Source organism: Narcine bancroftii, chromosome 8, assembly GCF_036971445.1.
Source record: "Narcine bancroftii isolate sNarBan1 chromosome 8, sNarBan1.hap1, whole genome shotgun sequence".
Lineage (NCBI taxonomy): Eukaryota > Metazoa > Chordata > Chondrichthyes > Torpediniformes > Narcinidae > Narcine > Narcine bancroftii.
Genome location: NC_091476.1, coordinates 174,274,284 through 174,340,413, shown reverse-complemented (window position 1 = coordinate 174,340,413; position 66,130 = coordinate 174,274,284). Strand labels below are relative to the sequence as shown.

The 66,130-nt window shown below is 44.0% G+C and overlaps 2 protein-coding genes across 3 annotated transcripts; both read right to left on the bottom strand.

The window, feature by feature from the left end:
* Positions 1-5,537: 5,537 nt before the first annotated feature.
* On the bottom strand, positions 5,538-13,260 carry LOC138741593 (U7 snRNA-associated Sm-like protein LSm10). The gene is made up of 2 exons (XM_069895900.1): positions 13,015-13,260; positions 5,538-10,623 (listed from the first exon to the last, which is right to left on the bottom strand). Exon 2 carries the CDS (start codon positions 10,540-10,542, stop codon positions 10,177-10,179), a length of 366 nt encoding a protein of 121 aa, XP_069752001.1. The 5' UTR covers positions 10,543-10,623; positions 13,015-13,260; the 3' UTR covers positions 5,538-10,176.
* Positions 13,261-15,383: 2,123 nt separating this feature from the next.
* oscp1b (organic solute carrier partner 1b) lies at positions 15,384-54,016 on the bottom strand. 2 transcript variants are annotated; one of them, XM_069895898.1, is made up of 10 exons: positions 53,844-54,016; positions 35,349-35,503; positions 34,364-34,531; positions 28,862-28,942; positions 28,155-28,258; positions 26,268-26,396; positions 23,329-23,398; positions 19,685-19,824; positions 18,985-19,045; positions 15,384-17,376 (listed from the first exon to the last, which is right to left on the bottom strand). In XM_069895898.1, exons 1-10 carry the CDS (start codon positions 53,953-53,955, stop codon positions 17,257-17,259), a joined length of 1,140 nt encoding a protein of 379 aa, XP_069751999.1. In that variant the 5' UTR covers positions 53,956-54,016; the 3' UTR covers positions 15,384-17,256. The 2 variants fall into 2 exon arrangements, with proteins under 2 accessions (XP_069751999.1, XP_069752000.1); XM_069895899.1 differs by lacking the exon at positions 53,844-54,016 and adding an exon at positions 41,659-41,748.
* Positions 54,017-66,130: the final 12,114 nt, after the last annotated feature.

Below are 66,130 nucleotides of genomic sequence, written 5' to 3'. Positions count from 1 at the left end.
GGCAGGTGCCTGAATTGTTTTTCATAGTTACTTGTCTGCAAGAAAGGGTTTTTATTTGTTCCAGTGTGAAGTTTTGTGAAGTGTTTATCTCTGTCCAAAGCCAAATGACTTACACCACAAAATATACAGCTTTCTCACCTCTTTTGTGGCTAACTGGTCAGGCTGCTTGTAAAGCTCTCAGTTATGGATGGACAGAAATTTCCTGCAACTGATTATTGTCTCAAAGCCTTGATCCTTTCTCAATAATAGACGCAATCACCACCTCCTCCACCTGGCAGAACTCGTTCTCACCCTCAATAACGTCTCCCTTGGCTCTTCCCACTTTCTCCAAGTCAAAGGCGTAGCTATCGGTTCCTGCCTGAGTCCCAGCTAAGCCTGCCTTCTGCCTTTGTGTTGGCTTGGTGGAGCAGTCCAAGCTGCAAGCCTACACAGGCAAAGCTCCTCAACTCTTCCTCCACTATACTGACAGCTACATTTGGAGCTGCGTCACGCACCTGTGATGCGCTCAACAGCTTTATTTGCATTGTTGCTCATTTTCACCCCAGCCTCAAATTAATTTGGCCCATCTCTGGCAATACTCTCCCCTTTCTCCATCTCAGGAAACAAACTCCCTACAAACCTACCAACTCCCATAATTACCTCCACTACACCTCTTCACACCCTGACTCCTGTAAGGATTCTATTCCTTTTTATTCAATTCCTCTGTCACTGTCGTACCTGCTCCCAGGAAGAGGTATTCTATTCCTAAACATCCAAAATGTCCTTCCAAAAATGTGGCTTCCCCTCACCTGTATCTTTATTTTCTGCACATCTGCCTTGGTCCCCTCTGACCCAAGGAAAGGATTTGCTTTGTCCTCACCTAGCACCCCATCAGCTTCCACATCCAACATATCCTCCACAATTTCTGCCATCTACATGATCCCACCATCAGACACTTCTTTCCCTCTCCACTTTCCGGAGGGACCGTTCTCTTTGGGATTCCATCTTTCATCCATATTTCACACTAATCACCCCCCTTGGTGCCTACCCCTGTGATCAAAAGAAATACTACACTTGTGCCACATTTCCTTCCTCACCACCATTTGGGAGTCCCAAACTGTTCTTCCGAGTAAAGCAACACTTCACTTGTGAATTTGCAGGGGTTATCGACTGCATTTGGTGCTCCCAATGTGGCCTCCTCTACGTCGGTGAGATTTGATGAAGACCGGGAGATTGTTTCATCGAGTACCTTCATTCTGTCTCCTGCAAAATCAAGGACTTCCCAGAGTCCAAGCATTTTAATTCCACGTCATTCCTACACCAACGTGTCTATCCATTACCTCATGCACTGCCAAACCGAGGTTGGTACAGTATGTTAATGCTGTCAGGGCACTTTCCAATCAGATGGCATCAACATTGATTTCTCCAAAGTCTGTTAAATCCTCTCTTTCCCCATCCCTTTGTTTCCTTTACTCCAGCTCCCCACCCCCATTCCTTCCCTCTCCAATCAGAAAGCTGTCCTCTCTCCATCACTTCTCAGATTTTATCCCTTCTACCCTCCCAGCTGCATCCACCTATGACCTGAGACCCTGCGCTTCTGCCTCTCCTCCCCGACCCCCACATTTTTATTCAAGTTCCTGTCGGCATTTTGCTGATATCATGACAACGGACTCAGGCTTTAAGCGTTGGTTACCCTTTATGGGTCTAAGAGAGTTTGGCGCCAGACATTTTGCCACCCACAGTTTGATGCTGGACATTTTGGCGCTAACAGTTAGGTGGATTTCATCACATGGTGAGGGGAGTGTGGAGTTGTCACCATGAAGAGACGTAGAAACATAGAAGATAGGAGTAGGAGTAGGTCATTCAACCCTTTGAGCCTGCTCCGCCATTCAACAAGATCATGGCTGATCTTAAAGTTCAGTACCCCGTCCCCGCCTTCTCTCCGTAATCTTTAATACCCTTATACTGAAGAAATAGATCTAATTCCCTCTTAAATATATTTAATGAACCTGCCTCCACTGCCCTCTGTGGCAATGAATGCCACAGATTCACCACCCTCTGGGTCAAGAAATTCCTCCTCATCTCGATCCTAAATGGTTTGCCTATTATCCTCAAACCATGGCCCCGGGTTCTGGATTTTCCCATCCTTGGAAACATCCCATCTGCATCCATTCTGTCCAGTCCTGCCAGAATTTTATATGTCTCTATGAGATCCCCTCTCAATCTTCTAAACTCCAGCGAGTACAATCCCAATTTGAGCAATCTTTCCTCATAAGTCATTCCTGCCATTCTAGGTATCAACCTGGTGAATCGCCTCTGCACTCTCTCCATTGCAAGAACATCCTTCCTTAGATAAGGTGACCAAAACTGCACACAATACTCCAGGTGTGGTCTCATCAAGGCCCTGTGCAGGAGTTATCTGAAAGTGGTGTCACAGGTAGACAGGATGGTGAAGAAAGCTTTTGGCATCTTGGCTTTCATACATCAAAGTATTGGGTACAGGAGTTAAGATGTTATAGTGGGGTTGTATAAGACATCAATAAGGCCAAATTTGGAGTATTGTGTGCAGTTCTGGTCACCAAACTACAGGAAGTATATCAGTAAGATTGAAAAAGTGCAGAGAAGATTTACTAGGATGTTGCCAAGTCTTCAGGAGTTGAGGTACAGGGAATGATTAAATAGGTTGGGACATTATTCCTTAGAGCGTGGAAGAATTAAGAGATTTGATAGTGGTTTACAAAATTATGAGGGGAATAGACAGAGTAAATGAGAGTAAGCTCTTTCCACTGAGATTAGGAGAGATAAATACGAGAGGACATGGCTTTAGGGTGAAAGGAGAAAGGTTTGGGGGGCAACATCTGCACTAAGAGAGTGATGGAAGTGTGGAATGAGCTGCCATCTGATGTGGTAAATATGGGCTCACTCTTAAGTTTTAAGAATAAATTAGATAGATATATGGATGGGAGAGGTCTGGAGGGTTATGGAATGGGTACAGGTCAGTAGGACCAGCAGAATGTTTCAGCACATACTAACTATGGCAGGGAGTGCAGGCCATTGCAGCCTACAAATTGAGGGTGAACACTATAGATGACTGTGATGCTTCACTGCCCAATGAGCTGAACATCTTCTATGCCTGCTTTAAGAAGAACCAATATCTTCTAGAATCCCTGAAAAGGCTGAGGACCCTTTGTACCTGAAAAGGGTGAACCCTCACAAGGCCCTAATGGTGTACCTGGCAGGGGACTGAAAATCGGCACCAACCAACTAGCTGGAAAGTTCACAGACATTTTCGACCCTCTCATTGCTGCAGTCACAGGGTACCACCAGCTTCAAAAGGGCATCAATCATCCTGGTACCCAAAGAAGAGCGGTGTGAGCTGCCTCAACCACTACTGACCAGTAACACTTACGTCTTCTGTGATGAAATGCTTTGAGAGGCTGGTCATGCCAGAATTAACACAAACGTAAGAAAAGATCTGGACCTGCTGCAATTCACCTATCATCACAATCGCTCCATGGCAGATACAAACTGGTTCTCCACTCAGCTCTGGATCACCTCAAAAACAGCAATTCATACATATAGCTGCTCTTCATCGACTACAGCTCAGCCTTTAATACCATTATTCCCTCAGTGTTGGTCAAGAAGCTACAAACTCTGGGCTTCTGTACCTCCCTCTGCAACTGGATCCTTGACTGACTTTTTCATAGGAAGACTACAGTCAGTACGAATTGGAAACAATGTCTCCTCCTCACTGATCATCCACACAGGTACACCCCAAGGATGTGTGCTAAGCCCACTGCTCTACTCACTACACACCCCTGACTGTGTGGCCAGGCATAATTCCAATGCTATCTACAAGTTTGCCGATGACACCACAATTGTCAGCAGAATCGCAAATGGCAATGAGGAAGTGTTTAATGGTATAACAACAACCTTGTGCTCAACATCAACAAAACCAAGGAGATTATTACAGACTTCAGGAGGAAGTCAGGGAGACAACCCAGTCCTCATTGAGGGCTCAGTAGTGGAGAAGTGAAGAACTTCAAATTCCTGGGTGTCAACATCTCCAAGGATCTGTCCTGGAGTCTCCACATTGATGCAATCGCAAAGAAGGCTCCCCAGCAGCTATACTTTGGGAGGTGTCTGATGTGGTTTGGTACGTCACCAAAGATTCTAGTTATTTCTACAGGTGTACTGTGGAGAGCATTCTGGCTGGTTGTATCACTGCCTGGTACGGAGGCGCCAACTCTCGGTACAAGAAGAAACTCCAGAGGGTTGTTAACGCGGCCTGCAAATCACAGGCACCAGACTTCACTCCATCGAGGACATCGACATGAGGCAGTGACTTAAAAAAGCAGCCTCTATCCTCAAAGACGCCCATCACCAGGCTGTGCCCTCTTCACTCAGCGACCATTGGGGAAAAGGCCCAGGAGGCTAAAGACGAGCACTCAGTGGCACAAGGACAGCTTCTTCCCCGCTGCCATCAGATTCCAGAATAATCAATGAACCACAGACTTTCCGTGCACTGTTATTTTCATTTTTTTAATAGTTGCAAAATAGTCATAATCTGAATGTTTGCGCTGTGACGCTGACACAGAACACTGGAATTCATGACAATAAATTCTGAAGTGCCGAATGGCCTGTTTTCTGTGCTGCAGTGTTCTATAGCTCTAGTCTTGGTTGTGAAACTTAAATGCATATGTTTCTGATTAAACTTAACCACATCTTATTTAAAATATGATGATAGAACAAGCCGCTTTAATGCCCATTGCATCTTCTCAGTTCTGGTCCCTGATGTATGAAATGTTGTTATTTTGTATGAATATTGGCGCCACCTGATGGCCAAATGCACAAGTACACTGAGAGTGGCGAGAGTTATTTCTTCTCAGGTGAAGATCTTGGTACAATTCTGATTTTGTTGGTTCTGGCTGACTGAAGAGACCAGTCACCTCCGATCCTTCCCTGGAGAGGCAGCAGGTGTCTGACGGAGCCACTGGTCGGATATTTTGGAGGCGATCAGCTCCTTTCACTGTTTGCACAGGACTGGTGAGAGTAGCGTGTTGATTTCACGGAGAAGCATGTGGCCAGATGACCAGCGCCAACGTGGAAATCCAATGATGGGAAGTGTCATCATTTTCATTGAAAGCTTCGAAACGTTGGCTGCTCTTCGACATTAAAAGCCAGGCAAGAATTTGGCTCCTCAACTCAAAAAAGGAAAAAAAATCTAAAATCTATTTGTTATGGTAGATTAAATGCTTCAATGTTGAATTTTATTCATGTATCAAGTGAATTTAATTACAACTGTGTAAACAAGAGAAGATATGACATTATGATGCATGAGTGATGAAAGTTAACGATATAAATAGCAGGCATCTCATAGGAAGGATATTAATTATGTGCAAGAGGTAAATCATAGAATTCTGTGGACACCGTGGGTGAAGTAAAAACACATAATGCTGGAGAAAATCAGCAGGTCAAACAGTGTCCTTTATGTAGCCAAGGCAGATACATAACCACGTTTCCATCATCAAAGTGATTTTCCAAAATGAACTCTGCACTCTTGGTAAACATCTGGCTTTATTTTCATCTACAGTTTTGGCTACATCAGTCAGCAGTCCACAATGGTCTTGATTCAGTTACTTAACGAACCGCTGAATTTACATATGACATTAATACTACAGTAAAAATCCTAAAATCTGAACTGTTTGGGGATTGGGTTTGGTCTGGATTTTCCAGATTCTCAGGCAATACTTTTAAAATTCAAATTTAAGGAGAATAAAGAAGAGAAGAACAGGTACCCAAGACGCATTTATCATAGGTCTAGATGACTACCTCTACCGTTGTGAAATGCTTCAAGCTTCTGGTGATGGAATACAATCAAAGCACACCTCCCAGAGACGCTGGACCCATTTCAATGTGCCTATAGAAGAAACTGTTCCACAGATGATGCTATAGCTTTGTCCCTTCACTCCAACCTGTCCCATCTAGAGAATGACACCTCATACTCCAGGCTGCAATTCATTGGCATCAGCGAGACATTTAATGTGATCATTCCCCAGAGGCTGGTAGACAAGCTGTCCTTGCTGGGACTCAACACCTCTCTCTGCAACTGGATCCTGGACTTCCTAACAGAAAGACCACAGTGTGTCTGGGGTCAGCAGCAGAACGTCAAGTACCAGCGCTCCTCAGAGCTAGGTGCTTCTGATCACACGACTGACCCACAACTGCATCACTAGATCCAGCTCCAACAGTGTTATCGTTTGCAGATGACAACAGTCGTTGGCCTCATCAGCAACATCGATGAGTTGTACTACAAAGAGATAGAAAATATCACGAAATGGAGTCACGTTCCTGTAATCAACAGAGCACAGCAGCCCTGCAGTTCTCTCTGGTTCAGATGCAGTCTCAGGTCATCCAGTGATCCTACATTTGAGAGTAGAATTGTCAGGAGCGCAGGCCTGAAAGGGGTTAACTCTCAGTCTAACCTCGATGCTGGCCCATTTTCCACACCTGCCTTTCAGCAGTGCTTCCAATGGCCTCCCATGTGTCTTCCGCAATCTGCTCCACAGTTTGCAGCAGTCTATGTTCCCTGCGTCAGTAGGTTTAAACTGCACAGCGTCTTACCATTCGATCCACTAAATTGTTATGTCACCAAAGACTTGCAAGTGTACCATGGAGAGCATTCTGACATTGCATCACTGAATGGAGGTGCCAATGCATAGGACAGGAAAAGACTAGAGTGTCATGAACGAGGTCAGCGCCATCATGGCCATCAGTCATCACTCCATTGAGGACATCTGCAAGAGGTGGTGCCTTAAGAAAGCAGCCTCTATCCTCAAGGAAACTCACCACCCAGGCCATGCCCTCTTCACACTGTTACCATCAGGAAGGAGGTATAGGAGCCTGAAGACCAACACCCAATGGTCGGTACAAAACAGCTTCTTCCCCTTCACCATCAAATTTCTGAACAATGAACCACAGACACTACCCCACTTTCTCTTTGCACTAATTTAAAAAAAAATGATTTCTAGCAATATTTGCACTGTGTAATGCTGCAACAAAAGAACAAATTTTGTGACATGTTCATGACAGGAGATTCTGGTGATAATTTGGCTGTAATAATAAAGCAGGAGAGCTCCATAAAACACCAAGATTAATGTACTGTGAGTAAATGAGGTCTGCAGATGCTGGGGTCTCATACAGTACACAAAACCACTGGAGGAGCTCAGAAGGTCCTGCAGCATCTAGAGAGAAAGCAAAAATGTCGACTGGTTATTGCTTTTCCTAGGATGCTGCAGGATCTGCTGAGTTTCTCCACTTTTGTGTATTGATTGTCGAATGCAATCACAGGTCTGCTTCAGCTGTTGGAAGCTACTTGAGATTTTGAGTTCAGTGTATTGCATATTATTCTGGAACAGCCTCCAAGTGATTCCAAGAACAACTAATTAATTTTGAAATAATTCACAGTACAAAACAACCTGTTGAAGGAACTCAGCGAGTTGAGCAGCATTAGTGGGAGAAAATTGTCAATATTTGGGTCAGAGTCCTTCATCAAGACTGTCTTTCTCCTACCTTTCAGATGCCAAAGATTATTAACTTCACCAACTCTTCCATTCCCATAAACGGTCTTCAGCTTCACTTTCCTCAGGCCCCATCTCTCTCCCAGTCCCAACCCTTGCTGTGTTCACTCTCCCTTTTAATCTTCACCTCTCTGATCCCGATCAACCATCCGCAGAGTCCTTCATCCTGCTATGCCATTTGAATGGATTCTGAGCTCGACATTACATTGAATTCTGATACTCCCTCTGTGCCAATTCCTTTGGCTTGATGCCTTCAGCCTAAACTTGGACCATCACCCATCTACCTGGACACCCTCTCTAGATACAGTATATTTATTAGTAACTGTTGACAATGCCATTGAACCTCTTTTCCTACTCCTCATTAGTGCTTTAATTAAACGACCTGGCTTTGAACTTGCAGCATTGCTTTGACAAAGAATCAACCCACATTTCACCTTTGGTTGTTTAGTTTCCACTGACACAGAAATGACTCAGAGCTGAGTCCTCTACTTTGACCATGGCCCACATTCCAGCAGACTCCACTGTCTTTCAACAGGATTGATGAGTAAATGATAGGACCCATAGGGATACTGAGGGATCGTGGGGTGCCAGTCCATAGGTCCCTGAGAGGAGCAAAACAAGTGGACAGGGTAGCATTGAAGTTATACAGCACACTTGCCCTCATCGGTCCATGCTGCAGTCGTATCTACCCATGGTGAGGTAACACTAGGGGTATTGTGTGTAGTTCTACTCATTACATCACAGGAAGGATGTGGAAATTTTGGAGAGGATACAGCAGAGGGTGCCTGGGATGTTGTCTGGATTAGACAAGGTTGGATGAACTTGAATTATTTGCTCTGCAGCATCGGAGGCTAAGAGGGCAACATAATAGAAGTTTATAAAATTATGAGAGGCATGGAGCCTTCTTCCAAGGGTGTAAATGTCAATTACTAGAGAGCATAGACTTAAACTGAGAGGGAGAAAGTTTAAACAAGATGTCTGGGGCAATTTAAAAAAAAAACTGAGAATGGTAGCTGTCTGGTATGTGTCGCCAGGGGAAGTGGAGGAAGCAGATATGGCAGCAAATGACGAACAAGAGGGATGTAAACAAGCCACTCTCAGTAAAACCAAAGCTGGAGAAACTTATCAGGTCCAACACTGCACTTTATATAGCAAAGATAAAGAACCAATGCCCTTAATCAAGGTAGTAATAGCCATTTTCAACCTTTTTTCAGCTGTGCTCCCCACCATCCCGCACTCTGCTCAAGGTTTATAGGTCCCCTTTCCTGTGAACGTCAGGTTTTGGTTTCTTCTCTCTTACCCACTACATAAGAAACATATTTATGTGTGGTGGAAGAAAACAAGGGTTTTACTTAAATGTGCTGTGGCCCCCAGGGGGACCCTAGGACTCTGATGAGAATGCCTGATGTAAACCATGTACAGAAGATGAGATTTGTTAGACTGGCATCATGTTGGGTGACTGAAGGACCTGAACCTATGCTGAACTGTTCTATTGTTCAGCTGTCAGCATGATCATTGGATGCAGAAGTGAAATGATTGACGGGTATTAAATATAAAACTGCAAGTGCCTGCAACAACCATAGATATTTAAAGACAACATTGGTACTGGGTTGTTGATTACAATTTTTTTTTACATGAATATCTACGCTGTCTCATCACATAGGAGCTCTTGCCAGTGTACTTTACCTTGTGGAGAAGGTGGTGATAAGTATTTGTTGAATCATTTATAGAGGAGTAATTTGAAATGGTGAATTAAGGGAAGTACACTTCACTACAGTGAAATGCGTCAACAGTGATGTGATTCTACAGGAGGGTAAACTGGGGTAAGTGCCAAATTATGCCAGAACACTGAGCACTGATTTTTTCCCACTGCTGAACTCTATAGGCCGCATGTGGTACACGTGCACAAAGAATCAAGCTCACTTGAGCAATGGCAGTAGAGAAAGGAACCGCCTGCGTGACAGCACTGCTCAACTTGCAGGTGCTTCAGGAAATCCCATCGTCATCTTTCAATTATTTGTTAGGAAATTCATGCAGTTGCACACTGTCAGAATGAAAAGGTACAATAGTGATTTATAGTTCATCAGAGAGATCCCCAAAAACATAATGTGGAACAAATAATTTTGGATTGATATCACCAAGTGTAGCAAAAACCCATCACATTGCAATGACCCAGAGTGAAAATGATATTCTTGGTACTGAGTTATGAATGTCATTGAGGACTTCAGGCCAGGTTCTTCCAATTATGTCCACATGAATCACAAAACCACATTGGTGTTTCAATTTAACGTATCATTCAGAAAAGGCTGGAGTCAGCAAAGCAGTTTTCTTTCAGTTTTGCTTTGGAAAGCAAAACGTGATGGAATTTTAACCAATAGTTTCCACATTCACGTTTGAAGATACTGCCAACTGAACTGATTTGGGAACGTAGGTGGTGCTCACCCATGTCACTACACACCAGTGTTGATTCCAATCCCCCATCCTGTGCCTCACAATCCTGATTTTTCACCCTGATATACCTCTCACCCCTGATCCCCTTTCCTTACATGTCAATCTTCATCCCCTTTTCCCCTAGTGCACCTCAAACCATAAACCCAATTCTACTTCTCTGGGATCATTATTTTCTTGATGGAAATTCTTTTCTTCCACGATCTTTCCCCCCAAAATTTCGTATGCGGTGAATTTTCTGCAGTTGACATTGGATGGTCTCAGTGATGTTGATCTCATCTGGAATGTGAATATAACGTACATTTCTTCCAGTGACAAAAAAGTCATCCAGTTGCAAGACCTTGCCTCCCCTGTCAGTGTACGACACTTCAGAAAGACGGACATTCATAAATGCATCAACGTTAACAATTTGTCCCCTCACAGAGCTCTCATCTCTTAGCTCCACTGTTGTAACATAGCCATGCATTCCCTGAAGAAGGATGATGAGGCTGTTCTCTGAAATTGTTCGCTCTTTAATGGAGTGGCTCACCGACATGATGCTCAATCAGTGCAATCACCTTAAGGAAGGTGAGAAATCAAGCCTGATGACCACACTGTGACAGAGCAGCTTTGGAATCTGAAAGGAAAATACAAGTAGATCATGAAATACAAACACAGCTGAAAGGTAATGGTCTTTAGCAACCAGAAATAAGACCATAAGATACAGAAGCAGGCCATTTGACCCATCAAGTCTGCTCCACCATTCCATCATGAATTGACCCATTCTCTCACTCAGCCTCACTGCCCTGCCTTCTCCCCTAACTTTTGACACCCCGACCATTCATATACCTGTTCTCTGCCTCAAATATACACAATAATTTGGCCTCCACTGCCACCCATTGTAGCAAATTCCAGAGGTTCATAACTCTGGCTAAAGTAATTCCTCCACACCTCGGTTTTAATGGGAGCCCTTAAATACTGATTTGTCCCCTCTTGTCCTAGACTCCCCTACCAAGGGAAACTACTTTGCCTCATCTACTCTGTCCTGGTCTTTCATCATTCAAAATGCTTCTATGAGGTGCCCCCTCATTCTTCTGAACTCCAAGGAGTCCAGTTCAAGAGCGGTCAAACATTCCTCATATGCTAATCCCTTCATTCTAGGAATAATTCTTGTGAATCTTCTCTAATGCATCTCCAATGCGAGCACATCCTTTCTTAAATAAGGAGCCCCAAAATTGTGCTCCATACTCCGTGAGGTCTCATAAAGCCTCAACATCCCATCCTGCTCTTGGATCTTATTCCTCTCAATATGAATGCTAACATTGCATTTAAACTTCTTCACAACACTCAACCTTGGGTTCATCTTTAGGGTATCCTGCATGAAGACTTCCAAGTCCCTTCGCACCTTCATATCCTGCATGAAGAATTCCAAGTCCCTTCGCACCTTTGTATCCTGCATGAAGACTTCCAAGTCCCTTCGCACCTTTGTATCTTGCATGAAGACTTCCAAGTCCCTTCGCACCTTCGTAACCTGCATGAAGACTTCCAAGTCCCTTCGCACCTCCAAATTTTGAATTTTCTCTTCATCCGTATAATAGTCGGCCCTTTTATTCCTTTTTCCAAATTTCACGACTGGACATTTTCCAACATCGTATTTCATTTGCCACTTCTTTGCCTGTTCTCCTCATCTCAATCTCTCTGCAGCCTCTCTATTTCTTCCACACTACCTGTCCCTCCACCTATCTTTGTATCGTCGGCATTGATTCCGCAATCAAATCATTTACAGCATAAAAAGTGGCCTGTGCTGGGCAGTGTACCACGAGGGGGTTGAAGACTCAGGGGGAGCAGCGTTCCAGCACAGGGCACCAGAAACAGGGAGAACACCTCTGTGGACGAAGAGAATTTTAGAGATGACCTTTTCAGGGCAGCGGACTGGTGAAGGGCTCAGTGGCTGAAGGACGCACACAGCTGTGGGAGACTGGCTTATTAAAACCAGGTATCGGAACTGGGATTTGAGAGGGTGCTGAGGACAAGGCGGTTCCCAAAGGGCCTCGGGCGCTGAAGGCTTCCTAATGGTGTCAGAGGGTTGAATCTGGAGCTCGCTTTGCCAGATGGTTTGAATTGGAGTCTGTGCAGCTGCAAAGGCTGTGGGAGCGCTGGAGGCGAATCCACGTCCACTCGGCGCCTCTGAAGGGACTCTCTGCTTCTCTTTCTGCTATTGTCAGGGGCACCGGGCAATGCTCATGGTGATTCGTCATTTGCCTTACAGGAGGTAAAAGTTGAATTAGATCTTCGTCTATTGCATTTTTAAAGTATTATCATGTGACAATAAAAAGATCCTTTCAGCTGCAAAGGTCATTAAGCACACATCCAAACTTCCTAGGAGCTAGGAGAAAGCAACAAAAAAAAAATGACAGATGCTGGAAACGCTCATCAGGACAGGCAGCAGATCTGTGGAAAGAGGAGCAGGTCGACTCCAGAAAACCCTTGGTTTTGCAGAGGCGGTTGCAGATGCCGGGCCATGGGGGGGGGGTGGGGGGTGGGGGGGGGGTGGGTGGGGGGTGGGGGGGGTGGTGTAACTCAGAGAGCAGGAGGTTCTTGATGAGCCAGGGCATCAAAGGTCATGGGGAAATAGGCCAGCTCATGATTGATTGGTGGGAAAGATGGGATGGGTTGAATGGCCTGTTTTGGCTCTGCCCTGGTCACCTGGCCTGAGGTGTGTGTTTTATCGGAAGCTCATGCCTCATTTGTTTGAGGCCTCCAAGTAGTGAGAGGGAGCCTTTCTCGCCCCAGGCCCCAGGCCCCAGGCCCCAGGCCCCAGGCCCCAGGCCCCAGGCCCCAGGCCCCAGGCCCCAGGCCCCAGGCCCCAGGCCCCAGGCCCCAGGCCCCAGGCCCCAGGCCCCAGGCCCCAGGCCCCAGGCCCCAGGCCCCAGGCCCCAGGCCGGCAGCGATGCGGACAGCCCGCCACCCCCCACCCTCCCCTCCCCCAACCCCGGCCGCCAACTCCGCTGTCGGAAAGTTAACTTACTGGTCAACGAGCGCCCGACTCGTCGGCCATCGGCAGCAGGGCCCCTCCAGCCTGGGTTCCGGCGCGATGGGAGGCGGAGGCTGCCGACTGAGCGCTGGCGGCGGTGGGAGGGCTGCACCTCTCCCGCCTCTCACCGTCAGGCCGCCTTCCCTCGGAGGGAGAGGCAGGTGGACGCTCCTCCTGGTTGGGGTCGTCCCGCAGCGGCAAGGCCCGCCCAGCCTTGGCCAAACGCGTTGACGTTGCCGATGGGAGGGAGGGAGGGAGGGGGGAGGGTGCATTCCCCCCCCCACCCTTCCTCAGGCCCCCCCCCCACCCTTCCTCAGGCCCCCCCCCCACCCTTCCTCAGGCCCCCCCCCCACCCTTCCTCAGGCCGCCCCCCCCACCCTTCCTCAGGCCCCCCCCCCACCCTTCCTCAGGCCCCCCCCTCACCCTTCCTCAGGCCGCCCCCCCCACCCTTCCTCAGGCCCCCCCCCCACCCTTCCTCAGGCCCCCCCCCACCCTTCCTCAGGCCCCCCCCCCACCCTTCCTCAGGCCCCCCCCCACCCTTCCTCAGGCCCCCCCCTCACCCTTCCTCAGGCCCCCCCCTCACCCTTCCTCAGGCCCCCCCCACCCTTCCTCAGGCCCCCCCCCCACCCTTCCTCAGACCCCCCCCCCCACCCTTCCTCAGACCCCGACCCTCTCCCAGTCCCTTTTAATCTTCACCTCTCTGATCCCGATCAACCATCCGCAGAGTCCTTCATCCTGCTATGCCATTTGAATGGATTCTGAGCTCGACATTACATTGAATTCTGATACTCCCTCTGTGCCAATTCCTTTGGCTTGATGCCTTCAGCCTAAACTTGGACCATCACCCATCTACCTGGACACCCTCTCTAGATACAGTATATTTATTAGTAACTGTTGACAATGCCATTGAACCTCTTTTCCTACTCCTCATTAGTGCTTTAATTAAACGACCTGGCTTTGAACTTGCAGCATTGCTTTGACAAAGAATCAACCCACATTTCACCTTTGGTTGTTTAGTTTCCACTGACACAGAAATGACTCAGAGCTGAGTCCTCTACTTTGACCATGGCCCACATTCCAGCAGACTCCACTGTCTTTCAACAGGATTGATGAGTAAATGATAGGACCCATAGGGATACTGAGGGATCATGGGGTGCCAGTCCATAGGTCCCTGAGAGGAGCAAAACAAGTGGACAGGGTAGCATTGAAGTTATACAGCACACTTGCCCTCATCGGTCCATGCGCTGAATAGGAATGCTGCAGTCGTTTCGACCCATGGGGAGGTAACACTAGGGGTGTGTCGCCCTGCTCATTTATCACAGGAAGGATGTGGAAATTTTGGGGAGGATACAGCAGAGGGTGCCTGGGATGTTGTCTGGATTAGACAAGGTTGGACGAACTTGAATGTTTTAAAGGAGATTATATTTAAAATGCCAGAGCTCTGCTCAAGCCAGACCATCCAGGCTCCCAGTGCCTTTGTAAAGACAATGGAAACTGCTTTGCAGAAGGACTTCACAAGTAGGAGTTCATTGAACCTGCTGTGGAGTAATGGATTATTGTTTTGGAAAGTAACAGATGTCTCAGTGCAGTTTGCTGTTCTAAGGTCATGTGGTTTTCTTATAGAGAAAACCTGTTTGGTCGGTCTCTCTCGCAGAGAGAACTGATTTCTGCAGCATGGGAAGCTGGCAGCTTGTTTGAAACCCAATTTTGAAGACAGGTTGCGAGTTCTGAGTTCAGCCTGTTCAAACCCCTTGTGGTCCACACAAGAGGATATGGCTGAAATAATGTTTTGCCTGAAATAAGGGAAACAGAAAAGGAACTCCATGGTGACCTGAAAGAAAGAGGCTATCATCTGGAAAACCCTGATGGGGCAAGTTTCTTCGGCAAGACACTGAAGTGGCTAATTGGAAGGAATCAGTTCATGTCCAATGAGCAACAAATCTCTCTCTGAAAACTGACAAGAATCTTCCTGAGCGGTAACCATTTACTTTTCAAGCACCAAAGCCTGGTGAAGATTCATGAATGTTAAATTCTGTGCACAGTATAATAATTGCCTGATATTGGTGAACTTGGAGGAGGAGTGAGATTGGACTGTGAATCTCTGAACTTAGACACACATTACATACACATGCACTTAGAATTAGAAGGGGGTTAAGTTAGGTAAGTCAGTAGTGTCAAGTTTGATCCTGTTTTCATGTTTAAAGATAATTAAAAGCAACTTTTGTTTAACCATTTGTCTTGGTGAATTTCTATTGCTGCTGGGTTTTGGAGTCCTCTAGGTCTGTCACACCTGCAAAATATTTCCTCTTGTACACCATTCATGTGTTGGGCAATTGCAATATAGCTGTCCAGATCATGAACACTTCTATTCATCCAACATTTTATTGCCTATTAATAAACAATTAATAAAATTATTTAAACTCAACTTTTAAAAAAATCAATGGCATTTTCTGTTTCTCTAGCATTTTACAAATTTACTGTTCAAAGTGGAATACTTCAGGTTTCTTGGACGATTTGTAATGATTTTGAAAGGAGTCATTGTTGCTTCGAGTATTAACAAACAAGATGATGTTGGGAAATTCAGAAACAACCCGTGACTTGGCTATAAAAGGCAGGGTAGTGTTGGAATATTATTCTGACACTGATATGGGACCAGTGGTGCACCACAAGGGATCAGTGGTGAGACCCTTGTGTTGGATATAAACCCAAAAAATTGAGGTGGTCTGATATAGAAAGTTTGCAGATAACACAAAAAATTAGCATCTAACAGGGCTGTGGGATAGTGAGGAAGGTTGTCAAAGGATTCAAAAGGATACAAGCTAGCTAGAAATATGGACAAAGAAATAAGATGGGTTGAATCTGCATAAGTAAGGTGTTGCACTTTGAGAGGATCACATGTGGCACTGATGTCCAGAGACACAAGTACAAAGCTTGAAAGTGGCAACAATTGTACATCAGGCTTGAAAAGAAGGCATAGCAGTCAGGGTGTTGAGCATAAAAGTTGGAGAGTCATGTTGCAACTGTACAAGACTCTGCTGAGGTGACACATGCAGTGCTGGTTGCTGCTTTTCAGGAAGGATGTGGAAAGAGTGCAGGTGTTTACCAGGAAGCTGCTAGTTCATAAGGAGAGATGGGGCAAACTTGGAATATTTTTCCATTGAAGTGTCAGAAGCTGAGGGGTGACCTGATACAAGTAGAAGTATACAAAATTTTGAGATGCCTAAATAAGGTAAATAGATTATGTCCACATCTCCCTCCTCCTCCCCCCACCCCCCCCCCCCACCCCCAGGTGGAAATGTCAAATATTACAGGGCATAGATTGAAGGCGAAAGAGGTAAAGTTTAATGTAAATGTCTCTCTTCCCCAATTCTTCCCCCCACCCAGCCCAAGAGTGACCAGTATCCAAAAAAGTGCCGAGGAAGTGGTGAAAGCAGATACGAGAGCAATGTTTAAGCAACATTTAGACACAAGGGCCTGTTCCTGTGCTGCACAGTTCTATGTTCCTTCATTAACCTTTATCACATTGGTCAGACAGAATCTGGCCTTGACAAAACCATGTGGACCTGATTCATATCACTTGCAATACATAAAAGAGCTGGAGAAACTCAGCAAGTCGTGCAGCATCTATAGGAAGTAAGAGGTAACCAACGTTTCAGGAAATTTGTGACAAGGGGATCAGGTCCAAAACATTGGTTACCTTTTCCTTGCTTTGTGTCCTGCTGAGTCTTCAAGCACATTTGTGCATTGTACTTGACTCCAGTATCGATAGATTTTTTTTGTTCAACATTTATACCACTTCTATTTTTCCCCAGCCACTCTAATGGATACTTTACCCACACCACAGGACACGAGTGAATTCACTTTGAATTTCACTGATGAGGACTCTGGGAAAGTAAATTAATACACAAATACTGTAGATACATCTTTCTAAAAATCCAAAATGAAGTCAACTAATTCCTTCTGTCCTGCTTCTTCATTTTGTGAACCTACCTCATTGCTTCATCATCCTCAATCCAGGTTCGGAGGGGCAAACTCATTGGCAAGCACGATTACAGTCAAGCTCATTTAATATTTGCTATTTACACAGTGAACTTAACTGGATTAAATTGTCCAAAGGTGCACAAAACGGTACAGGAGTTCATCAGAAGTGAGCTATTAATAAAAATAATGTTCAGTTTTTAGAGGCAATGAACCAGTGCTGGACAGCCTACAATATCAAAGCTGCTGACTGGAAGGTCACAGGTTGTCCATCATGGCCAGGAGATCATCTCCTTTGCTGCAGGTGTGCCTGGGCTGCTGCTCTTGCACAGAGAACTCTGCCATAATTCGCACCAACTCTTCACGCTGCTGCTGGTCCTGGGAAGGAGAATGCACAATCATGTGATTAGCAGTCTACCATTTTATGAAAGGAAATAAAATGCCTGTGAGAAGGTGATATTGTTGAAGTGCATCTCTGGGTTCTTTGCTGAATCACCAACAGAGAAATTAAAATGTCACCTCCACTGTGAGGAAGAGAGCACAGTTTGGCTGCAATACTCACTCATAATTGCCATCTAGTGACCCCTTTTGGGGACTACGATTGTCTACCACAGGACGTGACAGAATAGAATTACATGACTTGAATATTCTCCTTAAGTTTGTTCCATCAGTCAACAAGATCAAAGTTGATATGATAATTCAGCTCAGCGCACTTTTCTAACCAAGATCCAAAATGCTGAACACCACAGTGATCTAGGATTTAAATATCTTAAAACATGTCAAATCAGATTTCCAATTTGTACACCTCTGTCCTCATCAAGAAGGTCTCAAAGCTTTCCACTTCTTCCTGTACCAATGCTCTGGCTAGTTTCCTTCCACCAACACTCATCTGCCTGGTACAACTTTCTCTCATCCTGAATAACTTCATTTTTGATGCCTCTCATTTCCTTTATATCTAGGGCCCTTGCTTCCATTTTGTTAGCTATGTGGAAGTCTTTGTTCCGAACCCACCCTGGCATGACCACCAAACTCTTCCTCCATCACACTGATGACTCCATAGGCACCTTTTCCTGAACCCATGCAGATCTCAAAATTTTTTAAAAAACCAACTTTGCCATTTACTTTGGTCCCTCTCAGAAATTCCACACCATATCTGATATTTATCTCCCCTTTCTAGATCTCCGTCTCCATCTCAAGAGACAAGCCATCTATTGACCCACCGACTCCCACAGCTCCTGTGACTACACATCTATTACATTTGGTCCAGTATAGATCCCATCCTTTTCCTCTGTTTTCAAGAAGAAGCCTTTCATTCCACGTCATCCAAAATGTCCTTTCTCAAGTAATGAGACTTAATTGTAATGTGGTCAATAGAACTATCTCCCGCATCTCCTTCATTTCTCAGAGTTCCACTTTTCCCCCATTCCCTCCAATAGTAAGTGTTCCTTGTCCTCACTTTTCACCCCACCAGCCAATGCATTCAATGCACCATCCTTGTCATTTTCACCAGCTGAAAATTGACCACATCAACAGACACATCAACTCCACCCGTTTCCGCAGGGATCGCTCCTTCCACGACTCCCTCATCCATTCATCCCTTCCTACCCTCCTGTCCATGACTCTGGGTACTTTCCCCTGCAAAACTTGCACTTACACCTCCTCCCTCACCATCAACCTAAATTGCCCTTTCACACGAGGTAAAAATTCACAAGACTTTCTAATCTATACCGTCATCTACTGCCCTTGACGTGGCTTCTATGGTGGTGAGACCAAACGCAGACTTGGGGACCATTTTGCAGACCATCACACTCAGTCTTCATTGACCATCCTGAGCTCTCGGTTGCATTTATAGGAGCTAATAACAAGCCACTGGTGCCCATGGATATCTACATGATTTAGCACCTTGGGGGGAGAAAGCTGGCACGATAATCTCAGGACCATGCGTTAAATAGTACAACACTGAAAATATACTTGCACCTTGCTCACCTTGATGGCCTGAATGTTGACAACCTCAGAATGTTCTGGAGGCCTTACAGTCACTGCGTGGCTACAAGAAACAAACAGATAAAAACAAAACTGGCTGTGACTTCTTAAGAATTGAAGTTTAGGATGGTGAACAGGCATGTGGTGCTTCGGCAATGCTACTCATTTACGTTGCTACCAGGACATACAAGTACAATTGTGAGAGTTTACGGTAAAGTCTCCCATTTCCATATCTGTCAAATAGAGGCTCTACTTGGATTACATTTTCCAGATCTCAGTCCACAGGCTTGAAAGGGATGATGACTCCACCACCCATCCCTTCACTTTAAAGGAAGCAAAGACTTTTGCCTCCATCACCCCTTCAGACAGCAAGTTCAAACCCCCAGTAATTTTCAGATGAAAAATATTCAACTTCCCACTTATCCTGCCACTAAATAACACTATACTGATCTCCAAACCACCCCCCACAAAATGAAGAGCAAGTTGAGAGAATAGTTTGTTTCTGTTCATAATTTAAAAAAAATATAGCTCAGTGTATTCAAAGAACCTCAACCTTGCCACAAGAAAGCTTTCCTACTGTGCATATGGGGAGGGTTTCGACACAGATCTGTGTGGATGTTGTCAAGAGTGGATGGGTGAAGAGCTATGTGCACTTATGAATCTTGTGAAAGAAGCAACTTAAAAATTGACATTGTTAACTTACTCTTCTTCCTCATCTGTACCAAAGAGATTTAGGCGAAATCCTGGTTCGATGCCCACAGGTTTCTTGACATCTAGACCTCCCAGCAGCCGTGCAAGAAGATTTAGCTCCTCCTTTGCCAGTGGATTAGGTGCAGAATTCTCCTGGAGTGAAGGTCAGCAGGTAAAGAAATGTAAAAAATACAGAGCGAGGGAAGATGGCGGACAGGTGGGCATTTTCCCATGCCAACAGAAAGGCCAAATTAAAATACAAAATGCTGTCAATTCTCAGAGGACAGACAGCATTTCTGGAGAGAGAAATTGTTAAGAGTCTGAATTTTACTGAGAATTAAAGAAAGAAATGAAATATATTTAAGTTGCACAGAAAATGAGAAATGGGCACAAGGTCTAGATTGTATGGAAGAGAAGGCCTGTGAAAGGCTGAAAATGAGAGAAGTGGTGATTGTACGAGGTGAGAGGGTGATAAAGGATGGTGAGTTACACCTGAAAGTGATGTAAATAGGTGGTGAATGAAACAGCAAATATAAGAGGAGAGACAAGCTTAAAAAGCTGAATCCTGTAAATGCAAGTTACAAGGCTGGAACAGCTGATTATTACTTGAAATCACTGAATTTGGTCTTGATAAGGAGTCCCAACCTGACATCCCATGGATGGTGCCTGACCTGCCAAGACTCTCCACCTTCTCACTGCTTATCAAGTTCAACATTGAGAGCCAAGGACTGCAAATATGACAAGTTTGAAGAAGAAGTACTATTCCTCGAATTTAAATTGGATTTCATTGGAGACAAAGATTAGAAGTCGTTGCTTGAGTGTGATGAGAATTAGACAGTAGGAAAATCACTCACTGACTTAACAGGATATTCTGCAAAGAGGTCACTCAAACTACATTTGGTTTCCCCAAATTTGGAAAAACAATATCACGTCCATGACTATAGTAACTAATGCAAATACAAATGATTTATTGCTTCATCTTTTCCACCCTTTCCACCCATGAGGAAGGAGGTACAGGAGCATCAAAATTAGGACTGCCAGGCTGGGAAATAGCTCCTTACCACAGGCTGTGAGATTGATGAACACTGTCCCATAACCGAGTAAATCATCCCAAAATATTTATATACATATATTTTAAATTATATCTTCATGTATGTAATTATTATGTACTGTGTATGGTATGTATATGTGTGTACACCATGGTCCAGAGAAATGCTGTTTCATTTGGTTGTTTATGTAGTCAGTTAATTTATAAACAAATTAAAGTGGTGGTTTTCAACCTTTTTCTTTCCACTCACATACCACTTTAAGTATTTCCTATGCCATAGATGCTTTGTGGTTTGTAAGGGATTACTTAAGGTGGTAAGTGGGTGGAAAGAAAAAGTTTGTAATCCACTGTTTTACTTGTACCCAATTGTCTCGTTACGTGCACCATTTCAGAACTCCAAAGGAAAGAGGGCAATGACAAAAAGCCAAATATTTCAGTAACAATTGGATCTAGAGCAGAGATTCTCAATCTTCTCCTCCCACTCACATCCCACCTTAAGCAACCCGTTACTAATCTCAGAGCACTATAGCATAGGGATTACTTAAGGTGGCATGTGAATAGAAAGAAAAAGGTTGAAAACCACTGAACTAGAGTGTTTGAGAACCAGGCTGACAGGAAAAGGACAAGGTATACAAACCCTTGTTTAGAAGGGCAATACTGAAGAAGGAAGAGTGGAGTAGAACACTAATAATGCAATTGTTTACTCCAAATGCTGCAAGGGAGGGGAAAAGACATTTGCTGGTGGCACGAGGCTAGAGGCATTGGAAATGATGAAAGCAGCAGTGGACCCTCAGACATTTCTGATATCTTCATTTGCATCTCACATTGGTCCTGCTCTACCAGCAGTCTCCTTAGCTTGCCTGAAGATCAACATCCAATTCTGTCTGGAGAGACCTTCATGTCATTGTGTTACTTGTCAAAAAGATGAAGAAATAAGAACATAGGGAAAGGGAGAAAGCTACCTGGGTCATCAAGACTAGTTGAATAAGGCCTTTCTTTGAAAGCTAAGCTTTCCAACGTACAAACTGTTTCTGTGCCACACATATTTTGATTTATCATGTTTCTAACACAAGAAAAGTGTCCTAAAATGCATGTTCAAACAAAGATTGATGCCATAACACTGGATCCCTCCCATTGCATCTGTTGAGTCACTTAACCATTAATATTTCCATATATTACATTTGCCAAAATCTATAAATAGGAAAGTCTGCTGATGCTGGGATTTCCATGCAATAAACAAAAGTTCTAGAGAAACAGCAGATCACACAGCATCTACAGTAAACAAATGGTAACCAATGTTTTAGGTCTGAGCAGGCAGGTGATTGAATAAAAAATAGTGGAGGGGAGGAGAGGCAAAAGGGCAGGGAAGAACAGGCAGGAGGTCATAGGTGGATATAATGGGAAAGTGAAAGATGAGAAAGCTGATAAGTGATATATATCACCTTTTTCTCTTCCACCTTCCCATTATATCCACCTATGACCCCTTACCCGTATGCCTGTTCTCCTTCTGTCCTCCCCCCCCCCCCACCCCCCGCACAATTTATTCAGGCTCCTGTCTGCTTTTTGCTCATGCCTTGATGATGGGCTCAGGTCTGAATATTTGGTTTCCCTTTATTTCCTAACAATACTGTGTGACCTGCTGAGTTTTTCTAGCACTTTTGTATATTGCACTGCAAGCTTCAAAGTTCTTTTGTGTTTCACTCTTTGGAAAACCGAATGACATATAATAATTTACCACTTGATAAATGTTCTCACATTGATAAAATAAACCTGGCTCATTAATAAATCTGAGGCTTGACTTTTTATCTGGGACATGTTGCAGAGCAACAATGCCATACATTTCTCTTAGGATGCTTTTCAAATAGCTCCTCTCTGATTATCTTAAACAGAATTTAAATATGCAAGGGTAGCCAAAAAGTATATTGGTACTCTAGCATTTTCCCTCAAGTTGTGGTACCTGGGAACTAGAAACTGTTCATGGCATAAACTTCTAATTTTACCAACAAAAACTGGTAACCCAACTCACTCACCTAATTCTGCTGGGCCTACCAGTAAAGAGATGAACAGAAAATACAAAAAGACAAGCCTTTCAGGGTACTCTTGTCCAGCATTGAGATGTACAGTAACAGATTTTTTAAAAATTCTTTTTATTTACAGCATGGCAGTAGCTGATCCCGGCCCATGAAACCCATGCCATTCAATTATACTCAATTAACCTACAACCACATGCCACCCAATTAACCTATAACCACATGCCACCAATTAACCTATAACCACATGCATGTTGAAGGGTGGGAGGAAACAAGAGGACCCAGAGGAAACCCACAGTCAAGGGAGAACATACAAAATCCTCAGGCAGTGCCGGATTCAAACCTGACTTGAATAGTGTCGTGCCAACCGCTACAGTGAGTCACTGATTTTGATAAGAAGTACAAACTGCAAATCTAAATGTACAGAGAGGGTCTGTCAGCGCCAGAAAAGATGCTATTTTTTGTCATGCAATATGTAAAGCAGGTGCTCAAGAGGAAAATAAATAAAATGGGAAAAGCCAATGGCCTCAAGGAGAAGATAGTTACAGACAATTGCTGGGATTTAGAGACAGCACTGACCTTTGCACGCACAGCTGAGCTCTTTGTTGTCCCTAACATGTGGGTCTCTACAGGCCGAGAAACACTGTACCTGTGGCCATTTAGACAAGGCACCAATATCAATAAACATTGCATAAACAGACATCAAAAAATAACAAGCAATTTTTGTTGAGCTCAAATATATTCAGATACATAGTTTGTTTGGTGAATGGTCACCACTCAACATCTTGGGACAACAAGTGAACAAATCATTTCCCCCAGATTCACTGACTGGACTCATCTGCAGGTTGTTTTCTTAAATGGGATTAGCAACAAAAAGCATTGATTGACTATCAGCACAATTAATAGTACAAAGTAGGTTATAATTAACTGAGCTGGCCGGTCGGACGGACGGGCCGGATGGACAGACGGGCTAATAGACGGGCTAATAGACGGGCTAATAGACGGGCTAATAGACGGGCTAATAGACGGGCTAATAGACGGGCTAATAGACGGGCTAATAGACGGGCTAATAGACGGGCTAATAGACGGGCTAATAGACGGGCTAATAGACGGGCTAATAGACGGGCTAATAGACGGGCTAATAGACGGGCTAATAGACGGGCTAATAGACGGGCTAATAGACGGGCTAATAGACGGGCTAATAGACGGGCTAATAGACGGGCTAATAGACGGGCTAATAGACGGGCTAATAGACGGGCTAATAGACGGGCTAATAGACGGGCTAATAGACGGGCTAATAGACGGGCTAATAGACGGGCTAATAGACGGGCTAATAGACGGGCTAATAGACGGGCTAATAGACGGGCTAATAGACGGGCTAATAGACGGGCTAATAGACGGGCTAACAGACGGGCTAACAGACGGGCTAACAGACGGGCTAACAGACGGGCTAACAGACGGGCTAACAGACGGGCTAACAGACGGGCTAACAGACGGGCTAACAGACGGGCTAACAGACGGGCTAACAGACGGGCTAACAGACGGGCTAACAGACGGGCTAACAGACGGGCTAACAGACGGGCTAACAGACGGGCTAACAGACGGGCTAACAGACGGGCTAACAGACGGGCTAACAGACGGGCTAACAGACGGGCTAACAGACGGGCTAACAGACGGGCTAACAGACGGGCTAACAGACGGGCTAACAGACGGGCTAACAGACGGGCTAACAGACGGGCTAACAGACGGGCTAACAGACGGGCTAACAGACGGGCTAACAGACGGGCTAACAGACGGGCTAACAGACGGGCTAACAGACGGGCTAACAGACGGGCTAACAGACGGGCTAACAGACGGGCTAACAGACGGGCTAACAGACGGGCTAACAGACGGGCTAACAGACGGGCTAACAGACGGGCTAACAGACGGGCTAACAGACGGGCTAACAGACGGGCTAACAGACGGGCTAACAGACGGGCTAACAGACGGGCTAACAGACGGGCTAACAGACGGGCTAACAGACGGGCTAACAGACGGGCTAACAGACGGGCTAACAGACGGGCTAACAGACGGGCTAACAGACGGGCTAACAGACGGGCTAACAGACGGGCTAACAGACGGGCTAACAGACGGGCTAACAGACGGGCTAACAGACGGGCTAACAGACGGGCTAACAGACGGGCTAACAGACGGGCTAACAGACGGGCTAACAGACGGGCTAACAGACGGGCTAACAGACGGGCTAACAGACGGGCTAACAGACGGGCTAACAGACGGGCTAACAGACGGGCTAACAGACGGGCTAACAGACGGGCTAACAGACGGGCTAACAGACGGGCTAACAGACGGGCTAACAGACGGGCTAACAGACGGGCTAACAGACGGGCTAACAGACGGGCTAACAGACGGGCTAACAGACGGGCTAACAGACGGGCTAACAGACGGGCTAACAGACGGGCTAACAGACGGGCTAACAGACGGGCTAACAGACGGGCTAACAGACGGGCTAACAGACGGGCTAACAGACGGGCTAACAGACGGGCTAACAGACGGGCTAACAGACGGGCTAACGGACGGGCTAATAGATGGGCTTGCCATTGATCATCATCCAATCCTTTAATTTTTAATATTAATAGAGTCGGTTTTGTTTTTAGAATAACAATTTCTTAGCATTACCTCCAGGACCACAAACTCATTATCATTATGTTGGCATTTCTATGCACATCTCATTTCTTTCTTAATCTTCACATCAGATCAAGCGGAGTTGGAAGGCATTAGTGACTTTCTTATACAATCTATTCACCAACTCTTCTTCAGGTTGTCAATCCATGTTTTGAGATAAATACTAATTCTGCAACAAAATGTCACACATCTTACAGGAATTCATTAAGTGGCCACTATGTGTACATTTGGATAACAGCAAGGGTTGAGAAGAAATAAGGTGTTTTGCTTATTTCCCCTATACTCATTATTAAAGCATGGTCAGCCTGCAGTAGTAAACTTCCACTGAAATGTGTATTGGGGAGAGGTAGCATTAGGTTAGTCACCTATTCCTCATGTAACGGTTTGATTTCTTCTAAACAGCCTCTAAATGACGAGCCTTTCTTTAGATCTCCTATTGCAAGTTCATGGGACACAATTCCTCCATATAGCTCAACGTGTCCATAGCGGAACACTTTCAGGATAACAACTTGTGGAAAGATATTGCATCTAATAATCATCCACATCCATGTACACAAATTGTAAGTGTTGACAGAAATTAGTTGATTGGTGGGCAAAAGCACCATCCACTTTGAAACATATATCCCAGATGTTCTGGCCTGTAGAGCTTTACTATCACATTGTCATTACCTAGCAAGCATTTGAAATACCCAATGGATCATTTTCTAATTATTCCTTTAGAGTTTTAATTTACTCCAGAACTCTTAATGCAAGGGAGATAGAAAACATGAGCTCACCTGACATATTGTGGAGGTTGTACCTCATGAATCCTTAGAGAATCGATTTGGCATACTTACATGTTTGTGCCGAGCTTAATGATTCGGTCACCAAAGAGGTTTAAGGACCCTTCTGTCAGTGCACTGGTATAATTTCCAAAGGCTGGGAACTCCATCTGCTTCACTTCTTTTCCATCATAGTTAAACTTTCTATGACAAGGAGATAAAAAGGAAAAGTCAACAATTTCCTTAAATACAAATCATGGGATTGCATGTAATTTTCATTATTCAGGAAATTCTGCCAAGAGGATTTGCAAGCACCTCGTACACCAGAAGCACGAGCGCTCCGTCAGATAAATGATTATGCCAATATTACTGTGGGCATTACAGTATTAAGCACAAGAGTACTGCATTGCATAGAGTACATGTTGCAGTTGATGAGACAGTACTTGGACTAACATATGCAGTTCTGGCTGCCACTCTACAAGAACAGTGTGACCAAGCTAAAGAAGGAATAGAGATTGTTCGAAAGAATGTTTCTGGAACTGAAAGAGTCGAGTTACAAGGAGATTGGAGCTGAGATCATTTTCCTGGGAGCAAAAGCGGCAGGGGGATGACCTCATAGCAATTTATTAGATGAAAGGCATAAAGTGGATGGTCAATATCTTTTTCCCCCAGAGTAGGAGAGTCTAAAATTAGATAGCATAGGTTTTTTCACAGAGGGTTGTGGCTGTATAGACTGATCTAGAATGAACAGGTAGAAGCAAGTAGAATTACAACATCCAAAACACTTTGGACTGGTAAAGGGATAGGGATAGGACGTACACAGGTAAGTGGGATTAGTTCAGGTAGGTTGTTTGGTTAGTGTAGATGATTTGGGCCAAAGGGCATGTTTTTATGTTCTATAACTATGCCAGTAGATGATTATCATGCAGAAAACCTTTACTCAGGAAACCAACACAGAGTCGAGGGAATTGAGGCAAAACAAGCAGTGAGGTCAAAGAACCTACACAGATTAAAGAAGAGGTGCTTGCTGTTTGAAAGCAAATGAGGGTGGACAAACCCACAAGGCCTGCCAAGGTAGATCCTTAGACCTTGAGAAAGGCAACAGTAGAAATTACAGGGGTCCTGGAAAATATATTTAAATGTTGTTAGCTACGGGTGAGGAGCTGGAGGATTATTAGGATGTTGCCAAGACTTCAGGAACTGAGTTACAGGGAAGGGGTAAACAGGTTAGATTTTATTCCCTGAGCATCAAAGAATGAAGGAGATTTGATAAAGGTATACAAAATTATGAGGGTAGAGAGTAAATGCAAGTAGGCTTTTTCCACACACACACACAGACTAGGTGTGATACAAAGCAGAGGGCATGGGTTAAGGGTGAAAGGGGAAATGTTTAAGGGAAAATACTTCATATAGAGTAACGCAAGTGTGGAATGAGCTGCCAGCTGAAGTGGTAAATGCGGGCTCAATAGTACCTCAATAGGGGTACGGATGGGTATGGGCTGGGTGCAGGTCAGTGGGACTAAACAAATCATTGCTTATTTAGAACATCATTGTGAAGAATTTTTCACAGGCTCTTCTGAAGTATAGTATATGGTGGGATATGTCATAATGCCCATGAGATCGTCACTTTACAGAGAAGAGTGTTTTAATTTAAACGATGATTTTAATGAAATTGGAAGATTTGAGGTATTTTGCTTAACAAGTTCATCTGGTCTTTTGGTTTTTTTTTGTCTGTTCCACAGAATAATCATTAAAAATGAAGATTTAAAGTGAGAAACTGCAACAACAAAATGGACTTATTGTTTGGCTACATTTTAGAAATGTGTGAGAAACCAATACCGTTACAAGCAAAGAAAAAGGGAATACTCCACACATCATTAAAGATAATAATTTTTCCCTCTCAATGAAGAAGACCAACCAATGGAAAACTCTAATATATGGGCAATTGTGCAAATTAAATACCTCATCAGCCCAGGGACCTCTGTTCCCCAAGGTACAGGCCCAGAAATTGGCAGCACAAATCGGCCATTAGAATTCTGAACTTTATCCTTCAGAAAGATGGAGACCTAATGAGACAAATTCGAACACATTAAATAATAACAGGCTAAAACAACAAAATTAATTCTGCGTGCATAATTGCCATCATACATTTTTCTTACATTACGCACACTGCTGATTAATACAGACATCTACCAAATTAAGGAAGGATGTACCTATTACAGGGTAATGCATTCAAGTTTCACCAGATTAATTCTTGGTATTTTGTAGAAAAAGGTGTGTTGGTGGTTGAATCAAAGATTAGGAAAATACTGCTCAGGGTTTAGAAGATGAGAGGAGAACTTCCAAAATTTTGAAGGGCTTGCCTGGGTAGATGCAGGGTTGCTATTTCAAAACTTGCCAACTGGGGGAAACGAGGGTCAAAATATATTTTCCCCCCTCCTTTCAGAAGATAAAACTATTTTGGGCCACAAACTGTGGAGGTGCAATCATATTTTAATTTTAAACAAACTAATTGATACAAAATTAGTGCAGGACAATGGTGTGGAGGTAAAAGATAACCCACAATTATACTAAATTGAAGGGTATGTGCAAAGGGCCATTAGGTTACCCTCCATCTATATCTTATGTTCATCCAGTTATACATCATGCATCTGGGAGAATGTACTTACCCTGACATGCAAATCCTGAAAGAAAATAAGCAGGGTTTGTCTGATGAGCTGAAACTCCCCCACAGGTAGGCAATTGTATGACTGTCAATTAAAGAAAGGTAAAAACGTAAGATTTAAATTTCAAACTGGCAAATCGCAAGATGCAATGATTTTGTGGTGGATCAAAAATAACTGGCGTGATTAGATAATCACTGGTAACAACATGTGCTGCAAGAGCTCTCCAGATTTTAGTGATGGTGGAGTCTAGGATGTCATTATGTGGCTAAGTGCTGAGTGGATTTTCTACTTACTCTGGCTTGAGGTCAGCCCTTATACAGAAATCAGTCTTCAACCAATTTGATTCACCCCAGATAGAATCAGGAAATTACTGAAAACACAATGTTATCAATGTGATTCAACTGGACAATATCCCAAGTGTAGTCTTTAAGCTCTGTGTTCCTGAACAAGTAGCATCTCTTGCCCAGCTGTTCCAGAACATGCGACATCACTGACATTGATCCAATAAATTTAAAAAAAGAGAAAATCCAATCCAGCTAATTATTACCCCTTATGTCTATTTATCTGAGAGAAATGTCATATAATTCCATTCATGCACTAGAGGAGGAAAGATCCAAAGCTTTCCAGTGCAGAATAGGGTCAATCTGATAGAGGTAGGAAATATTAGGCCAAAACATTGCACGAGGAACCAATAAGCAATTTTTCTTTGAATCAGAAAGATTGCAAAAAGGATTTGCGAATGCTTTACTGGGACTCGTGTTGCAAGGAAATTGAACAGGCAAGGACTTCAGGGTAGGACAGTCTAAAACTCGAAGGCACAGATTTAAGGTTGGGAGAGGAACAGGGATTTAAAAAGGACCCAAAGGACAAATCTTTTACTCAGAAAGTGGTGCAATAATGAGCTGCCACGGGAAATAGTTGATGCTGTGGTCAAGAAAGCCCTTCTACTCAAAAGCCCGAGAAAAATCAAAAAGCCTCAAAGTTGCCATGCAAGTTGATAATGTGGTTAAGGAGCTTTATGGTATGTTCACCTTCATTGTTGGGGGGTGGAAATAGAGGCTGGTACATATGGGAATTTATTCTAAAGTACTTTGAGAAATGGCATTCCAAGAGTAGACCAACAATTTAAGGAAGATGTAGAAAGGGAGAAGTGCCCAAAGCTAAAGCTGTACTGGAGACCCTGCAGGCAATGGAAAGAACGATTAACAGTAGTCAATTTCAGATTTTGTACCAGGCACATGGATGCAATTACCTTCAACAATATCCTCATCAACTGCACAACCACTCAATTCCTCCAAGACCCAAGAATTAGAACAGAATCCTAATATTCATATTCTTTACCTTGCCCTCTTACATACATCACTGTCAAAAGTATCATGCACCCAATTTGCAGACACTTGTTATTCACACTTGTGACTATCGGGCCAGATTATACGCATTTCATTCTTCTTTGCAGAAGGTGCATTCACTGGGCCGCAACAATGAAGTAAAAATAGAAAACCAGAATTTTAAAGCTTAAGAAGGAAGTTTGATTGGCAGTCATTGGAATCCGCATCATTTAAGATGCGAGACAAGTATACCCACATCTTCCTCACAGATCATTCATTTTGACACAGTTCAACTTGCCTTTTCTCCTCCCCACAAAGTGATGTTTTTCCTCTTGTTTCAGGTATTTAAGAACAGGATGTTGCTCATTGAATGGAGAGGAAAAGGAGAATAAAGATGAAAATGAGCCAGACTTGATTTTATACCCATAGCTACTGTTTCAAATACATTTTTTAAAAAGGTTAGGACAAGAGGGATCTGCGTATGGTGAAACACTGAGTACAGGGGAACAGTGAAAGTTAATGAAACCAAAGGAAGCACACAATTTCCCAAAGAGAACAACAACCTTTATTCTACTGCAGAGATTTTTGATAGGGATTTACATGGGCAATCTGTTAAGATTGGTCAGATTTCCCAAGCAAAAAGATTCAAGATTCCTTTATTGTCATGTAATAGTACAGAATATGCAATATTACACAAAATTGCCATTTGCCAAAGAGTTGCCATCAGCGTCACCCCGGAACCTCTTACAGCCAAGGGGAAAGAAGCAAATAAAAGTCGCTTCAGAGTCATTGAGTGTCCGTGGATTTGCCTCCAGGGCTCCTGCAGTGTCTGCAATCTCACAGACTCATTTCATTAACCAGCAACCCAAGCTCCAGATCAAAATCTCTAACATGATCAGGAAATCGTCAGTGCCTGATGCCCATTGGGAGTCCTTCTTGCTCTCAAGCACCTGGTTGCCATGAACCAGTCTCCAGAAGCCTGTGCGGGTCCTTGACCCCAAGATGCTTTCACCCTGTGTGGGTCCGTCAGCCACTGAGACTCACGTTTCCACTGCTGTCGTCACCGACCTGTAAGGTTGACTTATCTTCTTTTTCTTCTCTGTGTGGTGGTGGGGGTGGGGGGGATGTTTTCCCTGTTTCTGGTGCCCCCAGAGTCTGCAGCCTCTTATAGCTGCTGCTGAGCACAGGGGCCACTATCTTGGTGCTCTATTAAGCTTGAAAGGAAGACAAAGCTGGGTGAAGGATTGATGTTGTACTTTATGGAGTCTCTCCTTTCTAAAGGAATGCTTGATGGAGAAGATCACTGCTTCCTTTGCAACAGAAGCAGTTTTCTGTCCCAAATTTGTTGTCCTATGCCAGGCTGAAGATATTTTTGTAACCACCCTCTTATTCAATAAAAATCCTTGCTGTGCTCATCACAACACAAAATGGGAAGTAAGATATAAGGATGGTATTTGATTCATGCCACGAGTTTATAAAATAACAAATGGATTCTATGTCAGAAACAGGACTACCGACATTCGGGTAAGGGGAAATGTTGGGAGAGTGGTACTTTTGTTGTAGTGGGGTTGGTGGAATTGAATGGCTGAAGATGCTGTTCTCATTCATCAACTATTTCATCACACAGAACCCAAATGTGTTGTTTCCATTTCCCTTCCTCCTCCTACTCATGCACTCTTAGCTCAGCTTCCTAACCAATACGTGCTCCAGTGGTTTTCACCCAGCCTCTCCCCCACAAACAAATGGGCTGCACAGCAAGCAACACTTCTTAAAACTTGTTCAGCTGAATACAACAGCTGTTTTCATAAAGTGGTCTAGGCAGTTGAAACAGGAGCCAAACACACTAAGAGTTTTAGCATGGCTCCAATTGTATGGGTCATGTACAGGTTCCTTGTCATATCATTCCAACTGTGCTTAATTGCCCAGGGGCACTAAAGTGCTCATAATGCAGGATTCATGACTAGCCCAAAACAATGGATGTGTCCATCCTACATGGCCACAATCAACTTGTAGAAATGGGCAAATTGATAAAATACCTCAAGCAAAACACATTGTGCAGGCAGTTAATTACATCGCACACAATGCAAAAATTTTCATTCCAATGCAAGCTCAGTCAATTTATATAGTCAGAAACCAAACCTACTGCTATCTACACCAATCCCATTTGTCCACATCCTTCTATGCCTTAAACATGCAAGTTCCTGTCTAAATGCCTATTGCATCTGATCAATTATCTCTTCTGGCAGCAAGTTCTATTAACCGCTCAAATCTCTTTCTTTATTATCCATTTCATGGGAAAAAGATTTGATTATCTATATGACTGTGCCTCTTAGTTAATATTATTGCTATCAGATCAGCCCTTAGTTTCCTTCACTCCAAGAAAAGCAAACCTAGCCTATCTAATCTCTCCTTATAACTAAATTCTTCTACCCAGGCAATATCCTGGTGAACTTGCTTTATACAGGGCAGCACGGTCGGCATAGCGGTTCGTGCAACGTCTTGACAGCACCAACAATCGGGACCAGACCAGAGTTCAAATCCCGCGCTGTGTGTCTGCATAGGTTTTCTCTGGAGACTCCAGTTCCCTCCCACCATTCAAAATGTACTGGGAGTGTAGGTTTATGGGGTGTAATTGGGCGGCATGAACTCGTGGGCCAAAATGGCCTGTTATTGTGCTGTATGTCTAAACTTAAATTTAAAAAAAACTGAATTGAGCACAACCACATACTGTACTTCCTTTGTGGTGAGCAGAACTGCATTCAATAAGTGTAGCCTAACCAGCAATTTGTAAAGTTGCAACGTTACATTCTGACTCTTGCATTTGCTGCCCCAATCTGAAGGCAAGCATGCCACGTGCCTTCTTTACCAATCCACTTATCTATGTTCCTACTGCAGGGAACTCTGGGCTCGGATCCCAATGTGCATCTGGTCACCAACATCTTTAATATCCATGTATTGTACATTTCCTATCCAATTTGACTTTTGCCAATCTTGCATTTGTTTGGAATGAAATTCCATCTGTTAACTACCGCACTCAATTTTCTATTTAATCTACATCCTTTAATGTAATGAAAGCTCCCTCTGTAAGCATCTCATATTTATTGCTCACATATAGGAATGCTTTAGGCAAGTTAAGAGGGAGTTTGTGAAAGCACTCAAATGAAGGAAAATCTCTTGGAAGACCTACTAAAAGAAATGCGAGTTTAAAGAGGACTGAAGATATGATATTTAAAAGCACTTGATAATTATTTCTGAACTGAACATTTGAGACCTTCAAGCAAGACCAAATGATGCTGAAGTTTTAAAATGGACTTTTCAGAGCTTGGGATTTTAACTCACACACACTTACATTTGTGCATGGTGGGGGTTTAAATTTAGAGTAAGTTAGAGATAAGCAAGAAGTGTCATGTCATTCTAGTTTAATACAAGCTATTATTTTGAAGTTTTCCCGTTGTTGTTCCTTTGTTAGTGCTAACAAAGTCTCTTTAGTCCCTAACAAAACTGAGAGGGTGGTTAGTTCGTAACACTGAAAAATTGTGTGTTTTTCTGATTTCCAGAGTTTTATTCAGAGGAACCAAGTGATCTCTCTGACACAGGGTAATATTGCTTATGTCTCCAGAACCAGCTTTAAAGGAGCCAGGTAAATTTATCTCAAGACCAACAGATGCAGATTTGAAATATAAACAACTCCTCTAGCCTTTCACAGTCATACACTCCACATCCAACTGATCCTCAACTTTATATTGCCCTGCCTCTGCACTCTCACTGTTACAGAGAAGCTCATGGACTCTGTTGCAATTTTGGTGATACCTATACATCTGTTCAACTGCTTTTGACACATTCTCTTGCACATCAAGCTAAATGGCATTAATATTCTTTTTTGCCTTTCTCCTGCACTTAATATATCCCCCTGCATGCTCCTCTCTGATCTACCCAGAACTTAATCATATTAAAACTGACCATCCAATTTCTTTTGGCGATAGTTCCACTCAACTTTTCTATCCTTACTCCAACAGACTATCCCTTCCTCCACATTGTGGAGAGATTATCAAATGATGCCTTCACTATCACAGTTGCACACATTTCTTGCACACTTTCAAGAACAAATTGAACAACGGTTGAACGTTGCCTTGCAATCTATAAATAAATCACAGAATCAAGTGAAAACAACACCCACCTCAATCAGTTGTCGGAATGTCTCATCTACTTGGTTTAAAATACTTGGAGAATCACGCACAAATTCTTTGACTGCATCCATATGATTGAATGTGACCAACAGAAGGTCTTTTGGCCGCGGACAAAGAAGTACTTGGTACTTAAAAGCCATTGTCATCAAGTCATAGAGCTGGTGGGCATATGGAAAAAAGATAAAAATACCCAATGTACACAAGCTTAAGATAAATTCTTTCCCCAATCAATCTTAGTTGTTTCTGCCCTTTCAACGCCCTAGTTGTTTCGCCAAGACATTACATTGCTGTAGCCTTAGGATTTTGATTCTAATCCCACATCGAAGTTGATGTGGAAAGCAAGTTACCTGCTCAAATTGCCAACCAACTGATTGGTATTCATGAGATTGCAAATAGTCTTTTGCGCTTTTATTTCTGCTAAATCATTATAAAACTAGTTGGATTTTGTTGCAGAAGGTTACTCCCACCTCTATGAAGCAGAAATATGAATTGGGCCCAGTGGGTATGATCATTAACTGGTTAAATAAGAATTTTTCAAAATGTTGCTTTTTAAGATCACAGCATCCAAAGGCATGGTTGAGTAGAGTGTCATTTTCTAAGGGTTTGGCTCAGAACAACAGATGTAATCCTAAACCATTTCTATATTCTATAGTTAAACAAGAACATCGATAGATGCTGGGGTCAAGTGCAGTACAGAAATGTGGAGGAACTCAGTAATCCGCAGCATCCATGGGAAGTAAAGGGTTAACTAATGTTATGAGCCTGCGCCCTTCATCCTTTCCTGATCGAGGGCTGAGGCCCAAAACCTTGGTTAACCTTACTTTCTATGCATGCAGCGTGACCTGGTGAGTTTCTCCAGAACAGTTTTGTATTGATTCTGTATTTTCTATATTTGATTAATGCAAGAATCTGTTTCTTTTGTAGCTAAAGTACTTGCTTATTGATAAAAGAACCAAGTTAGAAAGATTTAATTACCTTGTCCATACTAGCCTGATTCAATTTCATGATGGAGGCGTGAGCAAGTCGATCAAACACTGTTCTGAGGGCTTTCTTCGAATAGAGCTCCTGAGGTTTCAGCAATTCCTCCATGAATTTCTTATTGAACATTGTGCTGACAATGTCATTCATTACTGGAAAAGCAAAAGATGGGCATCTACAATTTATTTCAAAACAAGCATAGATAGAAATGGTCAATGTGTTGGGTCTGAACCCTTTATCAAGACAAACATTAGAAGGTGGTGAAATTACATATATAAAGAGAGAAGGAAGCTGGGATAGGGACCCAGATGTAAGAGTATAGTTCAGAAAGTGCGGCGGATGGAGAAAGATATGACCTCTGCAGAAAGATACATTTACAATCAAGTGAAAATTACATTGCCCATCAACCCTTGGCTTTTAACTAGGGACAGTGATTTCCAGACACACAACACTATAGCTCCCAGGCCTTTGTCTGTGCACACCTCAACAATGACTCACCAGCATCGCCCAAAGTTCACCACCAATGGTGGAGCTAGGATTCATCCCAGAAGAGAGAGGTCGATGGCTCACGTCACGGGCTTTAAAGAGCCGTGGGCTGGAGAGTCTGGCCCAGGTATTGATTAGGCAATTAAAGGGGTCAATGATCAGGTGTGTGCTGACTTGTGGATGGGTGTTGACCTCGATTGGCAGGTGAGGTGACTTCCAACTGGATTCCAGCCAAAGAGATCACATGACCCTTACCAATCCCCATTCTAACCAGGTTACAGGCGGTCATATAACCCTCCACAATATGTTCCGCCCCTCGGAAGTCATGACACTCGCCAATCGTTGCACACCTTAATATAGGCAAGGAGCTTCCCTGTTCCCAGTCATGGTGGTTCTGCAACCATGTCACCGGTCTACCCAGCAGGGATTGGGGCGCATGGGTCGGGGAGGAAGGAAGTGTGGAGCAGGTTTCATCCTCTTCACAGCCCACACGTCCCCATCCCCTCACAAACAAAGGCTTGAAACTTAACCAGGTCCAGCTGCCAGGTGGACTGGCGAGCTGCGCGTATCTGCTGTATTCCGAGCAGCTTGCGTGCCTCATTAGTCCCTTTCACCTCGAGGTCTGTAGCTCAGGCTTGGGCTGCCAGTGTTGCCTCCTGCAACATACAGCTGTGCTGCTGGACTGCCTTCATCTCCTTAACTTTCTGGACATTTTCCCAATCTTTCTTTTGCATGATCTCACTCTGGTGTCTCAGGAGAGACAGGAACAGTCAAAATGACTCCCCTTAGTTTTTGGGAATCCAGACTTCTTAAGGGGGGAACACCACGTGGGTCGAGGTACTTGGACCAGTCTTCTGGTTTGTCATTCACCCGAGGATCAGATACTCGCTGTCTGCACTGGCTTCCCCACTCTGTATTCAGTTAAAATTCTTAGGACAGTGTAAATTGTGTGTGAGAAAACAAGTTCGACGGGTTCCAAGAACAGCGAGTCTGAACACTGGCTGGGAATAATGTTTATTTACATGCGTAGGGAAAGCAACAAAAATAAAAGACACGCACACTTTCCGGATTGTATGACACACTTGCATCCACCCGAGGAAAGATAAAATTTATAATCAAGTGAAAATTACAATATATGCCACCCCTTGATACAGATTGGGAACGGCTCTTAACTCAACTAGGGACAGTGATTTTTGGACACACAATTCCACAGCTCCCAGCCGTTCATCTGTGCACACCTCACCAATGACTCTCCATCATTGCTCAAGGTTCACAACCTGGAAAGAGGCAGATGGTCTACATGTTATGGCTTTATAGAGCCATGGATTGGAGAGACAGGCCCAGGTATTGATTAGGTAATTAAAGGAGCCAATGGTCAGGTGTGCATTGACATGTGGGCAGGGCTTGACCTAGATTGGCAGGGGGCAACCGGACTAGGTTCTAGCCGGAGAGGTCACATGACCCTCTATAATCCACACTGCATAGATAGAGGGAGAACTCATGAGAGTGTAAAAAGATGGAAAAGGTGGCATCAGATGAGGATAGGGTTCTGAAATATGATGCCTCCATGGGTGATCAAGCAAAACCTTTCACCACATTAGCAGTTCTTGGATGTACCATGAACTGCAGGGTTGCAGGTCCAGTGACAGCAAATGGGGTTATCTGCAGCATCTTTTTCAGCTAGCACAGATAAAATGGGCCAGATGGTCTCTTGTAAAATTTCTGTCTTTTACCAGAGGTCCATTTAAGAGTCTGATAACAGTAAGAACGAATGGTCCTGGACATTTGTGGTTTCAAGCCCAAGCATCATCTGTCAATGAAAATGGGAGAAAAGAGTTTATCTGGGGTGAGTGGGTGCCAACTTTACCAAAACAACAGGAAGCACTGAGTCAATGGAAGGGAAGTTGATTTGTGTGATAGCCCAAGTTGTGTTCACAACTCTCAATTCGTTGTAGTCTAAGATGGAACAGTTTCTACACTAAGCTCTTATACATCTATAAAAATAAATTGGTAAGAGACATCCCAAATTTCATCAGGCTTCTGAGACAAACAGCCATTGGTGCATTTTCTTGGCCGTAGTGTCGACGTGTTTGGACCTGGACAAGTCATTATTTAATACTCACACTCATGAATGTGAAGCTCCCTGCCATCTCAACCTCAGAACCGTTGCTATTTACGGGGATGCAAGTCTCCTACCTCTCTCCAGCCCTTTCCTGAAGTCATTTACCAGCTCCTTCATTTGTTGACATTGAGGGAGAGGTTGTACTATTTCTTTCCTGAACTCCATCTCATCATCATTTTCAATCTACCCTATGATGGTGTGTCATCTGTCAACTTGCAGATGGCATTAGAGCATTGTTTGGCCAGACCGTCATGAGTATATTGGGAGGATAGTAAAGGTCCAAGGATATATAATGGTTAAAGGTTATTGTGAAGGTATTGTCACCAATTTTCCCTGCTAGAGGGTTGCAGATGTGGAAGTGTTGTTGATATCCAGGTCTCAGAGTCTGGGAACGATTTTGTTTGGGGCTATGGTGTTGAAATCAGAACTGTGGTCAATAAATAGGAGCCTGACATCCAGGTGTCACAAGGCAGAGTGCAGGGCCAAGGAGTTGGCATTTGCCATGGGGTCCTGTTGCAATGCTAAGTCTATTCTTGTGATTTGAGGCTGTCTGGGAGGCTGGAGTTAATACTAGTCATGATTCGAAGCAACTTCAGAGTCACTCGGTGATGGTCGTCATTGAAACACATCATCTTGTTTTTCACTGACGCTGGAATAATAGGATATTTCTTAAAGCAGGTGGTAACTTCAGTTTACTGCAGGAATAAAATTAAAATGTTTGTGAATGTTCCTAGCAGCCGATTTGCACAGGTTTTCAGGACGTAGCCAGTGACTCCATCGGGACTGGCCACTTTTTGCAGGTTGATTCACAGGATAAAAGTAAGAGGACCAAGTTTACACCCTATGTCTGATAGTAATTCATGATGCCGGTTTCCTGAAAATTATACTCAACAAATGTGGCTACATCTTCTTCCAAACTGCTTGCTTCCTGCAGGACTCGAGTTCAAATTTTTTGTCACGTGTACCAATGCAAAGATTGTTTTACAGGCAGTCCAGCTAGTCAACCCACACACAGCAAAGCAGTTAAAAAACACTAGAGTGCAGAGCTACAGAGAGAGATCAGTTAAACTGAGTCAATAGTACAAGTTTGTTTCAGGAGTTTTGTTAACAGCAGGAAAGATTTAATCCTTGAATCTGGTGGCACACAATCTCACACGAGCGACATTCCCAATGGGAGGAGGAAGAGAGGTGCTCCTGGCGGGATGAATTTTAATAGTTTGGCTGCTTTTCCAAGGCAGCCGGAAGTCTAGAAGGAGTTAACAGAGAGGAAGAGAGTTTGTTTGATGGTCTGAGCTGTGCTCACAACTCTGCAGTTTCTTGCAGATATTGGGGAGAGAAATTCCTATACCACACAATGATGGATCCCACAGTATACTTCCAATAATTCATCTGTAGATGTGGTTAAGGGATAGGTGACATGCCAAATTTCCTCCGACTTTGAGGAAGTAGAGATGCTGGTGTGCTTTCTTGGCTATTGCTTCTACATGGTTAGACCAGCATAGGAGATGTTCACCCCCAAAAACTTGGAAGTTGCCTTCTATCTCCAAGGCATTGCTGTTAATGAAGACATGGGAACAAGGTCCACCCTCTTCCCGAAGTCAACATCAGCTCCTTAGTTTTGATGATATTGGAGGAAAAAGAGGTTGTTGTCCTGGTTTGAAGCCCTGGTCCTTCAAATTCCCTTCTGCATTCTAACTCACCATTGTTTGAGATCCAGCCTACCTGTATATTTAGAGATCGGTGTTAGAGTGGTGTTTGGCCACACAATCACAGATACACAAAAGGAGTAATATAATAGGAACCTGTGTGTGCAGCTTTCCACACTTCCATGGCACTAGAATTGAGTAGCTGTAGAGGAGGTGCTGACTTCAATTCTTACTGATTGCAGTGTGCAGGACAGGAAATTAGGGATCCAGTTGCAATTTTGGTGATGAGGTGAAGAAAAAAATAAAAGGCCAAGGTCTGGTATTTATTTTACACAATGGTGTTAAAAATGGCACTATAATCAATGAACAGCAGTTTTACATGCATTCTTGTTATACATATGCTTTAGGGCTGTACTTAAGCCAGGGAAATAGCATCTAGGTCAGCCTGTGGAAATTAAAGTGGGTCGACGGGAGCAAGGATCCATGGACAGCATCTTGAAACACTTCATAAATATGGATACTGCAGCCAATGGCCTGTAGTTATTTAACCCCGTTAATGTTTTTCTTTGGTACCATAATGACCATGGCATTTTTAAAGTAAGTGGGTACTTCTGCCTGTAGTAGGGAGACCAAGATATATGTGACTACTCCTGCCACCTAGTCTGCACAGGCTCAAAAAAATGTCCAAGGACCTACCCCCAATTCTCTCAGAAAGACCTATTCGATGCCTGTGGCAGCAACAGTGGGTGCAGGTATACCCAATGTGCCACGAGCTTGCTGGCCTCTTGTTCAAAGCAAGTATAGGATGTATTAATTCATCAGGGTGGGATACGCTGTTGCATGTTATTGTATCCAACTTGGCTTTATAGACAGTGATAACATGCATGCCCTGCCACCGTTGTTTGGTGTTTATAGGATTATCTCAGATTCAAGTTTGGACTGGTACGTCTACTTGCAGAGGTCATACCTGGATTTCTTGTAAAGGGCTGGATCACCTGTGTTGAAAGCCTCAGACCTCACCTTCAGTAGTGAGTGGACCTTGCACTTCAGCCAATGACTCCAGTTAGAGAACGCACAGATCATTCTTTTTGGCACACAGTCCTTCCCATACTTGCTGATGAAGTTAGTGACAACAGTGATACATTTGCTGAGGTTGAGCTATTCCTACAATTTTTTAGGCTATGTTGGATTTGTTCAAATGACAACATACTTCACAGTGCTATTTTCAAGCTGTTTTTCTTAACCATGGCTTCCCCTCCAATGACTCCAGTTAGAGAACGCACAGATCATTCTTTTTGGCACACAGTCCTTCCCATACTTGCTGATGAAGTTAGTGACAACAGTGATACATTTGCTGAGGTTGAGCTATTCCTACAATTTTTTAGGCTATGTTGGATTTGTTCAAATGACAACATACTTCACAGTGCTATTTTCAAGCTGTTTTTCTTAACCATGGCTTCCCCTCTATCAGACTTTACAGGGATCTCAACCACATCTGTTCTATTTCTTGCAGTTCTGTTGTCACTCCCTCTCCCAGACAGAGTATGGATATGTCCTCAATAACAATCTCCATGTTCAATAGATCAACCTGCACAATTTCTACCACCTTCTATGAAATGCACCACCAGACACATCACCTCCTCCATTCCCTTTACATTATTTTGAAGGGACAGCTATCTCTCAATTTCTTGGCTCTCATTACCACCAATACCCTTGCTTTGCTAAAGCAAAACTACTTCCCTTCTTACACAAATTCTTAAGTTGTAATTCTTTATTTCAGAATAGTGGTAAAATCCATTCTACAAACGGTTATCCCCCTGAAGGAAGGCACGAGTGGAATAAAGAGGAGCACAAACTGCAGGTGTCAAAATATTTCAGGCATCTTTAGCATTTTTGCTAGGTACAAAGAGCTTCAGCCCTTAGTATTTCATCATTGCAAACTGCATTCTTTAACAGTGGACAAAATAATAATTTAAAAAGTAGTTGGGGAGAGATAATTAGAGGTGAAGAGAGCTGGTGATAGTAAAAAGTGTTTAGAACCATTGTTTCTCACCTTAATCTCTGGTGAGACTGCCTCCTCATCTTTCCATTTACTGTTTCAGTGAACACACCAAAATGCTGGAGGAACTAACTCAGCCAGTCTTTTCAGCATCTATAAGAGACAAAGATATATTGCCAACATTTCAGGCCTGAGCCCTTTGTCAAGGTGGGGGGGGGGGGGGGGGGGGAAAATCAGAAAAGGCAGAAGCAAGAAACATCAGAAAGTCTCAGAATTCAAACGGGGAGGAATCAGACCAACAAATGGTGTAAATTGGATGTGATCAGGGATGAGGTAGAATTTATCATGTCTGTGTGAAATATGACAGGGAATGGAGTGATGACAGAGAGAAGAGGGTTGGGGGGTGGTTTAAATGAAAGCCAGAGAAGTCGATATTAATGCCATCCAGTTGGAGGGTGCCCAGTTGGAAGATGAGGTCTTGTTCCTCCAATTTATGGGTGACCTCAGCCTGGCAGTACATGAGACCATGGACAGACATTTGGCAAGGGAATGGGATGGAGAATTGAAATGGGTGGCCACTGGCAGATCCACGCTATTGTGTCAGACAGAACAGAGGTACTTGACAAAGCCATCTCCCAGTCTGCATCCAGTCTCTCTGATGTAGAGGAGACCACAAGAGGATCACCGGTTGCAGTAGATGATCCCTGAAAATTCACAAGTGAAACGTTGCTTCACTTGGACGGACTGTTTTGGGCCTGAATGGTGCTGAGGGAGGAAGTATGGGTGCAAGTGAAACATCTCCTGTGATCACAGGGGTAGGTCCCAAAAGGACGATTGGTGGGAAGGGAAAGGTGGACAAGGGAGTCACAGAGGGAGAGGTCCAGGCAGATGGAGGAGAGGGGAGTAAATATCTAGTGGTGGGATCATGTAATAGGTGGCAAAAAAGGCTAGAGGAGGATGTGCCGGATGCGGAGGCTGGCGTGGTAGGTGAGGACGAGGAATCCTGTCCTCATTGCATGTGATGATGGAGGGGGCCAAGCAAATGTGTGTGTAATGGAGGATATGCAGGTGAATGCCAAGTTGATGTGGTGGAGGGAAAGTCCCTTTTATTTGAAGATGGAGGACATCTCTGAGGATCTGGCATGAAAGTCCTCATCTGGGTGTAGATGCGACAGAGAAATTGAGAAAATGGAATGGAATCCTTACAGGGGACAGGGTGGGAAGAGCTGTAGGTAATATAGCTGTGGAAGTTTGTGGGTTCATAGAAGATGTCTGTTGAGAGTTTTTCTCGAGATGGAGACAGAGATCAAGTGAAGGGAGAATGTTGCTCAAGATGAACCAAGTGAATTTGAGATTGGGGTGGAAATTGAAGGCAAGGTTGGATGAAGCCAATGAGTTCATCGAAGGTACATGCGGCAGCATCAAAGTAGTCATCGATGACTTGGAGGAAGAGTTGAGGGGCCTTGCCTGTGTTGGCTTGTAGCATGGATTGCTCCATGTAGCCAACAAAAAGGCAGGCATAGATGGGACCCACACAGGTACCCATGGCTACCCCTTAAACTGGAGAAAGTGCAATGAGTCAAAAGATAAATTGAGGGAGAGGACAAGTTCTGCCAGCCAGAGGAGGGTGATGGTGGTGGAGGGGGACTGGTTGGTTCTATTGTCCAGAAAGAAACAAAGGGCTTTGAGGCTCCAGTATGGGGGATGGAGATGTATAGGGATTGTTTATCTATGGTAAGTCTAAGACAATCGAGCTCAGGGATCTGGAAATTGTTGAAGTGATGGAGGGTGCATGAAGTATCCTAGATATAGGTGGAGAGGGACTGGACTGGGAGGACAAAACAGAGTCAAGGTAAGTGAAAACCAATCTGGTGAGGCAGGAGCACATGGACACGATGGGTCTGTCGGGACAATTGGGTTCGTGGATCTTGGGTAGGAGGTAGAGATGGGTGATACAGGGTTGGAAAATAATATGGTTGGAGGCCATGTCAAGGAGGTGACTGGAGTGATGAGTTCAGAGATGGTGAATGATAAGTTCATGAGTTTTGGTGGGGTTCTGTTGGAGGAATGAGTAAGAGGTGTCTGAGAATTGTCATCTGGCTTCAGCCACAAAGGTCAGTGTGCAGACCACAACAGTGTCATCCTTGACTGCAGTAGGAGGTGAGATTGGAATGAGTGAGGGGAGTAGAGAAGTCAATACAGTTGATGTCATGGAAGCAGTTGGAAATATAAAGGTCCAGAACAGATAGAAGACTGAAATGAAGTGTCCCGGAGGAGGAAGACATTTTAAAACGAGAGAAGGGTTTTGTAGTGGGGGTGGAAAGTTGTGGTTGTAGAAGTAAGCAAGGAGATGGAGCTGACGAAAGAAGAGTTCAACATCGTGGGCTGCAAATAACTAATTAAGGTATGGGCGTAGGTGGGGTGGGGGGAGGGAGGTGATACCTCCACTGAGGACCGCGTATTCAGTCTCTGAAAGGGGAAAGAATGAGGGGATGGTGAAGACCAGGCAGGGGTTATGGGGTGGAGAGTGGATAAACATTTTCCATAAACCCATCAACTCTCACAATAACACCTCTTCCACCCTGTCCCCTGTAAGGATTCCATTCCATCAATTCCTCCATCTCCATCGCATCTGCACCCAGGATGAGGACTTCCATGCCAGATCATTAGAAATGTCCACCTTCTTCAAACAATGTGGCTTTCCCTCTACCACCACCAATTCAGCACTCACCTGTATATCCTTCATTAGCCATACATCTGGCCTGGCTCCTCTGCCCTCATATGCAATAAGGATAGGATTCCTCATTCTCACCTCCAACACAAGATCCTCTCCCATTCCCAAAACCTACTATATGATCCCATCATTAGACACATATTTACCTCTCCTCCTCCCTTCCGTAATTCCCTAATCCACTCCTCCTCCCCACCAATCGTCCCCTTGGAACCTACCCCTGTGACCGCAGGAGATGCTCCACTTGCGCCCTCACTTCCTCCCACAGCACCATTCAGGGTCCCAAACAGTCCTTCCAAGTGAAGCATCATTTCACTTGTGAATCTGCAGGGGTCATCTACTGCATCTCATGCTCTCTCTGTGGACTCCTCTACATCGGAGAAATGATGCAGCCTGGGAAGCTGTTTTGTTGAGCACTTCCATTCTGTCCACTGCAATAATGTGGCTCTCCCAAAGGCCGCCCAGTCCCTTGTGGGCATGTCTGTCCATAGTCTCATATTCTGCCAGACTGAGACCACCCGGAAATTGGAGGAACAACATCATTTGACTGGGCACCCTCCAAACGGAGGGCATTAATATCGATTTCTCAGAGGCGGTAACTTAAAAAAAGCAGCCTCTCTCCTCAAAGACCCCCACCACCCAGGCCATACCCTCTTCACTCTGCTACCATCAGGGAACAGGTACAGGAGCCTAAAGACGAGCACTCAGCTGCACAAGGACAGCTTCTTCCCCGCTGCCATCAGATTCCTGAATCAATGAACCACAGACTCTGCCTTCCCTTTCATGCAGTATTATTATTTTTAAAGTAATGTCATAACATAACATAACAATTTACAGCACGGAAACAGGCCATTAGGCCCTTCTAGTCCGCACCGAACCAAACACCCCTCTCTAGTCCCACCTCCCTGCACAATGCCCATAACCCTCCATCTTCTTCTCATCCATAGACCTGTCCAACCTTTTCTTAAATAATACAATTGACTCCGCCGCCACTATTTCTCCCGGAAGATCATAAGATCATAAGATGGTTTAGAATACATTTTTCGACTACGATGACGCTGCTGCAAAACACCGAATTTCAAGAGTTGTTCATGACAATAAATCTTAATATTGATTCTAGCTTTCATTAACTTCTTCCTTCCTTCCCCCTCCCTCATCCCCCCCTCCTCCTCTCCCCTCGGTGGTCTCTCCTTTCACACAGTCATGATGAATTCTACCTCCTCTTTGATCATATCCAATTAACACCTGTTGGTCTGGATTCCTCACCCATTGTTTGAATTCTGAGATTTTCTGATATATCCTCTTCTGCCTTTTCTGAATTTTTCTTGAAGAAGGGCTCAGGCCCAAAACATTGGCAATATATCTTTGTCTCCTATAGATTCTGAAGAGACCAGCTGAGTTCCTCCATCATTTCAATGTGTTTACAGTAATCACAGCATCTGCAGCCTATCATGTTTCATTCTTTACAGTTTTAGTTTAAGGGACCTAAATCCCTCTTAATTACTCCAGGCAACATCGCAGTTATTTGTGTTGTGGTAAATTTGTGCCCCTCTTGGTTCTAAAGTTGTACTTCCAACAATAGGATAGGAACAATGTCTTATTTTAGAGTTCCATTTCAAGTCGTTTATTGTCATCTGAGTGCGCAGTTATGAGGTACAACCTGACAAAATAGCATTCTCTGGACCTCGGTGCAAAAACAGTCAAACAACAGTGACAGGAGTGCTTGTCCCAAACACAATCTTGGTTAATCTGTCAGTACTCAACTCTTCTGTTACAGTAATTCCCCACTGTGGTGATCCTTGGTATTGCCTGCTTGTATGTAGAATGTAGTTGCTCACCGCTAGCTGGTATGGAGGACTGGCGCTGTAGGCTGACATTGCTTGCATAGAAGTGTTCCTGTCCACTGCTCTCAGCTCAGATTGGGACAAGCCTTGTAGATGGCTAAAACTGCCATTTTCTTGCTAATATTTGCATAACTCCTGTCCTGGGAGTTATTGACTGAGGTTCAATTTTATTAGTAAGGTTAATTTGAGAAAACTTCAAAAGCAGTGCCCAATGCCCAGTGCCCAGAGTCAGGGATGAAGACAATGGAGCAGTCGGAGGAGCACAGGCTCACTGACCGAAGGTTCAACAACTGCTTCCGCTTCCTCCTCTGGAGACTGCAATACCATTGCACGTTCAAGCCCCATAGCCAGTGCAGCCTCCCACACCGCTGGGACAGATGCCTGGGCTCAGACCTCAACCTCTGGTAAGAATGGAGCAAATTTTGAAATCAGACTGACTTGAGCTCGACCCACAAGCCCCAGAGGCCGCAACATTCTGAGCATTGGCTGCGGTACCTGGAAGCATTTTTAATGTGGCTGGGATAGTGGATGACGAGCAGAAGCTACTAAGACTTCTGTCCCAGATAGGCACCAAAGCCTTAATACTGATAAGAGATTTATTCAGCTGTTATCACTCCTCTGAGAGAAAAAAATGTGGGCCAGCAGAATGAAGTGCATGCCAGACACTTGCTGGCTACATGCAAGCAGCACCCGGGGGAGTCAATGACTTCATCCTGACTCTTCGTGACCTGGGGAGGGCATACTTAAGGAGAGTGGAGTCTGATGAAGAAATTGTTGACATACTGGTCCTGGACTCATTGGTCTCTGGAGTGAAATCAATTATATGAGACAGTGGCTGCTGGAGTCAGGCAAGCTGGATTTAAATCAAGCTATAAGAATCACCAAGTCTCTTGACCTTGCATTTAGAAGGGGGTGGGGGGAAATATCTACTCCTCTGAACCAGTTGCTGAATCATGGCCGTGCCCTCCCACTCCACTCGATACTCTACTGAACTGCCCAAATGGCCTGACTCAAGACTCGGCCATTGGCCCTGTTGTGGCTGCGGCTCCACAAAATCAACTGAAATGCTACTTCTGCGGACAAGCTGAGTATCCGACATCCCGATGCACTGCTTGAGAGGCTGTGTGTGTTAAATGCGGAAAGAAGGGTCGCTTCGGAAAGATCTGTAGAGGGCTTTCTAAAAGGGCCGAAACTGCTGTTATCTCAAGGGAAGAGTGGGAACTGCCATCAATCTCTTCTGCCTGCTTATCTCAAAATCTCCAGCCGGCTCAAAATCTAATTGGAAGGCACCCTCTGGAGACAAGCGACATGAAAAACAGGATGATGCTACACTGACAACTCTGGCCGTGCTGGAACTAAATTAGGCAAGTAGCCATGATTTAACATGTTCCATGCTGAATATAGAAGTAAATAGACACCCTATGAACCACATGTTCCACAGTGGAAGTACTGAGAGTTTTATCCATCCTCGTGTGGTTGCCCTCTGTGCTCTCGAAGTCCAAAACACTGACCACAAAATTTGCCTAGCCTCTTGCTCCCACACAACAGAGGTACATAGCTACTGTCTTCCTGACCTGTTGATTAAGGGCACTGAATACAAGGATTTCCGATTACTCGTCTTACCCAATCTCTGTGGCCCTGTGCTCTTGACACTGATTTCCAGTGTCAGGTCGAAAGCTTACAATGGACCTCATCCTCCTCTGGTAGTCGGACAACGCTCCTGCAACCTCTTGACACTGAGAGTGCCCCGTCACGACTATTCACCAATCTCGCTCCCGTTTGCAGACTCATCGCTACTTTGCTGTTGACAGGTCAAATTAGAAGTACCACGGCTACGACAGGAAGGTGTTACTGAACCGAGCACCAGCCCCTGGTGTGCTCAAGTCATAGTAGTAAATGAAACAAGGAACAAAGAATTGGATGGTATCAATTACAGACAAACTATTAACAAATTCACTCAATTGGATACTTATCCCTTACCAAGAATAAATGACATGGTGAACAAAATAGGCCACTACAAGGTTTCCTCCACCATAGTCCTGAAATCTGCCTATCACCAGCTGCCCATTCATGAAAATGACCGTATTTATACGGCTTTCAAAGCTGATGGTAGGTTGTATCAATTCCTCCGTGTCACTTACGGGTGTCTGTATTCCAGAGACAAATGGACTGCATAGTGGTGACAATATCCCAATCGCCACCTATCCCCACTAAGATAATGTCGCAATATGCAGTCACAACTTATAGGACCACAACGCTAACCTTGACAAATTTCTCAATTTGCCTAAAACCAACAATGAACAAAGTGCAATTTCCGTGCAACTAAATTGTCCATCCTGGGCTATGGGGTCGAAAATGGTGTGATCAGCCCAGATCCTGACCGGTTGCACCCTCTCATGTAACTACCGAACTACAACTCATAAAGCCCTTAAAAGATGTCTGGGATTTTTCTCCTACTATGCCCAGTGGGTACCTCGCTACGCTGACAAAGCCCAACCTCTTATCAAAATGTCCTCTTTCCCCCTCTCAGAACAAGCTCTTGCTGCTTTCACTAATATCAAGCAAGACATTGTCAGATCCTCCATGTACGCTTATGACGAATCTAAGCCATTCCAAGTGGAAAGTGATGCCTCAGATTTTGCCCTGGCTGCTACCTTAAATCAAGCAGACAGACCCTTTGCTTCTTCCCCCGCACCCTGCAGGGCCCTGAAATACGACACTCTTCAGTTGAAAAAGAGGCTCAGGTAATTGTCAAAGCAAGATCGTGTTCTATGGCGAGCTCTCCACTGGCCACCGAGACAGAGGTGCACCAAAGAAGAGGTACAAGGACTGCTTAAAGAAATCTCTTGGTGCCTGCCACATTGACCACCGCCAGTGGGCTGATATCGTCTCCAACCGCGCATCTTGGCGCCTCACAGTTCGGCGGGCAGCAACCTCCTTTGAAGAAGACCGCAGAGCCCACCTCACTGACAAAAGGCAAAGGAGGAAAAATTCAACACCCAACCCCAACCCACCAATTTTCCCTTGCAACTGCTCCAACCGTGCCTGCCTGTCCCGCATTGGACTCGTCAGTCACCAACGAGCATGCAGCAGACGTGGACTTTACCCCTCCATAAATCTTCGTCCGCGAAGCCAAGCCAAAGAAGAAAGAAGAAGATGATTCACCCTAGTCACTGACCAACGATTATGTTCAACAACCAGGCTTGTAGCAAAATTAAAAACAGCAAAATATTCTGCTGAAAGTTGGAACTATCCACCTTCAACTACGACATTCTGTACCGCCCAGGCAAACTCAATGAACCCTCTGACACCCTATCCAGAGGGACTTGTGTCTCTGTAAATTTCACTCAATTCCAAACATTATACAATCAATTCTGCCACCCTGGGATAACAAGGGTCTACCACTTTGTAAAAATCACACAATCTCCCTTACTCTATTGATGAGGTTCACGAGGTCACTCACAATTGCCAAATCTACAGAGTGAAAACCACAGTTTTAACGACCACCATGTACCAACCTCATCAAATCCTCTTGTCCCTTCAAACGCCTCAGTATCGACTTCAAAGGGCCCCTACCTTCCACCAACACAATACAACCTCAAGCATCATGTGAGACCCCGCAGATCAGATCCATTGGTCAAACGAATTCAACTCCTTCATTTTCCAGATGGGAAGGAGGACTCAGTGCCTGTTCAATACCTCGCACCAGCTGGGGCATCTGAGTCTACACCTCCACCACTCAGCCCACCCACACAAGTACCGCATGGTAACCAACCACCTAATTCTTGTGGCCATGGGAATGAACCCACTGAGGGGCTCTTCATCCCGCCACATCCATTTTCTTCCACAAGAATTTAGTCTTAGTCTTGTTACCAGTCTGTCACAGCTCACTTTCGTGTTTTTTTAAAAAAGGAGGGGTGAGTGTGGTAATCCTTGGTATTGCACGTAAGTAGAATGTCATTGGTGGTATTGAGGACCAGCGCTAGAGGCTGACCAGGGGGGAAGTAGCCCCATTGCTTGCATATTAAGTCTTCCTGTCCACTGCTCTCAACTCAGATTGGGACTAGCCTAGGAGAAGGCCAACGTTGCTATGTTCTTGCTAATAAAAGCCGATGCTATTCGCTTAACTCTTGTCTTTTGAGTTATTGACTGTGGTTCACCCACAACCCTCAATTTCCTGATCTTTCAATGTTTTGAGTACCCCCAATAATGTAATGTTCACAAATATCTGGGATAGAGAAATCCAATCTACCCACTTCAGGTTTAAATGGCCAAACCATTACCTTGTAACTACATGCCTTGTTACAGATGTTCCTTCAGGTTAAAACTAAATCAACATCTTATTGAAATATGCAAGATGCCAGGGGATTGATCAACCTTTATTTTTTAATTAAATTTATAAACTTCAAAAAATATAGATCCAACTTAGTCAAGATAGGACAACACTCTCATCCCAGGAATTAGCCTAGCACAGTAGTTCTCAACATTTTTCTTTCCACTCACATACCACTTTAAGCCTTAAGCAATCCCTTACTAATCACAGAGTACCTATGGCATAGGGATGAGTGGAAAGAAAAAGGTTGAGAACCACATCTACAATATGTACATTCCTAATTTACTTCCCAAAAGATCAATTTGATTCATGCCATGCTCAAAAAGGCAACTCTTAAAGACAAGCATTATGCAGTTCACTGGCAAGTGCCAGTACCAGCATTTTGGCCAGTGGAGTTTCATTCAATTTTCATGGAATTCATATATGACCTTGATGGTATCCATTTTCTTTAAATGTCAGGTTTGGAGGAAAGGCAGAAAGAAATTGACAGTGAATATATTTAAAAAATTCCAACTGTTCCAAACTAAAAATATAGATTTCAGACTTTTGTGAACTATTTTGATGTCACTATTATCCACAAGCCCCAAGGGGTAGAAATTGTAAATCGCATTATAGAAAGTGGAGGCCACATTCAAAAATGAACTTACAGTATTAGTGGATTTCCTATGTGAAGATCATTAGGCATATTATGCTGACACTTTACTAACCTATGATATTGGGGCTTGGTGAGGAAGTTTTTTTCAATCAGTTGTTATAGAACAAATGGGAGGAAGGAAAAGAATTGGGTCCATGTTTTAAAAAGTTAACCGAGAATGGGGTGTAGAGGCAGAAATGCAGGTATTTATCCTGGCTTATTAAGATGATGGGAGAGTGCTACATATGATTACAACTTATCAGATTGGAGCATGGGAGGTAGTTCACTGTGGATCTAGCCAGGAAATGGTAAAATATGTTGGGACTTTAAAGAATGATTATAGAGGCAAGGAGGCTTTTTTCTGTTTAGACAATGTGAGGAGTGAACCAGAGGAAATGGGTCAAGGGTTAAGTGTTTAAAGGGAACATTAAGGGCAATGTCTTTACACAGAGAGCAGAGAGTGTGAGGAACCAACTGCAATGATGAGCACAGGCTCAAATTCAATGTTTAAGTATCAGTATCGAGATGGGAAGTATGGAAGGCTATGGACCAGGTTCAGGTCAATAGAGCCAGATGGAATAAAAGTTCAGTACAGACTAGATGGACCTGTTTAAATGTTGTAGTGATCTATGGTAATTGAGGACAACCCAGGGATTTGGGATAATGGAGAGGACTCATTGGTCAGATAATGTCCAGTGGCTCGTCTTGGGTGACAGAGCACTTGGGTGACACTGTATACTCAGGATCCTGATCATTCTCATCCGCGATGCCAGAGTCCCTCACCGCTTGCTTCTGGCGCCCCACCCCCGGTGCCCTCACCTCTTCCCCAGGAACCCCACCATCCACTTCTGCTATCTCGAGCCCTTACCCCCACTAACCTTCACCCCCATCATTCACCTACCTCCACCTCCAACCCTCGATCCCACTCCTTCACCCTCCCCATCACCCCTCCCTCCCCTCCCCATCCCCCTCCCTCCCCTCCCCACCCCCTCTCCCCCCCACCCCCCCTCCCCCCTACCCCCTCCCCCCCCACCCCCTCCCCCCCTCCCCCCCACCCCCTCTCCCCCTCCCCTCTCCCTCTCCCCCTCCCCCCCACCCCCCCCACCCCTCTCCCCCTCCCCCCCACCCCCCCCTCCCCCCACCTCTCCCTCCCCTCCCCCCCACCCACCTCTCCCCCTCCCCCCCACCCCCTTCCCCCCCCACCCCCCTCTCCCCCCACCCCCCTCTCCCCCTCCCCCTCTCCCCCTCCCCCCTCTCCCCCTGCCCCCTCTCCCCCTGCCCCCTCTCCCCCTGCCCCCTCTCCCCCCCACCCCCCCTGCCCCCTCTCCCCCCACCCCCCCTGCCCCCTCTCCCCCCCACCCCCCCTGCCCCCTCTCCCCCCCACCCCCCCTGCCCCCTCTCCCCCCACCTCTCCCCTCTCCCCCCACCTCTCCCCCTCCCCCCCTGCCCCCCACCCCCCTGCCCCCCACCCCCCTGCCCCCCACCCCCCCTGCCCCCCACCCCCCCTGCCCCCCACCCCCCCTGCCCCCCACCCACCTCTCCCCCTCCCCCCCCACCCACCTCTCCCCCTCCCCCCCCACCCACCTCTCCCCCTCCCCCCCACCCACCTCTCCCCTCCCCCCCACCCACCTCTCCCCCTCCCCCCCCACCCACCTCTCCCCCTCCCCCCCACCCACCTCTCCCCCTCCCCCCCACCCACCTCTCCCCCTCCCCCCCACCCACCTCTCCCCCTCCCCCCCCACCTCTCCCCCTCCCCCCCACCCACCTCTCCCCCTCCCCCCCACCCACCTCTCCCCCCCCCACCCATCTCTCCCCCTCCCCCCCCACCCACCTCTCCCCCTCTCCCCCCCACCCACCTCTCCCCCTCCCCACCTCTCCCCCTCCCCCCCCACCTCTCCCCCTCCCCCCCCCACCTCTCCCCCTCCCCCCCCCACCCACCTCTCCCCCTCCCCCCCCACCCACCTCTCCCCCTCCCCCCCACCCACCTCTCCCCCTCCCCCCCCACCCACCTCTCCCCCTCCCCCCCCACCCACCTCTCCCCCTCTCCCCCCCACCCACCTCTCCCCCTCTCCCCCCCACCCACCTCTCCCCCTCCCCCCCCACCCATCTCTCCCCCCACCCACCTCTCCCCCTACCCCCCCACCCACCTCTCCCCCTCCCCCCCCACCCACCTCTCCCCCTCCCCCCCCACCCATCTCTCCCCCTCCCCCCCCCACCTCTCCCCCTCCCCCCCCCACCCACCTCTCCCCCTCCCCCCCCACCCACCTCTCCCCCTCCCCCCCACCCACCTCTCCCCCTCCCCCCCCACCCACCTCTCCCCCTCCCCCCCACCCACCTCTCCCCCTCTCCCCCCCACCCATCTCTCCCCCTCTCCCCCCCACCCACCTCTCCCCCTCCCCCCCCACCCATCTCTCCCCCCACCCACCTCTCCCCCTCCCCCCCCACCCACCTCTCCCCCCCCACCCACCTCTCCCCCTCCCCCCCCACCCACCTCTCCCCCTCCCCCCCCACCCATCTCTCCCCCTCCCCCCCCACCCATCTCTCCCCCCACCCACCTCTCCCCCTCTCCCCCCACCCACCTCTCCCCCTCTCCCCCCACCCACCTCTCCCCCTCCCCCCCTACCGCCTCCCTCACCTCCACCCATCCCCCCCCCCCCCCCCCCCCCCCCCCGGGACTCCGGCCCTGATCACCCGCACCTTTCCTGGCCTTGTCACTCGGGATGTTCTGGGCCCGGAGCCGCTGGTCCAGGATATAGAGCATCTCCCCGCCCAGGTTGATGAAGAGTAGGGGCAGCGTTCGCAGCGACATGTCGACCCAGGCCTCGGCCTCGGCTCAGCGCCGCCCCGTCCGCCCGTTGCCAGGACAACGACGCGACCAACCAACCAATCAGCAGCCCCGTCACTCTCGGGTCCGATTAAAGCCATGACCCCAAGAGATGGGCGGGCAGATGAACACAGATGATGTTTATTTTGCCAATAACGTTTATATTTCGTGACGGACACTTAAAAGGGGGAGGGGGGGGGGAAGAGGCTCCTCTTTTCTATTTCCTCCAGTCAGTAAACTTTCCACAATGCATCTTTGCAGGGTGAATCGAGCCTTCAAGCACACGCTGAACCTCCACGCCTTCTTTGCGAAGAACACGAGTGCCTCCTTCTCGAAATGAGGTGTTTTCAAGCTGCCGTGTAAAATGGGGTGAACTGGGCAATTTGCCTGGTTGGCTCTGTGCTGAGGTGTAATTCCACCACCAGGCCACCAGGGGGCATCCCGGTGACCTTGTCTATAAAGCAGTCCAGAGCTACAGTCTCGCCTTCCAGGTTGGGCTTGCAGAGAGACAAGGCCTCTTAGTGGACATATTAGTTGATTAAATTATACTCGCACTGCTGGTGTGGTTATTGTCAGGACAAGCACCCCAGTCACGTGGCGGCTTGAAAGGATCCGACCCGGCAGCGTGCTCCTAGTCAACTGGGTCCCTGCCCTACCTTGGAGGTGGTCAGGGAACCCAGTTCAACTTACCTTGGTGAGGTGGGCGTGCCACGTCATGATGTGGGGTTGGACTGATAATCCGTGCTCTCCTCGAAAAAGTGGTGAAAAAAAATGACAAAACAAGAATATAAAAGTGACAGAAAATAGAAGAAGGAACTCTCTGAAGATGCATAGAAGACCTTAACAATGCCACCAAAGAAGGATAAAGGCCTTACTGCAGTACAAGAAACCGAACAAGAAAAGGAAGAGGGGCCGACTTTAAGAAAGGATCCTGGAGCTGTCTGCGAGGTAGTCTCCAGAGAGGCCAGAAGCTGGGGAGACCTTGATCATCAGGTCTCCCCCTCGGGTGAAGAAATGACTCTGCGTGACGAGCTGCGCGTGCGCAGAGGACAAAAAAGGGAGAAAATTTTTTAAAAAGATTCCAGACACCCACAGCTCCAGTGATCAAGAAGAAGACCTGGAAAAGCAAAGAAAAGAACAAGAACAACCTACAATCAAGAAAAAAAGTAGAAAAGGTGCAGAAGCTTCTTTATTTTCTGGTGAATTAAAGCAAATGTTTGATTGTTTTGGACAATCCATGGAGGTGTTAACTGCAACAAGTGAACACTAGATTGAAATAGTGGATGAAAAAATTAAAGGAAATGAGTTTGAGATTCAAAGTATTAAAGATCAAATGAAGAAAGTGCAAGCAGAGGCAGGTGCTAAGCATAATCAGTTAATGCAAAATATAGACATTTTGGAAATTTTTAGTAGACGGAATAGTATGAAAATTGTTGGACTTAAAGAAGGGGACGAGGGTCAAGACTTGAAAAAAATGTTTGCAACAATGGATTCCGGAATCTTTGGTCAGGCTGTATTTCAAGGAGATTTGGAGATAGAACCAGCCCATAGGGATTGAGATCTAAACCTAAACCTCAACTTGACCAAAGGTCTTGTTCAATACTTGTCAGATTCCTTGGATATGAAGTAAGAGAGAAGATATCAGAGGCTAGCAGCAAAACAAGCTAAAGAAAGACAATCACCTTTGATTTATAATGGAAATAAGATTTTCTTTTATCCAGATATAAGTTTTGATTTGTTGAAAAAGAGAAAAGAGTGTAATCTGGTTAAAGATGTATTGTGGGGAAAAAAAGGCTATGCCTTTGTTTTGAGATACCCAGCTGTTTTAAATGAATTTGTCCCAGGAGGGAGGAATAGATTTTTTACTGAGCCTAATAAAGCAAAAGTATATGTTGATTCATTGCCATTTAAAGATCTGCAGATAGTTTTGTGGATACTTGAATTTATTATATAACTGAGAGGTTTTGCTTTAACTGAAAATACATCGAGTTTCGAGAGAGTGTAAAGGGAGAGGAAGGTTTAACCTATATTGTGCGTGATCTAATATACTTTATAAGATTAATGGATTAAAAGGTCCATAAATAAAATTATAGTTAGTGATGGTATGATATTTCAAGTGAGTTAGTGGGGAATGTGATGCTGACTTGTGATGGGCACTAAGGTGACTTGTTTTGTATCCTGTTCAGATCAGGATAATAGAGATGCCTTAACATCATACGCCTCTGGGGTTTTCTTTTCTTTTTTTGGTTCTTAGCCTGGACTGTTATATACACAAAATACTATATAGGGAGGGTTGGGTTGGATGGGGAGATGGAGGTGAATGCTGGATGAATATAGGTTTTAATTTTGATGTCTAATGGCAGGGAAATTTTCATTTATTAGTATTAATATTAATGGAATTCAGAATCCGATAAAGAGAAAAAGGTTATTGAACTATATGAAAAAAATTAAAGTAGATGTGGCTTTTATACAAGAAACTCATTTAATGGAAATGGGACATATGAAATTAAAGAGAGATTGGGTAGGAGGGGTATTCTCTTCATTTAATTCTAAAACTAATGGAGTAGCAATATTAATAAATAAAAGTTTGCCAATTGAAATATTGGACAAAATGATTGATAAAATGGGGAGGTATGTGATGATAAATTGTAAAATATATTCTGAATATTTGACCTTGATGAACATATATGCGTTGAATGTAGATGATCTGAATTGTACAATTCTTAATGAGGCTTGAATTTTGTTTGTGGTTTATGCTCCATTTGTTGAAGATATAGATTTCGTTGTAGATGTGTTTTTATTATTTGGATATCTGAATTTTAACGTAATGATTGGGGATATTTAAATGTGGTATTGGATAATTATTCAAGAGTAAAAGGGAAAAATGGTGGAAGAGTACTAAAATTGAATTGTACAATGCTTAATGAGGTTTGCATTTTGTTTTAAGATGGTGGTTTATGTGACTAATATGATGATAGATGTGAAGTTAGTTGATATTTGGTGAAGGTTTATCTCTATAGAGAAAGTTTTTTTTCATTTTTTTCTCATGCTACAATTTTTTTTAAAGAATTGATTATTGTTTAAGAATTTTTGATAGACAATGTTACTAACTTTACTAATTTTTTATATTAAGTTTGAGTTAAATATATGTTTCATCTTAACTCTGTTTGTTAAATATATGCATTTAAGTTTGATTTAAATATGTTTTTTAAGTCTGATATCTTAGTATTAATTACTTCTCTTTTTGTTAGTATTTTAATCGGTTATGTTTTTGTTTTTTTTTGTAAGTGGGTTTTTTTTCTCATATATTATTAACTTTATTAATTCTTCACTCTTTATTTTGGGGGGAAAGGGGGGGTTGGACTAATTTGAGTTGGGTTATTCATGTGTAATAATTATTGGGGAGGGTATATTTTATTTAGATTACTGATACTGTATTGTAATTTTATTATTTTATTCTTAATTTTTTTAATGTAATCCTATATGTTATTCATGTTATAAAATCTTAAATAAAGTTTAAAAAAAAAGAATGTAGATGATCGAAAATTTATACAATATGTTTTATGCAGCTAGCTAATACAAAAGGGAAAATAATTATGGGATGAGACTTCAATTTTACTTTTAATTTTTCACATCTTTTGTTACCTCATTTTAAGTGGATAGATCAGGAGAAATTATGGTTAAAAATAAGGTAACAAAAGATGTGAAAAATTTTATGAATGAAATGAAACTTGTTGATAGTTGGAGGAAGATGCATTCTGATACTAGAGATTATTCATTTTATTCTTACAGGCATAAGACATATTCCCGTATAGATATGTTTTTAATTGCCTCTCAATTGCCTCCAGTCAAGAGTTCATAATATTGAATACCAAGCGAGGATATTATCTGACCATTCAATTTTAGTTATGTCAGTTTTACTGGAGGAGGAGCAAAATATAGGTTATAGATAGAGGTTTAATGTCTTTGGCTTGGCTTCGCGGACGAAGATTTATGGAGGGGGTAAAAAGTCCACGTCAGCTGCAGGCTCGTTTGTGGCTGACAAGTCCGATGCGGGACAGGCAGACACGATTGCAGCGGTTGCAAGGGAAAATTGGTTGGTTGGGGTTGGGTGTTGGGTTTTTCCTCCTTTGCCTTTTGTCAGTGAGGTGGGCTCTGCGGTCTTCTTCAAAGGAGGTTGCTGCCCGCCAAACTGTGAGGCGCCAAGATGCACGGTTTGAGGCGATATCAGCCCACTGGCGGTGGTCAATGTGGCAGGCACCAAGAGATTTCTTTAGGCAGTCCTTGTACCTTTTCTTTGGTGCACCTCTGTCACGGTGGCCAGTGGAGAGCTCGCCATATAACACGATCTTGGGAAGGCGATGGTCCTCCAATGGAGGTTTAATGTAGCATTATTGAAAAGGAAAGATTTTTGTGACTTTATAAGGCAACAGATAAAACTTTTTATGGACCTTAATGAACATTCTGTAACTAATAAGCTTGTGGTATGGGACTCTTTGAAGGCTTATTTAAGAGGACAAATAATAAGTTATATGGTTAAGGTTAAAAAAAAAATATATGTCTGAAGTTAATTCTTTGGAAAATGAAATAATAAAGATGGAAAAAGAATTGCAAAATTGAGGGAATGAAGAACAAAGGAAAATATTGGATTTAAAAAAATTGAAGCTTAACATAATATAAACATATAGAGTAGAGAGGGATATTAGATGAACCTGACAAAAATATTATGAGTTGGGAGATAGAGCCCATAAAGTTTTAGCATGGCAATTGAAGACTGAACAAGTATCGAGAACAATAGTAGCTGTAAAAGAAGATTTGGGTCATCTTACTTATAAAACCCAAGGTATTAACGATGTGTTTATGAAATTTTATAAGAAATTATACAAATAGAAATCTTTGAAAAATGGGTATAAAATAGATGAATATTTGTCCAAAATTACTTTACCACAGTTAAACATTGAGGAGAAGACAGAATTAAGAAATTCATTTGCAGTTACAGAATTATATGATATATTGATGTCTTTACCAAATAATAAGGCTCCAGGGGAGGATGGTTTCTCTCCTGAGTTTTATAAAGAATTTAAAGGGTTATAAATTCCGATATTTATGGGATTGTTAGATCGAATGGAAGATCTTTGGGATTTACCTGAGTCATTTAAAACTGCGTTAATAACAGTTATTCCAAAAAAAGGGAAGGACCTTTTGCATCCTTCTTCATATAGACCAATTTCACTATTGAATACTGATTATAAAATTTTGTCCAAATTAATAGCTAATAGATTAACTAAATGTTTACTTAAATTGATTAATATGGACCAAACTAGTTTTATTAAAAATAAAAGATCAGCGGATAATATTGTTAGATTTTTAAGTTTATTAGATATGGCTCCGAAAAGAAAATACCATCAGAGGCTTTAATTTTAGATGTGGTAAAGGCGTTTGATAGATTAGAATGGGATTATTTATTTAAAGTACTGAAGGTTTTGGAATTCCAACAAATTTTATAAATTGGATAAGAGCATTATATAATTGTCCAAAGGCTAAAGTGATTACAAATAGACAAATATCAAAATCTTTTTTGTTGAAAAGATCATCTAGACAAGGTTGTCCATTATCCCCCCTTTTTATTTGCATTAGCTATAGGGCCTTTAGCCGATGTGATTAGAAGGGATCATGAGATTGAGGGCTTTGAGATAAATGATAAAGAACACAAAAATTAGTCTCTTTGCAGATGATGTAATACTATATCTTACAAATCCTGAAAGCTCATTTAAAAAAAGTAAATGATTGATTGGCTGAGTATGGGTTAGTATCAGGTTACAGAGTAAATATTGATAAAGTGAAGTGATGCCAATGATCGAGACAGCTTATGTTCAAGTCAAGAAGAGGACAAAATTTAAATGGCAGAACAGTGCAATTAAATATTTAGGAATTAATGTTGATAAGAATTTAAATAATTTATTTAAATTAAACTACATACCTTTATTGAGGAAAATTAAAGAAGATTTAATAAGAAGGATGGATTTGCCAATTTCTTTAAAGGAAGGATTAATTGGGCAAAGATTAATATCTTTCCTCGAATACAATATCTTTTTCAATCTATACCAATTTTTGTACCAATAATGTTTTTTTCAATTTTTAAATAAAAGTGTAAAAAGATTTATTTGGCGGGATAAAATGCCTCGGATGATATTGGAAAATTTAACATGTAAATTGGATCAGGGGACTTTGATTCCCTAATTAAAAAAATTATTATAAAGCAGCTCAACTTAGATTTTTCTCTTCTTGTTATCAGATCAATTAAAGATTGTATGGGTGGAAATTGAAATGAGTAAAATAGGAGAAAGTAATTCTGAACATATTTTATATAAATGGCAATGAGGGATTATTAAAAGGAAAACTAGATACACCAATTTTGAGGCACATGCTTAAAGTATGGAATAGAGTACATCTAGAAAGAGGAATGAAGAATTGTTAGTTGACTAAAATGATATTAAATCAAAATCCTTTAATTCCTTTTACAATTAATAATCATTATTTTGAGGTTTGGTATAATTGTGGAATAAAAAGAATAAAGGATTTTTTTGGATCCATTTTTTTGACTTTTGACCAATTGAAAGTTAAGTATAATATACCACATAATACTATCTTTCTTATTATAAACTTAAATCATATTTAAAAAGAAAGTTAGGGAGGAATTTTAAATTACCAGAACAAAGTCCATTTGAATATCTAATAACTGATAGGTTTATTGAAAGATTCATTACCAATATGTATATCAAATTACAAGAGACTATTCAGACAAAGGATTTATTGAAATCCAAATCTAGATAGGAAAAAATTTAAATATACAGATTCAAGGAGAAGTATAGTCAAAGTTATGTTATGATTCATTAGGCTCCATAAAAAACCTGTTCTTCCCATCTGGAACAAAAACCTTCAAAACTGTCGGATACCTCAAGACAAAGGCATAACCTTTCTTCCATATACATTTTTACCTGCATTGAATTCTTTTCTCTTTTTCAACAAATCAAAACTTTTATCAGGGTAAAAGAATATCTGATTTCCATTATAAACCAATGGTGACTGTCTTTCTTTTGCTTGTTCAGCTGCCAGTTCCAACATTTTCTTTCTTATTTCATCACAAAAAAATTTAACTAATATTGGTCGAGTTCTCTGATCTGCTTGTAGCTTCGGCCATAGTGTTCCATGAGCTCTCTCAATCTCGATGTCTCCTTGAAATTCAGTTACCCCCAAAGATTGTGGAATCCAAAGCTGTAAAAACTTCTTAATTTCTTCACCTTCATCACTTTCTTTAAGTCCAACAATTATTCCTTTGACTAAAATTTTCTAAAATGTCAATTTTTTGCATTATTTGATCTTTTGTTGCAGCTGCTTCAGCTTGCATTTTTTCATCTCTTCCTTTATGCCTTGAATCTCAAATTCATTTCCTTTAATTTTTTCATCCACAACCACCTCTGCCTCAAGGCACATTACCTCCTTCATCCGTTAGCAGGCCCACCTTAATTCTCGTCATCCTGTTCTTCGCATAGGCATAGAATGCTTTGGGGTTCTCTTTAATCCTACATGCCAAGGCCTTCTTATGCCCCCTTCGAGCTCTCCTAAGTCTTTTCTTATGTTCTTGCCTGGCAACCATATATTTCTCATGGGCCCTTCTCATTTCCTGCTTCCTATATATAATGTATGCTTCCTTCTTCCTCTTGACTAGTTGCCTGACCTGTTTTGTCAACCACGGTTCCCTTTTCCTACCATCTTTTCCTTGTCCCAGTGGACAAACCTATCCTGAACCCAGCACAAGTGGTCCCTAAACTTCCTCCATATCTGTACTTTTATCTTTGAACATCTGTTTCCAATGTACTCTTGCTAGTTCCTGCCTCATCCCATCATGATCATCCCTTCCCCAATTAAACTCTTCCCATTTTATCTGCTTTTATCCTTATCCATAGCAATGCTAAAGCTCAGGGAGTTGTGGTCACTCTCACCCACTTTGAGATCTGCCACCTGACCAGGTTCATTATCCAGAATTAGATCCAGTATGGTCTCTCCTCTTGTTGGGCTGCTCCACTTACTGTGTCAGGAATCCTTCTTGAAGACACCTGACAAATTCTTGTCCATATTATTTTGTTTCTAATAATATGTATCATTTGTTGAAAGTGTAAGTTGAGAATGTAATTGTGAAAACACATCGGGATGCTGGGGCAAGAAAGAGCAAGGAGAAAAAAGATGACTATTTACACACATGGGCTTGGCCTGAACTAGAGCATTGTGTCTATTTCTGGGTGTCACACTTATGAGGAGTGGAGGCTTTGGAAAGGGTGCAGGTGAGAGTTGATGTACTGGTTCCAGGGATGAGGGACTCTGTGATGTGGATCAACTGAAGAAGCTGGGCTTGCTCACCTTCAGATGGAGGAGGGCACAAAGAGATCTGATGGAAGTGTTCAAAGTAATGAGCGGTGTTGACCAAGCAGATGGAGGGAGACTGTTCCTGTGGTGGATGAGCAAGAACCAATGAATGGAATGGAATTGATGGCAGAAGCACTGAAAATCTTTCACAAGGAGCAGCTGGGCTCTGGAACTATTGGAGGCTGATCAATAATTTCATTTGAAATGACGATGGGGAAGTATCTGAAGCAAAGAATTTGTCGAGCTGTGGGAAGTGGGAATGGGATTAGGTAGATTGCACCTGCATCGAACCTGTAGGGATTTGAAAGGCCAAGTGGCTTGCTTTTCCACTGTAAATATTTGTTAATTCTATGGTCATTTTGCTGAGAAAAATAGGACTTTGCAATTTATTCTATCCATGGACTGAGAAACAATTCCCTCCTGAAAAAACTTGTTATCAGTTGCTATCATCAACATTCATAATAGAAGCACAATTAATGAAATCTGACTGGGTCTCCATAAATCAAGGGCCTCACAACTCTTGAGGAATAAATTCACAATTTCAGGTAAGGAGGACAACACCACTCCTGTGACCATCCTGTTTTAACTGCTGCAGATCACAATGACACAATTCTGTTTGTGTGAACATTAAGGGTGGCGCAGTTAATGTGATGCTATTACAGCGCCAGCAAACTGGGTTCGAATTCGCTGCTATCAGTATGTTCTCCCTGTGCCCGTGTGGGTCTCCTCCAGGTGCTGAGCTCATTCCACGATCAGGGTTGGGAGGTTAATTAGTCACCTGTATTTGAGCGGTATGGACTTGTGGGACAGAAGGGCCTGTTAGCATGCTGTGTCTCTAAATTACAAAAAAAATGACAATTCCAAAAGTTAAAAGCATTAAGCACTGAGCAGTCCGAACATCTGCTTTACTTCAAAACTATCCTTTATTTTTATATCTTCAAATAGAGGGAGTTAATAACAATAGAAACACAACATCAAAAAAGCGAGAGGTAGACACTGGAATCTTGAGCAAACAATGAGAGGTTGGTGGGGGGGGGGGGGGGCGGGGAAAACGACTCAGCAGATCAGACAGCATCCGTGGGGAGAAATGATCAGTCATTATTTCGGGTCTGGATGCTTTATATTGGGCAGAAAGAACAAGTCTATCTGGGTCTGGCTGAGCCATCAGCTCTTGATGTGATGGATTCATGCTGAGCTCCACCTGCAGGGCTCTTAAATACATTGACCAGCTCAGTACAGTTTACTGGTTCCCTGTGGGGGGGGGGGGGGGGGGGGGGAGGTGCGCACTGTCCAGTCTGCTGTCAGAACAGAGCGACGATGTGGTTGAAATCTCTGGCCAGGAAGTCTGGCCAGTACATTGCCAGCAGCAGGGCGAATCTGCTGGAGGACAGCCAGCCACTCACTCTTCAGGGATGAAGCCTACATGTTAATCAGCCAGAGTAGAGTAGATCTGTACCTAACGTCTGGCATGAGGAGACACCCACCAACCATCTCTTAGATTTCAGGGACTGAGGTCACCTACCAGCAGCAGAACACCCTGGCTACTCAACAGTCATTACTGATGCACAATCAATTACACAAAGACTGAAGTTATTGGAACTGAAGGCTTTTATTAGCAAAAGATGGGCAGCATCTGTCCCTGACCCAGACTCGAACTGGGGGCAGGCTTGTGGCTTGACAGCCTTTAAGGGGGATAAAGGGGAGGAGTCACGAGCTGGCCAGTGAGAACACGGTCAAACATGAAAGATCATGTCATTTACATATACCATAGTGCAGCATCTGGGAGTTATGGAAATATGCCATCCTCTTGTAGAAATGTCATACTAGCTGTAAATTTGACAATGTATTCCAATAGGGCAACTCAATGTGCAAAGTTTTTCACTCTGCACGCTTTGACTGATATGGTTTTAACATTCATGGTTAAAAGTTTAAAGTTCAAGGACACATAGTCATAGTCACTGGTCCCTTTCCTGCCCACCATAGTGTTCACAAACTGAGATACTGACACAGATAACCTTCGGAGGAGCGTTCGCTCCAATGAAGCTTGTGCAGAGATCAGAATTTTCCCATTGTTGTTATGGCCAAATATTTCTACTTGGAGTTTATACTCCTGGTCTCTGGAGCTGGGTAAAATGGGAGCTACACTGAACCTGTCTCCTAAAGCTGGGTACAATGGATGCAACACCCTTCCTGGTCTCCCTGAGCAGGGATACAACAGATGCTCTGCTGTTCCTGGTCTCCCAGACGGGGTACAATGGGTGCAACACTGTTCCTGGTGTTCCAACGCTGGGTACAGTGGGTCATACACTGTTCCTGGACCCCTAGTTCTGGGGTACAATGGGTACAGCAGTTTCTGGTCTCTTGGAACTGTGGTTCAACAGGTGTAACACTGTTCTTGGTTCCCAGGAGCTTGGGTTCATACTGGTCATTTGGAGCTAGGATACAACAGGTGTAACACATTTTCTGGGTCGCCTGAAGCTGGGATACAATAGGTGCCACATTGATTCTAATCCCCTGGAGCTGGGGTACAATGGGTGGTACACTATTCCTGGTTTCCCAGAGGTGGTGTATGATAATCTAGTTGCTTTGCTCACAGATTACCAACTGAGTGTTTTCTGCTCTTTTCTCTCCTTTTCATATTTTACTTCCTCTTCCCCATCATCATCTTGCCATCGAGGCTTCATCCTTGGACTAGGATGCTGTCAGTTTGGGGCAACAGATCTTTCGTTCCGTTGTTATAAGAGGCTCGTGATCTGTGGGGTCCATTCTGTGCCTTTTCATTGACATTCCCCTTTCTGTTCCCAAGATCAGCCTTTCCTTGCTTCTGATTTAATTCTCAGTGGTGGTGGGTGGGGGGGGGGGGGGCTTTCATCCCTTGGGGTGGGGGGGGGTTGCTGCCAGCTTCACTTCCTATGTAACTCCCACTGCATATTCATACAGGGAGCATGTGGGGGATCAGAGTTGGCCTGCTTCTTCGCCCAGGTTGCGCACTTGGCACTCCTTATACTTCTTGGTCTGGTGCCAGTTCCTAATTTAATTCATTTTCAAGAAACAACACGCATACAGGCCTTTATTGTTACTTAAAGCACATTTCCTGGAATGATAGCCAAATAATCTTGAGTTCTCTCATAGATCATATGTTAGGGTGTAAGAAGGTTTTGTGCTTTTGTTCATGTGGGCACGTTTGAAAGTTTGTGCAACCATTTCTTTCCATTAAAGTCTTAAAGTTTAAAACGACTTCTCAATGTTTGTATAATTATCTTTTAAGCTGTTGTTTTCAACTATTTAACTCTTGTGTGTAAATTATTTGCACTCCAGGTTTAAAAATATTGCAATAGTTGTGATAACTTGTGAGCTTTTTTTTGATTTTCATGAGAGAGGGAGGCAGAGATTACCTTGGAGAGTGAGTGAGTACACTGAGAAGCTGATGGCTATTAAATCTGTGCTGGGAGGATGTTGAATTAATTCTCTGCTCCAGAGCAACAGGATGTGATGAAGGGAAAGATTCTCCCACTTAATATGAAGTCAATTTGCAGTATCTCAAGTATTTAAAGAGGCAGTATGATGCAACCTCAATAACTCCAAAAGACTTGGAAGTTATGCAAAACTGACAGGCTTTTATTCACAGTATAATGGAATCTCGTCCGTTGCTGGTCGACTGTCCTGAACTGGGGAGGGGGCTGTGGAACAGTTACCTTTATTCAGGAGTCTGTGGGTGGAGCCACAAGTCCAGTCG

Coding starts and splice junctions, on each gene's coding strand:
- LOC138741593 (XM_069895900.1), bottom strand. CDS start 10,542: ATGTCGGTGAGCCACTCCATTAAAGAGCGAACAATTTCAGAGAACAGC.
- oscp1b (XM_069895898.1), bottom strand. CDS start 53,955: ATGTCGCTGCGAACGCTGCCCCTACTCTTCATCAACCTGGGCGGGGAG. Junction 28,259..28,861: donor TTCAGGATTTGCATGTCAGG/GTAAGTACATTC, acceptor TTGTCTCATTAG/GTCTCCATCTTTCTGAAGGA. Junction 19,825..23,328: donor GCTCAGCTGTGCGTGCAAAG/GTCAGTGCTGTC, acceptor CCTTCACTCCAG/GAGAATTCTGCACCTAATCC.